Raw genomic sequence first — 68,736 nt, forward strand, 5'->3', positions numbered from 1 at the left:
GTGGAGAAACCTGGACTGAACATTTCTGTAGAAAAATGATACTGGAAGCAGCATGAAGTATGGATTGAAGTGGGGAGAGACAAGAAGTAGGGAGGTCAGAAAGGAGGGTGATGCAGTAGTGAAAGCAGGATATGTTAAGTGCTTGGATCAGCATAGGAGCAGTTTGAATTGCAAGAAAAGGGTGGTTTTAGAGATGTTGTGTAGATAAAACTGATAGAAATTGGTCGCAGACTATGTAAGTTGAATGAGAGAGTTAGGATTTGCTATTTAACATTCTGATTTTAAGGAAGAGAATGCCTGGAATTGTTCACTTGGCCAACAAGCCTTTGCCTTCAGTCATTCTCAGAAACAGAAGAACAATGTAAATTCTTATTCATTTTCCCAAAGAAGCTGAGTCGGTTTCCTGCCTTTTATGGACTCTAGCAGAATTCTGAACTCCGGCTTCCTTCGCTCCCAAGCTAAAGCAATGACGAAATGAGGGATTCTGCCCTGGGGAGTTGTTAGTTTATTTTTTAGGCCTAGTCCGATCTATAGTATCAAAGGAGACACAAAATACAAATGGAATCAGCCCTCTGGCACCTGGCTGTGCATTGTTCTGGTTTTGGCAGTCATTTGAAAGGTGGTAGGGAGTTCCCACTACCTAAGTTGCTTTAGAGACATGAAAATCTTAAAGCACACTTTCTGTGATTCTGGGTTTGCCCTGCTTGGATCAAACAGTATTTTAAAAAATTCTCCTTTCTGAATGATAGCTTTGTTCGACTTTGTGGATAGATAGAGTACTGGCCTGGGAGTCAGAAGAACCTGGGTTCTAATCCCAGCTCTACCACATGTCTGTTGTGTGGCCTTGGGCAAGTCACTTCACTTCTCTGGGTCTCAGTTACCTCATCTCTAAAATGGGGATTAAGAGTGAGCCCCATGTGGGTCAGGGACTGTGTCCAACCTGATTAACTTGTACCTACCCCAGCACTTAGACCAGTGCTTGGCACATAGTAAGTACTTAACAAGTACAATCATAATAATAGTTATTTTTATGATTATTACTACAGTCCAAGAGCTGAACCCTGCTCTCTGAAGATACACAGTGTGAGCATAACACTAGAGGCTACTATCAGCTAGTGGTGATAAAACAATCTCCAGGAATCTCTCCATATTTACACTAAAGGTGTTTCTCCATCGGACATTTAGGAAATTTGAAGCGTGAATAGAGGGTAAATGGGTCTCGCACAGCACTGGCATCATAGCTTAAAAGAGCAACATTTTATCCCCCACTCCTTATTGATTAGGAGGAAATGCCCAGGATATTGGTGAGAGGGTAGGGAAGGAGCACAGATGAAATTCTATGAAATTCTCTTTCCAATTCCATGGTTCCAGAAAGCTGAAGAATCTAGAAGGCTTCCAATGGCATCTTCCAGACTTTAAATACATTAAGGCTGTAGCTGGGACCCTATGCTTTTTTCTGGGAGGTTCACACATGGCTCAGATTCATCTTTGGCTTGCAGCCTCAGTACAATCTTTCCCCTATCTCCTCCCCCTTTCCTCCACTCCCCCTCCCCCAGAATTCCTGTGATATTAGGTAAATTTCAAACACAAACATTGCCAGTCTACATATGCAGATGTAATGTTTATAAAACTGGGGTTTAGAGTCAACACTTGGAATTTATGTGAACCACATTTAATGGAGGGTGGACAGGGGAGCATGGACATGAAGTCATTACATTTGGGATGGAGTTTCATTCTCGTCCTGCAGAAAGCATAGAAAGTTCACTGTTCAGACCAACCCTACAGCAACTCGCTCGTTCCTTCCCAGAGTCTAAGCTGCCATGTACCAAAATCAAGCCCTGACAGACGGCTATCTAAATCTCAATCTGTGAGTTCTTAAGGGAAGGGGTGTCCAAAACTTGGCTTTGAACTCTAGTCCAGTGTATCACAGTTCTTGTAGGCAGGAACTACTTCCTTATGCCTGGCCTAAATTTTTCATGCTGCATCCTAAGTCTGTTTCCTTTTGTCTGTGTCCTGGGTGGAGATGGAGAGCAGCTGGCCACAACCCGTCATGAGAAGTCTTAAATGCACTCAAAATACATTTATATTCCCAGTTGAGCAGGCACAGTACTTATTCATTCCATCCTTCCTAATGCCCCCAACTCCACCTGGTGGGCTAGATTATAGCCCTAATACTCTCTTGGACAATGCCTGCTTTAAAGTAGACAGCTCGTTAGGCAGGAGATGTATAATCCTGTCATAAAGTATTTAATATTTTTGTTTATAATTGTAATACCAAAGACCCACAGCTGTTTTTCCTCATCACTTTCCCATTGCTCTCTTTGTCTGTACCCTCTAGGATTCTCCAGGTGTGTCTGTGTGTTATAATGTTCATAGCACCACAATGATATGACATCTTTCTTCTCTTTGTTCTGCAGATGTTATCTGGTAGCAAAAACCCTATTCCCAGTTTACAAAAGGAGAGATGGAGACACAGAAAGGTTAGTGTGTTTGCTCAACAGTGATCTGCACCTATTGATTGATCAATTGATTACTTGGAGAACATTGGTATCTGATCCGCCTGTTGAGGGTTTAAGATCTGGTGGATTTGGGGAAAAATAAAGGAAGTTAGTTCTTCCTTACTGAGCTTCTTTGGAATATTCATTCATTCATTCATTCAATTATATTTATTGAGTGCTTACTGTGTGCAGAGTACTGTATTACTGTACTAAGTGCTTGGGAGAGTACAATACAACAATCCTGATTACGGATGAAGCAGTGGAGGTGGGGTAGATCAAAGGCCTGTCTCTGGGCCAAGATGTTCATTCATTCATTCATTCATATTTATTGAGCGCTTACTGTGTGCAGAGCATTGTACTAAGTGCTTGGGAAAGTACAATACAGCCATAGAAACAATCCCTGCCCACAGTGAGCTCACAGTCTACCGGGGGAGAGAGACATCAATAAAAATAAGTCAAATTAAAGAAATATACATAAGTGCTGTGGGGTGGGGAGAGGCGGGAAAAGCAAAGAGAACAAGCCAGGGTGTCGTTAAAGGCAGGGGGAGATGAGGAAAAGTGGGACTTAATCTAGTCTCCTCTTGAAGGTGATGTGCCTTTAGTAAGGCTTTGAAGGGGCGGAGAGTAAATGTCTGGCGGGTTTGAGGAGGGAGGGCGTTCCAGGCCAGAGGTGGGAGTGGGCCAGGGGTTGGTGGTGAGACAGGCAAGAATGAGGCCCAGTGAGAAGGTTAGCACCAGAGGAGAGGAGTGAGTGGACTGGGTTGTAGAGGCGAGAAGTGAAGTGACGTAGGAGGGGCAAGGTGATGGAGAACTTAAAATCAATGTTAAAGAGTTTTTGTTTGAAAAATATGGAATGCTTCATGAATTTGGGTGTCATCTCTTCTGATAAACTCCTTGAGGTTAGGGCTCAGGCCTACAAATTCTACTGAAAATGTCCAAGTGTTTAGTACAGTGCTATGTGCATCAGGTGCTCTTTAAATATTAATGATTAATTGATAAATACTTCTGAAGGCTTGATTGGAGAAACATCATGGACTAGAGGAAAGAGCACAAGACTGGGAGTCAGGAGACCAGGTTTCTAATTGCAGCTCCTGCACTTGCCTGCCATGTGACCCTGGGCACTTAACTTCTCTGTGCCTCAGTTGTGGCCCTTGTTTCATAGGGATGATCCATCCTCGTCAGAAGAGATTCTGGTAAAGGGTTCAGGAGTGAGGGGGATGGCACGTTTTATTGCTCTTTACTTTGATGCCATACAATTCATATTTCCCTGTTTTAGGAACTTCCCATTTAATGTATTGGAATGAGACTTTCCCCAGTATTTGCTTCTTTTTTTGTCTACTACTATAAATTTCTGCTTGTTCTAGAGAGCACAGAAGAGTCAAAGAAATGGTTTTTCCCTGATTTGAGTTCCCTTATAGAGATCACAGTGGCTGCAAGTAGGGCAGAAAGAGGAGGAAATGCTGGATCTGTGCCCAAGCTGGAGTCTCTGAAAGCATAAAGGGGACTTTGAGTCCTAGCCACAGGGAGTGGGCTGAGGCAGGGAAGACCTCCTGTTTCTGGGAGGAACTAGCAGCATGGCCTAGTGAAAAGAGTGTGACTCTGGGAACCATGAGACCTGGGTTTTAATACCGGCTCTGCCACTTGCCTCCCTGATGTGACTATGGGCAAGTCTCTTAGCTTCACCGAGTCTTAGTTTCCTCACCTGTGAAATGAGAATAAAATGCTTGTTCTCCCTCTCCCTTAGGTTGTGCCCCCTTGTGAGACTAGGATGGCATCCAACTCGACTAAGTTGTATCTACCTCAGTGCTTAAATTTTTTTTTTGGTATTGGTTAAGCGCTTACTATGTACCAGGCACTGTACTAAGAACTGGGGGAGATTCAAGATAATCAGGTTGCATATAGTCTCTGTCCCACATGGGGCTTGCAGTCTTAATCTCTATTTTACAGATGAGGTAACTGAGACCCAGAGAAATGAAATGACCTGACCAAGGTCACATAACAGCCAAGTGGCAGAGCTGGGATTAGAACCCAGTTCCTTCAGACTCCTAGGCCTGGGGACTTTCCACTGGGCCACGCTGCTTCTCTGTGTTTTTGACACAGAGTAAGTGCTAAACAAATACCACAATTATAATTATAGGAAAGAAGGTTGATTGGAGAGTACAGGAAGCTTCTACAACCTCTGACATTTCCTGTTAATGGGGAGGAGGATGCCCAGTCCTCCTCCTGGCCTGCAGTTCTCTCCATCTCCATCAGTCAATCAATCAGAGGTATTTATTGAGTGTTTACTGTGTGCAGAGCACTATACTAAGCGCTTGGGAGAGTACAGTGCAATATAGTTAGCAGACACATTCCCTGCCCATAATGAGCTTACAGTCTAGAGGGGGAGCTTGCAGTCTAGTTAAACAGACCACCACTCATCCCATCTTCAAACCCTCCTTAAAACCATATCACCTCCAAGAGAACTTTGCTAAGCCTTCATTTCCCTCTCTCTCTCACTTCTGTGTCACCTACACATTTATAAGCAATCTCTTTAAGGACTTGATATTCACACTACTTTCAGCCCCGAAGCATTTATGTACACATCTGAAATTCATTTTAATATCTGTCTCCTGTTCAAGACTGAAACCTCCTGGTGCAAAGGGAATTTGCCTACCAACTCTGTTTGGTCGTGCTCTCTCAAACACTTAGTGCTGTTCGCCCAGTTAGTGGACAATAAATACTGAATGATTAAGAGGGGAGAAAATGGGAGGAAAGATAAGAAGACACCATTTCACCCTTTTCACTCAGAGGTCTCTGCTTTCAACATTCAGTGATGAAAATAACACAATGCCTTGTGGTGAAGATGAATGAAAGGACTAATATACCCTAGAACTAACCCTGACCCTCTAGAACAGGGGAGAGGAAATGACAGAGTTGAGAACTTATCACCTGAGAGCTTGGAAGGGGAAATCTTTGAAGTGAAAACTAAAGATGTCCTCTGCCCTTTTTTCCCCTCTCTCTATGTTGTCTCTCCAGCTGATCAGAGTTGCCCCAGGCTACCATCTCCTCCTAGGGGCAAATCCAAGCCTCTTCCCTCTGTTCCCATGGAGCAAGATGCTACAATAAAATCAGATGACAGGAATCAGCTATCAAGATTAGGTTAGGGAAATATAATTATGTACCACAAATTTGCCAGTACACAATCATCATGTGAGCCCTATTGGTGGAGTGCTGTTATTATTTTTTTACAGATAGTAAGATGTTTTATTTCATAGAAATTCACAATTATTAACATTTCTGAAAGTTATGTCTCAGCTACTCTACCAACCAGGTGTTAATTATGAAACACTGAGCCCATTGCATCCCTGCTGACATGAATGAAATATCATTTCATTGGAACATCAAGACTGAATGTGCCCCAGCACATTCAAAGGTGCAAAGGGGTACGGGGTTGGGGACTTGACATTATTCCCATCAGAATCCTATCTGGTCAGTGAGATGTCTTGCTTCGTTACTGTGATCTTTAGTGGTTTCCACTAAGCAGCACGGCTTAGTGGATAGAGCATGGGTCTGGGCGTCAGTAGGTCATGGGTTCTAAACCTGACTCAACCACGTGCCTGCTGTGTCACCTTGGGCAAGGCACTTCACTTCTCTGGGCCTCAGTTACCTCATCTGTAAAATGAGGATTGAGACTGTGAGCCCCACATGGGACAAGGACTGTGTCTAACTTGATTTGCTTGTACCACCCCAAGGGTTAGTATAGTGCCTGGCACATAGTGAGCACTTACCCCATACCATCATTCCCAGCTGTGTGTTGTCCCTCGAAACTCTGAGACATGAAACAGCCTGCGGTCAGTGATTTATGCTGGATCTGCCACCAGTTCAGGATAACTTCAGGGACACAGTTTTTGACATCTGTGCATCCTCGAGTCCTGGGGCATTTCTGGGGAAATGGTTGATTAACCTTTCCCACTTGTCCCCCCAAAATGAGAACCTGTTCATCGTGGCCCAAACCCCCAGAAGGTCTGGCATACGCTCCCAAGCCCCCACAATTCCTTGTCGGGAAATGTGGCTCGGTTGGCTATATATCTGCAGACTGCAGAACTGAGGAGGGTAGTAGCCTCAAGGGGGTAGAACCTTAAGGCATGCACTTAAAGCTTTGCCAAGCATATCTTCATGAATCTATTAATGTCACGCAATTTACAAATTATCACACTTTGCCACATTTCCCTTCTGAGTCCCCCACAAAGGCTAACATAATTGTTTTACTGCATTACTTGAGGCATCTCTGTAGTCGCCTGTCGAGGCAACTTTCCTGCTATAGGAGGTAGTAGGGTTAGAGGTATAGACAGCTGAAAAAAGAGTGGGCTCTATCTAAAAATTAGACCCGTTTTAGGGGGTGGAGACTGGGGATGGAGGGCAAAGATGAGGAGAGATTAAGTCATGTGGAAAAAGTCTCCAGTCAAAACAAAACTGTCTTTCAATAAATTACTTCATCAAATTGCAGAATGGCTTAGGTCATCCCAACCTTTGGATTTGCATTGCCAGCTTCAAAAGGCATTAAATTTGCTTCTTAAATTTGTGTTCCAAAAATGAAAAACAAAGGCCATAGACACACCTAGGAAATATTATTTGCATAGAAGGCATGCCTCTCTTTTCAAAACATCCATTTTTATTTTCACCCTCTGTAGCTCTCTTGAGAGAGATCACGTGGAAGTTAGTTGGGACAAAAGGAGACAGTAATTGACAAGGTTTCCAGTGGAGTGTCTCCTTTTCCATCAAAAGATGATTGAAGTCGGTTGCCATTCACCATTTTTACTCCACTTAATAGTCAACACTTTGCTTCGACCCTGGTTTGTATGGATTCGTATTATTCCTTTACCTAGTACTTTCTCTCATCCTCTATGGAGTGAGTAAATTAGGAATTCAATATCAGAGCTATTGATGACTGTTGATGACTGTTACCTGCATATCAACTACCTAGGCAAGGTATATGTATGTATTTATCCTTTGTTTTCATTACACTATTCCTTGGGGATCCTAACCATGTAGGTGGCCATGACTGAAAGGAATGATGTGCTACTGAAAATCAGACAATCCAGATTTTCAGTCGCTTGGCAATCTAAAATTTCCATTTTATCTTGAATTTATTTCAGTCTTTAACACTTCCGTCAGTGACGTTGTCCATCACCATCTTATTTCTTCTCAAGTGTGAGCGTTTAGAACATAGACATTGCAGGCATATAGTGATTTCTGGCTAGCTCCTGCAAAAACCTTGGATAATATTTCTTAGAGTTGGTTTTGAGTGGGGGCTGTTGAAATGGAGAGTTGTCTGAGGCCACCAGTTTTCATAAGTCAAGGGTAGGGAAAAGAGCATCTGCTATGGGAAACAAAAACTAGACGTTCCTAGACTGTGCTTGGGAGTATAGGAAAAGGAGGTTGAGGAAAAAGAGGTTGAGGAGAAGGATGTGGAGGAGGAGGAGGAGGAAGAGAAGGAGAACAAGAGGGGGGGAAGGAGAGTTATTTAATGAGAAGAACTACTCCACCACTGCTCCTCAAAATCCTTTGACCTCTAGAGGAGCAGTATGGCCTAGTGGAAAGAGCACGGGCCTGGGAGTCGGAGGACCTGGGTTTTAATCCTGGCTCTACCATGTGTTTCCTTTGTGGCTCTACCATATGTTTCCTCTGTGACTTTGGGCAGGTCATTTAACTTCTCTGTGCCTCAGTTACCTCATCTGAAAATTGGGGAATCAATACCTTTTCTCCTTCTTACTTAGATTGTGAGCCCTGTGTGGGACAGGGATTGTGTCTGACCTGATTATCTTGTGTCTTCCCCAGTGTTTAGAACATTGGTTGACATATGGTAACTGCTTAACAAATACCACAATTATTATACCCAATCACAAGTGATCCCATGTGAGCACGGAAATGGCTAGGATTCTTCAATCCACTATGATCTTCCTGGGGCCTCCAAACACGTTGTGTTAACTCATTCATTCATTCAATAGTATTTACTGAGCGCTTACTATGTGCAGAGCACTGTACTAAGCACTTCGAATGTACAGTTCAGCAACAGATAGGGACAATCCCTGCTCATTGATGGGTTTACAGTCTAATCGGGGGAGACATCTGGACAAAAACAAGACAACATAATTAGCTTGTAGCAGGCACCCATATCTACAAGCATTCAAGACACATTTAAGGCACCAAGAAATCATCAAGGTTGTCAGAATAAATCAATGCTATTTCTATGCCCAATGAGAGATCACCTTTTTCTTGTCCCAGGGTGTCCATGGAGGTTGTTGTTTGCTTCTCTCTGACCCTTTCCACATGGGTAACCTGTTCTTAAAATTCAAAATCCCCCTCTCCCATGGTGCTATAGTTTGGTTTCTTTTCTTGGAAAACATTGCTAATATTACTGAAGGAGTTAGCTATTTTAAGAAGCAGAATGCAGGAAGGCCAAGCTTGCAGGTCGACCTGCCTTTCAGGATTAAAACCTTTTTTCTTATTTGGTGCAAGAAAATAAGCACTTAGCATCCCCAAGGATAGACATGGAAGTGTCTCTGTGGGCACAAACAAGCAGGCCTCTTCCCAGCAACTGTAGTGAAGGAAGAGGGGAAGCACGAGTCTATTTACTGAATAATTACTGTGGCATGCACAGAACCATATGTATTGCAGATCTGCTTTCTGTTAAGAGGGAAAATTGTGATTTAAAAAAGCAAATGCTGACTAACCAGTCCTAATTGAGCTAAAAATAAGGAAAGCACAAGCTCTCGTCTTTATTCATAGCCTGTATGCTTCTTTAGTGAACCATCACAACAAGAATATTCCTTCCCTAGTGCCCGTTGTTCTATTTAGCTTTAGCAGGAAAGGCTGCGTAGCGGATGGAAAGATAAAGATGATAAAATATTCATCGGTTTGGCGAGAGCCAGGAGACGGTCGTATTTGCTAAAAGAAGATGAAAGCCAAAGTTAAAGACACATGCAGAATCTCTCCATTAGAAAACTTAGCAACCGAAATGGCTACTTTAATTAGAAGTGACACTTTCTCGTTGCTGTAATGGAAAAGAAAAAAATTGATTATGAGCACAACTAGGCACAAGCATGGAGGCTGCTCAGACAGAGGGGGAACAGAGAGCGTGTAACTCAAAAGCCCCAAAGGCCCACCCAGAGAGACATTTTGCTAGGGAAAATGACTCATGGGTTAGTTATACAACTTGATTTTACATTCTGCCCAAGAGAAATGCTGGCTGAGAGAAGGAAGCTTGAAAAAAAACCTTATAAATACAACAGCTAAACTGCTGCTGCATTTCCAAAAGCATCAAGATGATCTCTTTTATCGTTTCACTTTCTGAGTTCCATGCCAGCAGAAATAAAAGGCAGTCTATTAGGATCTCTCTGTATTTTCAATAAGTGCATCTGATTACACCACACACAACTTCCCTTTGCTCTGAGGGTTTTGAATTTTTTTAAAAAAAGCTCTCCATTATTGTCTTTCAAGAGTGTGTCCAGCCAGGAATGGTAAACTTGTTAAGCAGCCTTTTAAATCAGTCTTTCTTAGTTTTCGTACAGAGAAATCACTGGAGGAAACACACATTTCTAGCATATTTGTGGACCTGAAATGGGTCCATGCCACACACATACAGTAAGCACACTACTATGCATTTTCATACTGTGTTAAAAAAAATTAAATGTTAAATCATGTGGTAAGAAATAAATTGAAATCCAGGTACCGACGTCAACTTCACTCCTCCAATGCCAGCTTACTCACTGTGCCCTGATCTAGTTTATTTCACCCCCGAACCCTTCCCCACATCTTCCCTTGAGCCTAGTATTCCCGACCCCTCCATGTACACCAGACCACCACTCTCTCTATTCTCTCTTTTTTCTTGTGGTACTAATTAAGCACTTACTATGTGTCAAGCACTGTTTTAAGTTCTGGGGTTGAGGGGACAGATACAGTCCCCTCTCGATCCACACTGCTACCTTGCTGATCCAAGGACTGATCCTAACCCATCTTAGCCACTGCATCTACTTCCTCATTGACTTCTCTGCCTTCTGGCTCTCCACACCCCAGTCCTCTGCTGCCTGGATCATTTTTCTAAAAAACCTTTTAGTCCATAATTCCCCACTCCTCAAGAACCTCCAGTGGTTGTCCATCCACCTCTGCATAAGATAGAAACCCCTAGCCATCAGCTTTAAAGCAATCAATCATCTTGCTCCATCCAACAGCAGCACCATCCGCCCTGTCTCACAAACTCGTGACTTTGGCATTATCCTATATTCAGTCTCTCCTTCAAACCACATGTTCATTATGTTCCTAAATCCATCAGTTCAACCATCACAACAGTGCTAAAATCCTCCCTTTCCTGTCCATCCAAATTGCTGCTATGCTAATCCAATCACTTAACCTATCCCTCCTTGATTACTGCATCGGCCTCCTGGCCAACCTCCCCACCTCCTGCCTCGCCCCAATTCAATCCATACTTCACTCTACTGTCTGGGTCATTTTTCAACTAAAACATTCTGGCCACGCTTCCCAACTCCTCAAGAACCTCCAGTGGTTTTCCATCCACCTCTTCATCAGACAGAAACTCCTTATCATCGGCTTTAAAGCACTTAATCAACTTGCCCCCTCCTACCTTTCCTTGCTGCTTTCTACTACAACTCAGCCTGCACATTTTGCTCCTCTAATACCAAATTACTCACTGTACCTTGATTTTGTCTATCTCATAACTAAACTCTTTCCCACACTCTGCCTCTGGAACACCCTCCTGATTCACATCTAACTGACAATCACTCTCCACCTTCAAAACCTTATTAAAAACCCATCTCCTCCAAAAGGCCTTCCCTAATTAAGCCCTCATTTTCTCTTCTCCCACTCCCTCCTGCGTCACCCTTGCATTTGGATTTGCATCTTTTATTCACCCTTTCCTCAGCCCCATAGCACTTCTGTGCATATCTGTAATTTATTCATATTCATGTCTGTCTCTCCTTCTAGACTCTAAGCTCACTGTGGCCAGGGAACGTATCTATCAACTTTGTTATATCATACTCTTCCAAGCCTTTAGTATAGTCCTCTGTACACTGTAAATTCTCAATGAATACGGTTGATTGATATCCAGCTCCCTTTCCCTTCTGCCTTGTCCATACATTGAAACTACAATAATAATAATTGTGATATTCATTAAGCACTTACTATGCCAAGAACTGTACTAAGTGCTGGGATTGATACAAGTAAATCAGGTTGGACACAATCCCTGTCCCAAATGGGGCTCACAATCTTAATCCCTATTTTACAGATGAGGTACCTGAGGCACAGAGAAGTGAAGCGACTTGTCCAAGGCCACACAGTAGACAGGTATGTGACCTTAGTACCCAGGGATTAGGCCCAGATCATTCTGACTCCCAGTCCGTTACTGTATCCTCTAAGCCATGCCATTTCTTGTGACCACTGGGCCTTCAATATTCACTCCACCCTCGACCCCACAGCACCTGTGTACATACATATAAATTATATATTATGAATTATTTATTTATATTAACTGTCTCCCCCTCTAAGATGATAAACTTGCCGTGGGCAGAGAACATGCCTACCAACTCTGTTGTATCATATCTCCCAAGTGCTTAGTATAGTGTTCTTCACATGGTCATTGATCGTGAAATACCCTTGATTGATAGATTGAATGAAACTCTAAGTCTAAGTAGGAGGGAGACCAGGTATTGAATCCCCATCTTCCAGTTGAAGAAACTGAGGCACAGAGAAGTGGAGTGACTTGCCTAAGGCCACACAGCAGCCAAGTGGTGGAGTTGGAATTAGAACCCGAGTCCTCTTATAACTGGAACTGTGCTTTTCCCAAAAGGTTATGTTCCTTCCTTTTTTCAAAGTTTTATTTAGATTATCTCCTCCATGAAGCCTTCCTCAATTCAACTCTCTTTCTCTGACTCCCTCACCCTTTTGTGTCGTGGCTTAGTGGAAAGAGCCCGGGCTTGGGAGTCAGAGGTCATAGGTTCGAATCCCTGCTCTGCAACCTGTCAGCTGTGTGACTGTGGGCAAGTCACTTAACTTCTCTGTGCCTCAGTTACCTCATCTGTAAAATGGGGATGAAGACTGAGAGCCTCATGTGGGACAACCTGATCACCTTGTATCCCCCAGCACTGAGAACAGTGCTCTGCACATAGTAAGCGCTTAACAAATACCAACATCATTATTATTATTATTAATAAGCACTTGGATATGTTCCCTTTGGACACTTAGCATTCAACACACCCTCAGCCCCACAGCACTTATGTACATATCCATTATTAATTTATTCATGTATATAAATTTCCATGTCCCCCTTTAGATTTTAAGCTTATTTTAGGCAGAGAACGAATTTACCAACTCTTTTGTGTTGTACTCTCCCAAGCGCTTAGTACAGTCCTCTGCCCAAAGTAAATCGTCAATAAATTCCATTGATTGGTTGATTGATATCAGAAATTCCAAAGTTATAGTCTCTTTCATTAACCAGGCCACATAATGGAGTCATTAGGCACTTTATTCCTCTCTGAGGACTGCACCTGGAGAGTTTCCAGTACTCTACTAGTCTCAGCAATGGGAGGGAGAGTCAAGCAGAGGCATACACATTCCATTCCTAGCTCAGGCAGTGGCTAGTGAGTGGAAGGCAATCTTCTACAAGTTAAAACTTACCTGTGCTGGGCAGCAGTGGCAAGGAAGACAGTCGAGGGCGGAGACTCAGGTTTACTACGCAGAAGAAAGTAATGGCAAACCTCTTCAGTATTTTTGCCAAGAAACCTCTATGGGTACCCTACCAGAATGATTGCAGATGGAGGTGGGGCGTTCTGAGAGAGACGTGTCCATGGAGTCGATATGGATCAGAGAGGATTCGATGGCATAAGACAGGCACTTAATTTTGTGCCACACTATCCTAAGTGCTGGGATAGAGACAATATTATCAGTTGGACACAATCCCATTCCCAAATCTTTTTTTTAGGTATTTATTAAGCTCTTACTATGTGTCAAGCACTATTCTAAGTGCTGAGGCAGATATAAGATCATCAGGTCGGATATAGTTCCTGTTCCACATGGGGTTCACAGTCTAAATATGAGGGAGAACAAGTATTAAGCCCTCATTTTGCAGTTGAGTAAAATGATGCATAGAGAAGTTAGGTGACTTGCCCAAGGTCACAGAGCAGACAAGTGGTGGAGCCAGGATTAGAAAGTAGGTCCTCTAGCTACCGGGCCCAGATTTTATCTGTTAGGCCAAACTGCTTCCGCATCTATTTCAAAGCCTCCAAGGAATCAGATACCACAGTCTCCTTGAGAAAAGCCTGGACTACCAAAGCAGTCAAGAAAGTCATCTTTCTGTTTCCCCTTGTTAATTGATCAATCTGTGGTTATGTATTAAGCACTTACTATGTACAGAGCACTGTTTTAAATGTTTGGAAGTGTACAATACAATCGAGTTGGTAGACAGAAACTGGAAATGACAAGATCCTCTTCTCCTCACTGGTTCTTCAGCGTTTAATGATCAGGAAAGAGCAACACGATGGAAGGTGATCATGAATTGACTTGGACATCCTCTAGATCGTCAGCCCCCGCATTAGACTGTAAGCTCGTTGTAGGCAGGGAATGTATCTGTTATACTGTAGGCACCCGAGAGCATAGATAGTGCTCTGTGCACAGTCTTATGGTGTCTAGTCACCTCCAACCCATAGAGACTTCATGCACAAATCTCTCCCAGAATGCCCCACTGTCCATCTGCAATCGTTCTGGTAGCGTATCTATAGAGTTTTCTTGGTAAAAATATGGAAGTAGTTTACCATTGCCTTCTCCCACACAGTAAATTGAGTCTCTGCCCTCGACTCTCTCCCATGCCGCTGCTGCCGAGCCCAGGTGAGTTTTGACTTGTAGCAGATGGCCTTCCACTCACTAGCCACTGCCCAAGCTAGGAATGGAGTGGGTGTACCTCTGCTTGACTCTCCCTGCCATAGCTGAGACTGGTAGAGTCCTGGAAATTCTCCAGGTGTGATCTTAAGAGGGGTCTGTACATAGTAAGCTCCCAGTAAATACAATCAACTAACTGACTATCTGAAAAAACAATTGGTGTGATTGATTCATTCCACATACTGAAAATTTACCTTAGCAAGAAAGCTAAGAATGAAGAATTTATAATATCACAGAAGTTTGGTTGTTTTATTTTTTAAAAAAAGAGTTCTTTTTCTCTTCAAGTAGTTGGAAATGGCTTAACTAAAGGGGAAAAATGGAGTTAAACCTGCTGGGATTTGAATTTGCGACAAGACAGTGGGTGGTTGTTTCATATTTGGGACTAGGCCACTGAGAAACCCTCCTGAGTGTGTGGTTTGCTGTTGCTGCTTCTCTGGAACCACAGTAGCTGCTCTTAGTAAGATTAAATTACTTTTATTAAATGCAAGAACATAAGTGAATGCAACATTACATTTGAGGAATTAAGCAGGCGAAAGTCTGGGGAATCCCAAGTCAGGGCTCCATGAGCGGCTTTAATTCAAGCCCGTGTGCGCTTAGGGTAACACATTTACCTTCATAAAATATAATATATGAAAGGATCATATTTAACAAGGAAAACAGTACCAGAACGGATATAGGAGCAGTGCGGCTACGTTGCCATGGAAACACCTTGTTAGGAATTTCCTGATTCCTGTGAGATTACATTTTCAACCTTAATGCTGTATTAACATAAGCTTTGGCATTTAATGTCTCTATTTTTTTCTTCCTAAAAGACAAAAGGAAAGGAAGAGAGAGAGCAGAGAAGACAGATGTATTTTTTCACAAGATTCTCTTGTTGGTTGACAGAGTACCATCAATCCCTGAGAGAGCAATTGACACAATAGTTCAAAGCCTTTGGACTCCAATTGATGACATCACTATGTTCCTGGAGGAGGGCTCCAAAACTTTACATTTCTCATACACATCATCATCTTTTCCCTCCTTTCAGCATCCAAGTCAATCTACTAAAGCACCTATCTACTGAAAAGAGTTCAACGGGTAAGAATTGAAAGAGTAAAGTGTGAAGTCTGCTTGAGGCTTCCAAACTTTAGGAATTCTATAGTTTTTTTTAATCTCCCAAAGTTGGCTCAATATCTTTCCTTAATAAGGACTGCCCCCTTGCTGTGTTGGAATTTTATCCATCAGCTCAGCTGGGAGTTGTGTAAGTAGAAACCAGTATCTGTATTTCTATTTCTTTAAGGAGGAAGACTATATCCAAACCCAAAAGAACAAGAAAAGATAAATGTACTTAGATAAAGCTTTGGAAACACGGCATATAGTTTGACAAATTTCTTACTATTGAAGTGGACTCCCTTTTGAGGTGGAGACTAGTAGCTCCTCTATATTAGTTTTGACAGTTCTTCAGAGAAGAGAGGACAAGCTAAAAGAAGATTAAAATGCCATCGGCTGAGTGTTGACATTTGTCCAGAATAACAAGGATAGTGTGATAGTTTTCAAAATACCAGCGATCCAGATATTGGAATGCCCTCGTGTATTTTATCGACATGGCATCTTCAGAAAAGCAGTGCTTTTGGAGAAAGGGCCACACTACTCACTGGCTTCCAGAATAGTTTTTTGGAATTCATTTGGTATTGTGAAACTTTATGGTATGAATTGACTAATATAGCTATGCAGCAACTCAACCCCAAATGCTGTATAAGCAAGAGGTGAAATAAATCAGGAGGCATTGTTATCATTTCTCCACTAGAAAATTAGGCAGAAGAATTTGGTAGAGATCAATAAATGCTACAGAAGTTCTGTGCAAGTATATTTTGCCACAGGATTGCAAAATGATTAAATCACAACTCCCCACTGGTTCCAGTAAGAGTTAGTTTTATGCCTGAAAAGAGAGTGGGGAGTGTTTTGGTATCATTATCATCATCATCATCATCTGTTCAGGCATTCGTCTTAAAACACATTAGTTGTATCCTTGCAAACTATGATGTTATGAGAATCATACTGTGTCAACCACTGCTTCCAAGGGAAATAAAAAGCTGGGGGAAGATGATTTGAAGCCCATTAGCATGATACATGGGCTCTGCAGCAAAGTCAATCAGTCAATGGTATTTACTGAGGGCTTCCTGTGTGCAGACCACTGTACTAAGCATTTGGGAGATTACAATACAGCAGAGTTGGTAAACACATTCCCTGCCCATGGTGCGTTTATAATACAGAGGAGGAGATAATTAATTTGCAGGCATGCACATAAGCGCTGTGAGGCTGAGGAAGGGGTGAATACCAAATGCCTATAGGATAGGGATCTAAGCTCTGGGTGAAATTCAAGAAAGATATGAAAGAAAATATTTTTATAAAGCTGCACTTCTCTGACACTTATCAGTAGTTATAAGCACCTCAGAGGGAACACTTTTGCCACTGGATTGAAGTTAATTTCTAGTGAATAATTCATTTGAAATAATTGCAGTTGGTTCCCTTTGCAATGCCTGTGGACATCCTGCTTAAAACAACATTTCTGGTAGAGCTGCATCTCAATACAACCTATTCACAGCAGCCTTATGGTCGATATGTTCCCCTATTCCTTCATTACATTCTAACCAAACTGTATTCTAAGTAGTGCAACAAATCATTAAAAAAAACCCAACACTGATTTATTGTTTATTGTGGGCAGAGCAATTGTCCTAGGCTCTTGAGGGCACACAATAGAAAAAAATCCCTTATATTCAAGAAATCCAAAAGACACAGACCCTCCTATTCAAGAACCCCACTCCCAATTCAATGGGACAGTCTTGAGGGGAATGGCTTCTTAATAGTAGTAGTATTTGTTAAGCACTTACTATGGGTCAAGCACTGTACTAAAGGGTAGGGTAGATAAAGTAGAAGGAGATTGGAACCACTTCCTCTCCCACAAGGGGTTCACAGTGTAAATATGAGGGAGGACAGGTGTTGAATCACATTTTTTTGTGATGAAGAAACTGAGGCTCAGATAAATTAAGGTCAAGGAACAGGCAAGTGGCAAAGTGTGGTTTAGAATCAATTAGAACCAACACTTATGTACATATCCATGGTTTATATTAATGTCTGTCTCCCCTTCTAGACTGTAGGCTCATTGTGGGCAAGGAATGTGTCTGTTTATTGTTACATTACATTCACCCAAGCAGTTAGTACAGTGCTCTGCACACAGTAAGCGCTCAATAAATACAATAGAATGAATGAACGATCCAAAGCACTCTGACTCCTAGGTCCTGGCTCTTTCCACTAGACCATGCTACTTCTCTTGACTAATAGAGAGAAAAGCTCCACCCACCTGGGGAAGATCTGAGTTCTTCTGGGGGCTCAGCTACTGATTTCTGGAAGTTTTTCACCTGCTGTCCTGGAGATCCAGCAAAAAGCTCACCAAGTGATAACATATTTTAATTAATTTATTCATTCAATCATATTTATTGAGAGCTTACTGTGTACAGAGCACTCTACTAAGCATTTGGAAAGTACAATATAGCAATAAAAAGAGACAATCCCTGTCCACAATGAGCTCACAGTCTAGAGGGGGGAAGACAGACAACAGTACAACTAAACAGGCATCAATATAAATAAATAAAATTATATATGGATTATATATATATAAGTGCTATGGGACAGGGAGAGGGGAGAAGAGCAAAGGGAGTGAGTCAGGGTGTCACGGAAAGGAGTGGAAGATGAGGAAAAGTGGGGCGTAGTTTGGGAAGGCCTCTTGGAGGAAGTTTGCCTTCAGTAGCACTTTGAAGGGGGGAGAGTGATTGTCTGGCAGATTTGAGGAGGAAGGGCATTTCAAACCAGGGGTAGCAGGTGAGCCAGGGGTCGATGGTGAGACAGGCGAGATGGAGGCACAGTGAGAAGGTTAGCACCAGAGGAATGGAGTGTGCAGGCTGGGATGTAGAAGGAGAGAAAAGGAGGTGAGGCAGTGTAGGAGGCAGACAGTGCAGGTGATCTAGGGCTGTGGATTAGTGGTATGAGAGTGATAATAATGTTGGTATTTGTTAAGCGCTTACTAGGTGCCAAGCACTGTTCTAAGCGCTGGGGGAGATACAGGGTAATGAGGTTGTCCCACTTGGGGCTCACACACTTTTAATCCCCATTTTACAGATGAGGAAACTGAGGCACAGAGAAGTTAAGTGACTTGCCCACAGTCACACAGCTGACAAGTGACAGAGCTGGGAGTCGAACTCATGACCTCTGACTCCGAAGCCCAGGCTCTTTCCACTGAGCCACGCTGCTTCTCCAGTGAGGGATAGGGGAGTGAGTGAGTTGAGTTGAGTAGAGAGGGTGGTGTTGAGACCATCTATTTGGTCATTAAGAGTGGGTAGAGTGGGTAGGGAGGCTAGGTGGAGTGTGAGGTGCTGAGAGAGATGGATGGGGTTGAGAAATTGGAGGTCTTCATGGGGGAATAGTACAGATTTACACTGAGGAGGAGTGTGGGAGAGGAGGCAAGCAAGAAGCTTGGGGTCAGACAGAGGCATTTCAGAGTTGGTGAAGGTAAATATTGTGCAGTGGTTAGAGATGATGAGATCGAGTGTGTGTCCAAGTTGGTGGGTGGAGGAGGTTAGGTGAAGCAGTTCAGCGGAGTTTAGGAGTGACAGAAGGTGGGCGGCCGAGGGCTCACCGGGTACATCTATGTGGACGTTGGAAGTCTCCAAGGATCAAAGTGGGCATGGATAAAGAAGGAATGTGATAAAGGGGTCAAAATGGTTAAAGAAGTTGGAGGTGGGAGCTGGGGGGTGGTAGATGTCAGCTCTTCCCAAGGTAGACCTGGAGTAAAAAGTAAGATTAGTAAAGTGTAGATTAGTTTGGTTACAAATATAATCTGTAGGTAACTTCAAACAAACAAAATTCTCAGTTTTTCCCTAAGCGAAATTGTCTGGCATCATGTGGCTTAACCAAATGACCTGACAGTGACACTGCAGCTGGGCTCTGACAATCATAAACTTCAGGGATGGTAAGCATTACATTGCAAAGCTGAGAAGCAGCGTGGCCTAGTGCATAGAGCATGGGCCTGGGAGTCCGAAGAACTTGGGTTCTAATCCCAGCTCCACCATTTGTCTGCTGTGTGACCTTAGGCATGTCATTTCACATTCTTTTCTTTTTTATGATATTTGGTAAGGACTTACTGTGTGTCAATCATTGTTCTAAGCGCTGGGGTAGGTGCATGTTAATTAGTTTGGACACCGTCTCGCTCCTGAATGGAGCTCATGGTCTACATAGGAGGGACAACAGGTGTCTCCGTTTTACAGTTGAGAAAACTGAGGGAAAGAGAACTTAAGCGACTCGCCCAGGGTTGTTCAGCAAGCACTTAGCCGAGCCGGAATTGGAACCCAGGTCCTTCTGACTCCCAGGCCCGTGCTCTATCCACTAGGCCATGTTGCTTCTCACTTTTCAGTGCCTCAGTTATAATAATAATGATAATAATGTTGGTATTTGTTAAGCACTTACTATGTACAGAGCACTTTTCTAAGCGCTGGGATAGATACAGGGTAATCAGGTTGTCCCACGTGAGGCTCACAATCTTAATCCCCATTTTACAGATGAGGTAAGTAAGGCACAGAGAAGTTAAGTGACTTGCTCGCAGTCACACAGCTGACAAGTGGCAGAACTGGGATTCGAACTCATGACCTCTGACTCCCAAGCCCAGGCTCTTTCCACTGAGCCATGCTGCTTCTGTTATTTCATTTGTGAAACAGGGATTTCACAAATGGGGATTAAGACTGTGATCACCATATGGGATATGGACTGTGTCCAACCTGAGTAGCTTCTATCTACCCCAGTGCTTAGTACAGTGCCTGGCAAATAGTAAGCAGTTAGCAACAAATGCCATACAACAACCAAACAAAAATACCCCAAAAAGCCCAGTCTCCAATATTCTTAGAACCCATTTGGGTTCATCAAATCTCTACTTTTACAAATTGTCTGTTTTGGGAGTTTAGTTCAGTCATGACCACCCTGGTGCTTCTCTCGTTTTTGCTCTATAGCCTTGAACAAGGATCAATTTCAGCCATCCTATATTGAAGGCTACTAAACAAAGATATGGAATGAAGACCACGATCAAAATCAAAGTTCTACATAAGCCCTCTAGTGAAGGATGGAAGATTGGTCTGACCAGCTAGGACCAGATCACACTCTATCTAACCAGGATCATGCCATCTTAATTCCCTGGGTGTCGGTTTCTCTCTCAGGAGGTAGAAATAGATGTTAGTGTGACACGCTAACCTGCCAAAGTCACACTGCAATCGGTGTCTACCTTATCAACTGCAATGATATACACCTAGAAGTATTTCTACCACCTTGAACTCTTACTTGGGATAGCCAGGGTATCATTAGCCTAGGATGAGTACATGGTCCAGGAGTTTAAACACTATAAACAATTAGTTCCTTGGGGTGTTCCTTCTTAGATATAATGAATTTAACAAAATGTGAACTTGTCCAAGCAGGATTCTGTGCTTTCTTTTTTTTTTTTCCAATAGCACTTACCCATCTGTACTTCTGTTACATTGCTATTCCCACTCGAAATACTGTGAAACCTTTCAAATAAAATATTTAACGTGTAGATCTGGTAATTTTATGTTGTGAGTTATGAAGCCTTTACTTAGGTCCCACCTTTTATTAAACCTTAGGGTTCTTTTGCTGTCTCTAATGACATTACATTGCATCAGAATTAGACAGATTTTTACAGGGAGCTGTATTATTTGTTGTGACTTGGTAATGCTAATGTTTAAATTTTGAGTCTTTTTACTGCTGATTAAACCTCTAAAGACTACAGCAGAATTTCCGCTTCATTGGTAGAAGAGAAGAAAACAGCACAGTTTGTACCAAGGAGATCACTTGAAGAATGTGCGTAAGGTTGCTGCATTTATGAATAAAGCAAAGCATTATCATTTTTAATAGGAATTAAACAGCTAGAGGGAGAAGTAGGGCAATGCTGTGATCAGAGCAAAGGAAAACAATCTAACAATTTTAATTAACTGTATTTTAATAGCTTTAGTTATAATTGAATAATTTAAATACCAGGGGAAACAGTTAAATCTCCTAAAAGCCTTCTTTTTATTTACATTTTAAATACAGTTCACGGTGAAGAGATGACAGTGCAAAGGCTGGGAAGAAATAAGGTTTACATTTTAAACTTCTGGGCCAATAGGAAGTATTCGGGGGATTTAGGTCTCTGTTGTACAGAATGTTAGCACTTATTGCTCCCACCCCCCAGCCTCCTAGAGACCGGAGCAGCTTTCTGGGGCTCATCCTTGTGGACGTCACCAAGCATACACGTCAAGAAGAGGAAAATGTAGTGAGAGGACCACCTAATCTTTTCATATGGGAGCAATAGGATATCAAAAGAGTATTACCACAGGCAACAGATTGCAGGTCAGTGATGATATCTGTAATGGGAATTTGAGGCCTAAGCTTTGTCTATAATTAGAGGCAACTGTGAGCCTTATACCTTTTGAGTGGCATAGAATTAAGATGTTGGGTCAACATTTCTTCTGGGAAGGATGGGGAGTTGTTTTATTAATGTGGGCAAAGCTCTGGAGAGAACCAGGGGTCTGATATTGTGGGGTTGTGCTGTAAATTCCTTCTCTCCAGGAATAATTCTGTATCCTGCTCAAAAGCACAGTCAAGTGTGGGAGATGAACTGAGACAAAAAAGATGACCCTCTAAAGCAGAATGATCGTAACATTGGACAATCTGTACCAGTAATTTCCACTTGTGATTCACACTTTCCTTCATCCAAGAATAAAGCTATGCTCTATTGGTCTGGAAATTAGGGGTTTAGCACACTGGGATAAAGTGTGTATGAAATGTCTGCCAATTTTTAAAAAAATTAATCTCTGAAAACTCCAAAAAGTTGAAGTCTGCAACAGTAAAGGTTGGAGTTGGATATGTTTCATCAAACTCTGTAGATTATAAACACCTTGAGGACAGAGATTAGATCAACACATCTATTGCACTCTTCCAAATTGAGTACAATGTAGGCTCCCAATAAATACTGTTGGCAGATTGATTTGCTTTCTGTATCTGAAACTTGTGACTGAATAATTAAGACACTTGAATATTGAAATGTCTGAAAACTGGACCTTGAACTCTGAAAGAAAAATCTGTCCCAAAATGCCTGCTGACTCTCCACTGAAAAATAAAGGACGCACGACTGTCCACTGAGCTATACAGGCTCCGCTTTTATTTCTATTTCAGATCTTCCTTCCTGGTCTGTTGCTTCATATGAAGAAACAGAATTAGGTGAAATGCAATGAAGTGAAAGCTCTGACTGAAACCTTTGTTCAGAATCTGGATAATTTGGGTCATGACTTTCAGGAAAGTTTTTGGTTTTTTTTTCTTCTTAATGTTGCCCACTCTATTCATCCCCAGGGGCATCTAGTCCTGTATGGCATATAAGATTGCTCAAGCCTTTAATACAAGACCCTGTAGGTTTTCTTGATTGCTTTTGAAATTTCACAGCATCGTTGAATCCCTTAATGCCAAAAGTTGACTTTGCAGCTGCCTCAATGTGCTGTCTTATAATTTGGTTTTAAGTGAGTGACTAATTTCTTTCTGAAATTGAAGTATTCATCAGGGTGGGGGAGACATTCCCCTTACCTCATTTTGTCAAGTTCTGGAAATCTTTCTGGGTGTCCTGGGAGGACTTCGAGTGGTGCCCTTTGGAAATATCTGGCAAGCCATTCCATTAAGCCGCTGGGAGGTGTGGGTGGCATTCACTGGAATAAGCTTTTTGACAAATGATATGCTGAAATCCTGACAAAATAAATGCTTATGTTCATTAGCCATCACTTATTCTCTGCCAGTTCAAATACTCATCCTCCAGGGAATGGCTTCAAACCACTCTGACATCTGAATTACAGCAGTGCCTGATGCTCGATTTTGAAAGGGGAAGGGAATGCATGTGAAGGAAATGATAAATAGAAACAAACCACAAAGGGGAGAACGTGCAGAATTGCTTATGTGATTGGTTGACACTCTTAAGAGAAGTGGGGCAGGGCTGCCAACCTTTGAGGATATGGAAACTATGCCAATTGGTGAGGTTAGCCAATATAAGGGGGTGGCCCAAATGTTCCACTGGCCCATTTTCTGACTGAAAAACCCAAGTTGGTCATTGGGGGAAAGAGAGCAGAGCAAGGACGCAGTCTTTAGGCCATCTGGCCTGTCCACAGTTAAACTGTCGTTTGGCTGCTTTTGTGTATTCTCTTTCTCTCATTTGCACTCAAACTCTTCAGAAACTTGGACGATGGACGAAGGTTTGGGGTTCATCCATACCATTCACATGGAAAGTTGGGCATATAGAAAATAAGTCAGTGATTCTTTCTGACTCGAGCCAGAGTGTAATGAAAGGATATTAACGGAGACTTTTCCATATGAAAAAGGGTACACAATATATATGATCTATGCTCTGACAGGCATCAGTTGGATTGATGTGTGGTTTAGAAGTATCCTTTAAATGACAATTAGCAGTTGGAAGCAATTTGTCAGATTAAGTAATCTGACTAAAAAATTCTGGAAAGTCAGAAGCAACAGGAGTTATCCAACTTGGAAATGCTGGGCTCTTCAAACAAAGGCAAATATAAACCTTTCCTCTTTTTCTTCTAGTTTCTTCCTTGGACAAAAAATAAATAACTCAAGAGAAATATAAACACTTCTCATTTTTGAGCAGGCAGGTCAGAGTTGAGATATGGGCTCTTTTTCTGAATTATAATTTTCCCTCACGTGAGGCATGTCTTCGTGTCAGAGTCCTCTCCTCGTCTCTTGGACTTTGGTTTCCTCATCAGAAAATGGATGAAAATGTTGACCTCCTAAGAGATTAGCATGTGGACTTTGTACCACAACATACTGTGTGAATGAGGTATGTGAAGCAACACTGAGGACTTTTGCTGCACTTTGGGGCAAAGCCTGTTACATAAGACATTTCCTGTCAAAGTGGATAAGTCCCGCCCTGCACACACCACCCCTCCTAAACCCTCTTCTTGACCATCCCCTTTCCTGGTAGTCCTCCCTGTTTCCTCTGCTCCCTGTGGCTTCCATAACCCCTCCTTCCTGAATCCCAAACTCAACCCCTGACCCCTGGGTTTCTGAGATTCTTCCCCAGTCCTCCCTTCCCCAAGCTGGGCTAGCCTATTGTGGCTAACTGTTCCACCAGCAGCTCTCATTTTCTTCTTTTGGAAAGCTTTTCTTTTAAAGAAAAAAAACCTCATGCCTTGCTGTCACAGGTGGCCTTTTCCTGGTTCAAAGCCGGAGCTCCCTGAAACCGGAAAACTGCAAGGACAGGCTGGAATTAGAGTGAGATGGGTAAGGAAGGCCTTGGTAGGAGAGAGGGCTATCAGGGGTTGCCCACAGCAGCAGTGGCAGGGAATAAAGATTTCAAAAAAGACAGAAACATTTTCTTTTTAAATCAGGAAGAAAAATCCTTGGAAAGTTGTGAGGGGGATTCAGGGAAGATGATAATGGGAGCAGAGAAAAGAGGGTGAGGAGGACCCTGTGTGGCTGGGAACAGGTGAATCTGTTAAATAGAAAGCCCATGCCTAATTAAGTCTTTTCAACATATAAATGCTATTTATTAAGTGCTTACTAGGTATCAGGCACTGTTCTAAGCCTTGGGGTTCAGCAATCTAATGATAATAATGACAAAGATGGCATTTGTTAAGCGCTTACTATATGCAAAGTAAGAGGGAGAACATGATGTAAAATTGGCTGTGCTGTTGAAGAACCCAGTGAGGCTGAGGACTGGAGATTTAAACAAACTTTCTTTTGTCTCCAACAAGAATTCCTTTTTTTCCTTTTTCCTGTTGGGCAATCTGAAGAATAAATTTGTGAGCTTACAGTGTCTCCACAGAAACAGATGGTGTGTCCACAGTTTAATGTTATGATAGTTCAGTGGGGCCAAGTAATTAGATAAGTTGAGTCAGGAGTCTCCTTTGTTAGTTCAAATCTTGTCTAAAGTTAATAATAGTAAAGGGAGTAGAAAAAATGCCTAATCAAATAAATTGTTCCTTGAAGAAATGTCCTTTATGCCCCAGAAATGCCACATTAGGTAAGAAGCAAAAGACATGTCTTTTCAAAACAAAAAACAATTCTGAAACAGAGCGAATAATCATATGACAGGAAAATGATATTAAAGAACACATTGCTGAAGTGTCTCCTCATTGGCTGGAGCATCCAACTGTCTATTATTTCTTATTAAGCAATTCATTTTTCAAAGCATGCAAAAATTATGAACTCTGGCCACCAATATATAACTTCTTAGATCAATGTCCAGGAGGGAAAGATAAAGATATCCCCTATATTTAATATGCTTCAATGTCTGTTTTCCCCACTCTAATGTAAGCAATTTGAGGGCAAGAGAACATGACTACCACTCTGATGTATTGCAATAATAATAATAATAATGATGATGGTATTTGTTCCAAGCACTGTTCTAAGCATTGGGGAGAATAAAAGGTTACCAGGTTGTCCCCCACAGAGCTCACAGTCTTAATCCATATTTTACAGATGAGGTAACTGAGGCACAGAGAAGTTAAGTGACTTGCCCAAGGTCACAGCAGACAAGTGGCAGAGCTGAGATTAGAATCCATGACCTTCTGACTCCCAAGCCCATACTCTTTCCATTAAGCCATGCTGCTTCTATTGATGCTCCCAAGTAATTAGTACTGTCCCCTGCACATAGTAAGTGCTTAACAAACATCACTGATTGATTCATATGACAAGAATTGCCCTCAGTGTAGTTTTTCCTTTTACTTTTTCCTCAGGCAAACACCTTAAGCCACATGACACCAAGGGTGAAGTGAATAGGGTTTAAAGTGGGACAGGGGTGGTTCAGAATTCTGTAAAATAAATGTAAAATACCTGTTAGCCTGCCTTACTGTGATCCCCATGAGGGATAGGGACTGTGCCTGATTATCTTGTCTCTATCTCACCACTTAGAACTGTACTTGGCATATACCACAATTCCTTTTATTATTATTATCATCATTATTAAAGAAAGAGGCAGAGGAAGTTCTAGAGAGAGGGAGAGAAGGAGGAAGAAGGAGAAGGGGAGAGTAGGAAAGTAAGAAAAGAGTTGGGTGATAGGAGAAAGGAAAAAGAGAGGGAGAGAGAAAAGGTGAGAGGCAGGTAGGAGGTCCACTATGACCTTCGTTGCTGCTGCTTCTTCCGAGTTTTCCTGTTGTTGCTGAGGGTGGCAACAGGTGGATGGCATGCTGGGCAAGAGAAGGGGCAGCTTCTCCCCGTGGAGGCATTGACAGGGATGCAGGCTTGCCCACCCAGGTATGAAAAAGGATGAGAGCAACACCTGTTCCAGTCCCTCTGCCCAGATATGATGATGGAACTCACATAGGTTCCTGGGGTAGGAAGGGGAACTGTGTTCTGCTGGCAGGGCCAAGGGGAAGATCCACTATCTTGGCTCCACCTCAGCCTCCTTTCCAACTCTAAGGGGTGGAGAATACTATCTATGGCTGCCCATCCTGCCCAAATAGCTGGGGCAAGAAGATAATGGCATAGCTTGTGCAGTATTCAATCCATGAGGGTAATTACCACCATCCTTTGCCCCCACTGAGGGAACACCTCCACTCCTTGGGATGGCTAATTTGTGTGAATGCAGCTAGTATGTTTGGGACATGGGCAGGAGCACTGTAGTTACTACTGTTCATTCATTCATTCAATAGTATTTATTGAGCACTTACTATGTGCAGAGCACTGTACTAAGCGCTTGGAATCTACAAATCGGTAACAGATGCCATAGATGAAACCTAAGAGGAGGAGGAGGAGAAGGAGAAGGAGAAGGAGGAGGAGAACTGTGGTATTTATCAAATACTTACTATGTGTCAAGCACTGTACTAAGTGTTAGGGTAGTCAGTCAATCATATGCACTGGAGCACTTTGTGCAGAGCACTGTGCCAATCGCATGGGAGAGTACATTATAATAGTCACATTCCCTGCCTACAGCACACTTAAGGTCTAGAGGGGGATCATCATCAGGTCCCACATTGTGAGTAGGAGGGAGAAGAGGTATAGAATCCCCCTCTTACATATGAGGGAACGAGGCCCAGAGAAGTTGAGTGACTTGCCCAGAGTCACACCACAGGCAAGTGGAAAAAGTGGATTAGAACCCAGGTCCTCTGACTTTCAACTTCATGCTCTTTCCCCTGACCCATGCTACTCTCTCCTTCCACTTGTCTTTCTATTATCACACTGCCCCAGTGGCCCCATTTCTGGAGTTTCTTCCCATCTCTCATCCCAAAATGTGGCCTTACTAGGCATTCCCTTAGGCCTTTCAGGTACCAAGACAGAATTCCCAAAACCAAGACCATCCTTTATAATGCACAAAGTCTAGTCACCTTCGCATCCAGTAATGTCAGAGAGAAAATGAAATTAGAGCAGTTTCCACTGTAATAGCAATTTTCAAAATTCCCTTGACCTAATTGTAATGAAGAATGCCTTGATTCACTCTATTGTTTAAGCCTTGGATACAGGCCTGGATACATAACCACCATCTGAGGAAATAGAGCACTATCTTCTATCTGCATGGCTGATTTTAATCACTTGAAATGGCTACTTTCTTAGAGCCTTTAAAATAATTTTGCGTCTTGAAAGGAAGAGAAATAAAGACACATTTTTCTGGATACAGTGTTAGAGTTTTGATTTACCTGAGAGTGGGAATCATTCAAGTAGGAAAGAGAAAAGGGAATCTTTGATTTTTCTTTCCCCCCAAAGAATTCCCAAACTATCTCTTTCTTTACTCTTGATCAGAGTCAAAACAAGACAAGGTCCCAAATTTGGAAAACATTGAGTTGGAGATTAAACTGGGTTGGAAATCGCAGTGGTGGATTGCTTCTTATAACTGAGTTTAGAAATGTTTGAATCTAATGGGCCATCAATACAAATGGGAAGCAGTGTGCCTAGTGGAAAGAGCACAGGCCTGGGAAACAGAGTACTTGAATTTAATGCCAGTTCCCCCATTCACTTGCTGCATTACCTTGGACAAGTCACTTAACTTCACTGTGCCTCAGTTCCCTCATCTGCAAAATGGGGATTCAATACCTGTTCTTCCTCCTATTTAGACTGTGAGCCTTATGTGGAGCAGGGACTTTATCTAACCTGATTAACTTGTATCCACACCAGTGCTTAGGACAGTGCTTGACACCTAGAAAGTGCTTAACAAATACCACTAAAACACCCCTCAAAAACAAAAAACAAAATCAATGAAAATGGAATGTGAAGCATAACCAGGCACTCACTGATGTAGGCAATTTTACCTTGTGAAAAGAGCACAGAACTAAGGGTGAGGAAGCCTGGGGTTCTAATGCCAGATCTGCCAGTTTTCTCATCTATCAAATGGGGATGAGACACTTTCTCTCCTCCCCTGTATTTAAATAATAATACATAACAATATATATAATAACAACTTTGGTATTTATGAAGTGATTAGTACCTGCCAAGGACTTGACTGAGTGTTGAAGTAGATACAAGATGATCAGGTCAGACACAGTCCAAGTCCCACATGGGCTCACCATTTAAGTATTGTATGCTCATTTTACACATGAGGAAACTGAGGCATAGAGAAGTTCAGTGACTTTCCAATACAGCAGGTAAATGGCAGAGGTATTTGCCATGACGTTCATTCATGGCAAACAGCAATTACATTCATTTTACGGCAAGGGAAGTCAAAACTCAGAACAGTTTAAGCATTTCAACTGCACCCAGTCATGAGATAACGTAACTAAGGCCCTTTTGATGATGATGATGATGATGGTGTTTGTTAAGCGCTTATTATGTGCCAAGCACTATTCTAAGCTGCCAAGCACTATTCTAAGCTTTGGGGTAGATACAAGGTAATCAGGTTGTCCCAAGTGGGGTTCAAAGTCTTCATCCCCATTTTACAGATGAAATAACTGAGGCACAGAGAAATGACTTTCCCAAAGGCACATAGCTGATAAGTGGTGGAGCCGGGACTAGAACTCACGCCCTCTGATTTCCAAGCCCGTGCTCTTTCACTAAACCAAGCTGCTTCTCTTTTGATCAGAGAATCCTAGGGTTGACAGTTGTCTCCGTTGGTCTTTTTGACCAAACCCTAATTTCACAGAAACATGGATGGTCTCAATGAAAACACATCCAGGTTTCAGTCCTCCTGAACTCTGGAGAGAAATACCACCAAATCTGAAAAACGGCCTATGGACTAGGAGGAAAGGTGATGAATCTTCCCCACTTTTTACTTCCTTTATAGTTTTCCTCACTGTCTACTAAAGGGCTCAACTTAGGGAAAGATATTCAATCCATGTTATTGTTGTTATTAACTGATTGCTTCTTCTAAAGAACCTACTTAGTGGGTTAAAAGTGGAACATCCATTTTCACAAGAGTTGATCCATCTCTTCTCATGAGCCCGAACTTGAACTTGAGATCAATCAAACCTGCATTTATTGAGAGTCATGAGCTGTTTTCCTACGGTTTTTCAAAGAGACAACTCAGTGAAACCACCTGACCAAGCCAAGCCACCCAACATCTGTCCTTTCTTGAAACTCACTGTTGCCCTCTCTGGAATTGAACCAGCCTGAAAGGCAAGACAAGGCAATACATGCACTTAATCCCATAGCTGGGAGATGACCTATTGTAAAAGCATTAATTGAGAAAGGAAAAATGGATAACTTAATGGATAAAGCACTTGCATTTTCATCTTCTGAGCCTGAAGTTCAGGGTGAGCCTATTCTGGTCTAAAGCCACCAGATATAATTTGGAAAATTCATCAGCACATTCTTATCTGAGCCTCAGCACTGACACCTCCTCCCTCAAGAAAGCAATCAAAAGTTGACTACACCTTCAAAATGAATGATGATAACAATAAATGAAGGTTATATGGTAATGTATGCATTATCATCGCTTTTTTTCAGAGCACCTGCCTCTCCATTATGATATTCAGCTTTCATAAATATGTGTGTGCATAGAGATACAGCCCACAGAGCCAGTCATAGAATAAGGCATTAATAGCTAACAAAATGATCATATACCACTGCAAAATAGTGTTCACTTTGCTCTTCCAGTGATGTACATAAATCAAATACTGAGAAGTCTCTGACTCCAGAAAGATGCAAAACTATTTTTTTTCTGCTTGTAAATTAATTCTGTTATGAATAAATTGTAAGCTCATTGTGGGAGGGGAACATGCCTACCAACATTGTTGTCATACTCTGCCAAACAGTTAGTACAGTGCTCTGCAAACGCTAAACTTTTAGGAAAGTTTAGCAATTTATGCAAGGACAGGAGATTTGAAGGAGGATTCTGATGGTCTGCTAAAAGTCCCAGTTGCTAAAAGAAACAGGTATTCATTCCAAGAATGAGAATCTGGGCTCTCAGCATGGTTGGGTGGGAAGAGGAGGGAAGGGAGAAGTTGGATATGTGCATTTTTTTCCTAGATCTCTGCTGCACATGTCAGGAACCCTTTGCAAATGTAGAAAAATGGAAGGGAACTCTTCAGAAGGAATGTATTCTATTTGTTCCAGCTGACTGATTTGTAAGGGGTTAGGATTCAAAAATCAATATTTTCCATCTAGTTATTCAATCCATTTTCTGAATGGATCCTCCTGTGAGTGACTCTTGCATCTCCCCTCCTCCTAAAGGTGGCAGAGAAAGCAGCTTAACGTTTCTCCTCCTTGTCTCTCCAGATTCACTCTGTGAGAAAGAAAAAAAAACATAGAATGAGGAAACACAAAGGACCATGGCAGCTGAGAAAGGGCCATGACAGCTGAGACATTGCAGTAAGGAAGTGCCAGAATAAAGGAATCGAAAATTTTTTTGAATTTCTCACAGGAGAAAGAATCCGCTGTGCCCGAGAGGCACAGTCACTTGCCTGCCAACTCCCTGCAAGGAGCCGGAAAGCTTCTCTCTCCACAGCAGGCCTACCGTGGTCTTGTCTCCCAACAAACTGTTTCCAGCAGAGGACTGCATCACCAGGTCATTAGAAACGGCTCCTGTGGCCAAATGGTGGTGAATTGGTGTAGGCCAATGTTAGCAATAAGCTCATCTTCCTCTTACTGTTCTTGTATTAAAGCAGGAGGTCAGCCCCCTCTCTATCGGGCCTGCATTTACTCTGGTTCCTAATCTCATGAAAAGAAATGGGATGAAAATTCTCTTGTAATTGGCATACCACAAGGCCAAGCACATAGCAACCCAACTAATGTTACACTTTGGCATCAGATAGAAAAAGCACATATTACTCTGTACTTGGCCATTTATATAGTGAGTGACAGAGATGAAACAGAGTCCTGTGTAGGTTGTTAGGATTTCCTACATTTGTCAGCCGCTTCTCTGCTATCCACATGAATGAGGACTATGAACTCAGCTCTGTTTTGAAGTGTGTCCTACCTTCCCCCTCTTTTTCTAATATGTCTGTTAAGAGTTTACTATAGGTGAGACACTGTAGTAAGTGCTGGGGAAGATACAAGATAATCAGGTTGGACCCAGTTTGTGTCCCTCAGGAGGTTCACAGTCTTAATCCCCATTTTACAGATGAGGTAATTGAGGTACAGAGAAGTTAAGCAACTTGCCCAAATCACAAAACAGACAAGTGGCAAAGTGGGGATTAGAACCCAAATCCTCTGACTCCCTGTCCCGTGCTCTTTCCAGTGGGCTACATGGCTTCTCTTGGCCATCAGCACCTCAGCAATGTTCACCTAATTGGCAAAGGGCCATGAAACGATCATTACTCTATTTTCCTGGACAAATAACTTACTATGTGAAAAAATGTTCTTGAATTGGATTCATACTTGTACGTCTACCCCCACTCTGTGGAAGGTTTCACACTCTATGGATAGTTTCTTTATAAGCACCATTGTGGTGAAGAAAGCTGCTTGCATCTAGCTGATGTAGATGAAAATAATGCCTAGAGCCTATTCTGTGTTCTGCCTGTAGCACTGTTTTTCAGGGAGTATTTTGGTTTATTTTGTAAGGGAAAAGAATCCAGCTCCCAGATGTTCCTTTGGAGAGAAAAGAAGCCCCCCAAACAGAAGTGATATGAGTGAGAGCTAAGCCCAATATCATACAGAAACCAAAATGAGATAAAACTTAAGTGTTTTGTTCTTTTCCACATTGAGATGTGACTGGGAAGGGTAAGAGCTGTCATTGTGTTCGGACCAGTGGGAAGCTCTAGGGTTATTCCAGAGGGGGGATATGCCGTAGGGGGAGCTCTGAAAGGAAATGTAGTGGAGCCTATAATAGGGCCAAGAGGCTAAGGAAAGAACGAATATTTCCTGCATGACTGAGACAACAAAAGATGGGTATGTTTGCAGATTTAGAGTAAAAAGTTGTAAACTCCAAGGAGGAAAATGGAAAAATTTGAATGATATGATGCTGTAGATATGTTGGGACAAAATTTAAAGGAAAATTTAGGTTAAATATCAAGGGGAAATCCCTGATAGTGAGATCTATTAGATTGTGAAATAGTATTCCATGTGAAATGGTGTGACTTTCTCCCTGGAGATATTTAAAACTAGACTGGGCTAAGTAATAGAAAATAATATGTTGTGTGGAATGATCCTCAACTGGCCTCAAGAGAATAGGTTAGATGCCCTAATAGGTTTTTTTTTTCTGAGTCTAATTTCCAAGACCATGATTAAATTTTCATGATTTTGCTTTACATTTCTCCAGAACAAAAACTACCTTTCACTTGCGGCCAGCAGACCAAAAAAAAAAAAAAATACTGCATAATTTTAAATTAGTTTCACCACCATTTTGTAAACCCAACAAAAATCCAAGATAGAATAGTTCACTCTGGGACAAAGCTTATTGAACTGCCTTGTTTAGAGATCTATGAAAAATGCAAATTTCTCCTCATCTCCCCTCTTTGTTATATGCCCTCCTGGGGAGCAGTGTTTGGGTGGAAACAGGGGGAAAAAAAGGAGGATAAAGAGGAAATCCAGAGAACAAAATACAAATCCCCATATGCTATTATTATCATTGCCCAACTCGCAGAGTCTGCATCTGCACCGATCAGGGTTTTGCTTTTAAAGGTGTTTTCTATAGATGTGTTAATTGGTAATAATTGAGTGCCCACTGAGGGCAGTGCGGTGTAATAAGAGCTTGGGAAAGTTCAACAGGAGAACGAGAAAATCCTTTTTCTGCTTAAAATCCTCAGTGGCAAACCATAATGCCACTGTTGCTTCAGTGGCCATAAATAACCCTCTGAGAATTGGGGCAGGTCGGAGAAGGAGTAAAAGGATGGGAGGGTCCTCGTTTGTTTGCTAGGTTAGCACAAACATATTTTCCTCAATAGATTAGTCCTCAGTCTTGATCTAGTGCCAATAAGGAGGTATGGGTAACAGCAAAATTGCTGAAAGAGAACCCTGACCGTCTCATGTCAAACTAATTCTTTTCTGACTTTCCAGACTATACTGCCATCCAAATGCGAGGAGCAAGTCTCCCTATCATTAATTGGCTAATGAGTCATATTTCATTCATAATAATGATAATGATACTTGTATTTGTTAATCACGACGCGCCAGGTACTGTATTAAATGTCAGGGTGGATACAAGCAAGTCAGGAGGGACACAGTCCCTGTCTCATTTGGGGCTCACAGTCTAAATCCCCATTTTACAGATGAGATAACTGAGGCACAGAGAACTGAGGTGACTTGCCCAGGATCACACAATGGACAAGTGATGGATCCAGGATAAGAACCCATGATCTTCTGGCTTCCAGACCCGTACTCTATTCATTTCGCCGTGCGCCTTCTGCAAGCCAGTCCAGTCTGCAAGTCTGCAAGTCAGTCAAATCAGTCAAGTCAAGGCAGTCAAGTCAATCAAGTCAGACAGAGAATTGTATTTACTGAGCTCTTACTATATGCAGAGAATTTACTAAGTGCTTGGGAGAATACAGTACAATAGAGTTGGTAGACATGTTTCCTGCCCACAATGAGTTAAGGTCTGGTTTCCCGTCCATTTAACAGAATTGTCCTTTGTCCGAAGAAAGTACTGCTGATGATGTGATTGGATCCATGAGTGTGAGCGAAACTTGCATGCAATGTCCAGGAAGATATAGTCATGCATTATTTTGAAGAAGCAGCATGGCTTAGCGGAAAGAGCACGAGCTTGGGCGTAAGAGGTCGTGGGTTCTAAGCCTGGCTCCGCCACTTATCAGCTGTGTTTCTTTGGGCAAGTCACTTCACTTCTCTGTGCCTCGGTTACCCCATCTGTAAAATGGGGATTAAGAATGTGAGCCCTACATGGAACAACCTGATTACATTGTATCTACGCCAGGGCTTAGAACAGTGCTTGGCACATAGTAAGCACCTAACAAATATCATCATCATTGCTACTGTGATTATTTTTCTGCTGCTCAGAAACCTGTACTGCAGAAGCAGTTTGGCTTAGAGGATAGGGCACGGGCCTGGGAGTCAGAAGGACCTGGGTTCTAATCCTGATTCTGCCCCATGTCTATTATGTGACCTTGGGAAAGTCACTTAACTTATCTGTGCCTCAGTTACCTCACCTGTAAAATAGAGAGAAGACCTATGTGAGACAGGGTCTGTGGCCAACCTGATTACTTTGATTTACTGAAGTGCTTAGAACTGTGCTTGGCACATAGTAAGTGAGTAATAATAATAGTATTAAGTGCTTACTATGTGCCAAGCACTGTTCTAAGTTTAACAAGTACCATTATTATTATTACCATTGGTTAAGAGAGGAAAGATATATCCTATCTCCAGCAGGGTATGGTCTCGATATGCTTTTGCAGGGGTAGAATTGGTGTAGGCTGCTCCATCCACACTCTTGTGCCTGGTTCCCCAAGACCCAGAGCCGCACATTGGCTCGACAGCTGGTAGGGAGAATGGATGCAGTCTGTGTCAACACAGGCTTCACAGTCTAAAGAGGAGGGGAGAAAGGTTGAGTGATCTGTACAAGATCCTACAGCAGGCAAATGGAAGAGCAGAGATAAGAAACCATGTCTCCTTACTCATTTATTCATTCATTCATTCAATTGTATTTATTGAGCACTTACTGTGTGCAGAGCATGGTACTAAGTGCTTGGAAGGTATGATTGAACAATAAACAGAAACAATCCCTGCCCACACCGGGCTTACAGTCTAGAGGGAGGGAGACAAATATCAAAACAAGTAACAGGCATCAGTGTAGATATATAGAATTGTAGATATAATAATGATGGTATTTGTTAAACGCTTACAATGTGCCAAGCACCGTTCTAAGCACTGGGGTAGATACAAGGTAATCAGATTGTCCCATGTGGGGCTCACAGTCTTAATCCCCACTTTACTGATGAGGTAACTGAGGCACAGAGAAGTGAAGTGACTTGCCCAAAGTCACACAGCTAAGTGATGGAGTTAAGATTAGAACCCACAACCTCTGATTCCCAAGCCCATGCTCTTTCCACTAAGCCATGCTGCTTCTCAGCCATGCTGCTATACACATCAAAACAAGTAAACAGGCATCAGTATAAATAAATAGAACTATAGATATATACATATAAACATAAGTACTGTGGGGCAGGGAGATAGAGGAGCGAGTCGAGGTGATGCAGAAGGGAGGGAGAGCAGAGGAAAAGGGAGGCTTAGTCTGGGAAGACCTCTTGGAGGAGGTGCACTTTCAGTAGGGCTGTGAAGGGGGGAAGTGTGATGGGCAGATTTGAGGAGGGAGGGCATCCCAGACCAGAGGTAGGATGTGAGCCAGGGATCGACGGAGGGACAGGAGTGATTGAGACACAGTGAGAAGATTAGCAACAGAGGAGCAGTTGTGTGGGCTAGGATGTAGAAGGAGAGAAAGTAGGTGAGGAAAGAAGGGGCAAGGTGAGAGAGAGCTTTGAAGCCAATAGTGAGGAGTTTTTGTTTGATACGGAGATGGTTAGGCAACCACTGGAGATTTTTGAGGAGGGGGTGGCAGGCCTTCCCATGAGACCATGATGGCTCCTTTATTAATTATTATCATCAACAACATTCATTGTTATTGTTACTTTCTTCACAATTTCTCCTTCAGCTGAGGTTCTGCAAAAATGTAACTGCCATGTTAAAGGAAAACTGGCTGCCCTGGCAGCTAAAAATAATTCAGAAACAGAGTTTCCCTTTGCTGATAGTTAAAGAGTGGAAAAGGAGGCCCCTTTTCCTTGGCTAAGACTTTGGAAGGACATGGAGAGTGAAGCAAATATAAACATAACGAGAATGTGACTGATTCCACCTGCTGTCTGGTCCTTCATTTGAGGTCCATTAAGAAAATGCAATCTTTAAAAATTAATATTTTTTCTCCCTATTAGAGTTGCTCCATCAGGATAACATATTCATTCATTCATTCAATAGTATTTATTGAGCGCTTACTATGTGCAGAGCACTGTACTAAGCGCTTGGAATGTACAAATCGGCAATAGATAGAGACAGTCCCTGCCCTTTGACGGGCTTACGGTCTAATCGGGGGAGACAGACAGACAAGAACAATAGCAATAAATAGAATCAAGGGGACAAACATCTCATTAAAACAATAGCAAATAAATAGAATCAAGGTGATGTACATCTCATTAACAAAATAAATAGGGTAATGAAGATATATACAATTGAGCGGACGAGTACAGTGCTGAGGGGATGGAAAGGAAGAGAGAAAGGAGCAGAGGGAAATGGGGGAGAAGAGGGTTTAGTTGCGGAGAGGCGAAGAGGTGGGGGTGAGTTGAGGGAGCAGAGGGAAAAGGGGAGGTCAGTCTGGGAAGGCCTCTTGGAGGAGGTGAGCTGTAAGTAGGGTTTTGAAGAGGGGAAGAGAATTAGTTTGGTGGAGGTGAGGAGGGAGGGTGTTCCAGGACCACTGGAGGATGTGGTCCAGGGGTCAATGGCGGGATAGGTGAGAACGGGGGACGGTGAGGAGGTGGGCGACAGAGGAGCGGAGTTTGCGGGGTGGGCAGTGGAAAGAGAGAAGGGAGGAGAGGTAGGAAGGGGCAAGGTGATAGAGAGCCTTGAAGCCTAGAGTGAGAAGTTTTTGCTTCGTGCGGAGGTTGATAGACAACCACTGGAGGTTTTTAAGAAGGGGAGTGACATGTCCAGAGCGTTTCTGCAGGAAGATGAACTGGGCAGCAGAGTGAAGAATAGACTGGGGTGGGGAGAGACAGGAGGACGGGACGAGTCATCTCTGGCTCATAGCGACTTAGTGGACACATCTCTTCCATAACACTCCATGTCCATCTGCAAACATAGTGGTAGTGGATCCATAGAGTTTTCTTGGTAAGAATATGGAAGTGGTTTACCATTGCCTTCTTCCATGCACTAAACTTGAGTCTCCGCCCTCGACTCTTTCCCATGCTGCTGCTGCGCAGCACAGGTATGTTTTGACCTGTAGCAGATTGTCTTCCACTCACTAGCCACTGCCCAAGCTTGGCATGGAATGGACAGGCCTCTGCTTGTCTCTCCCTCCTGTAGCTGAGACTGGTAAAGTGCTGGAAACGCTCCAAGTATGATCCTGAGGGGGGGCCATATGGACGTACTCTATATTTAAATAAGAGGAAAAAGTGGAATCTTCACTTGAGATATGAATTGAATGGTCGGAGAAGCAGCATGGCATAATGGATAGAGCACAGGCCTGGGAGTCAGAAGGTCACGGGTTCTAGTTCCAGCTCCACCACTTTTCCACTCTGTGACCTTGGGCAAATCACTTCATTTCTCTGGGCCTCAGTTGCCTCATCTGTAATATGCCTGGCACATAGCAAGTGCTTAACAAATACCATAATTATCATTATAGTTACAATTACTACTAAATTAGCAGTTACACTGAACCATCTACATCCTGGATTCCCAAGGAAAGGTTAAATTACCACAGCAAACCTATCTTTTCCCTAATAATGATGAAAATAGTAATGATGTTGATGGTATTTGTTAAGCACTTACATGGACAGTGCTGAGCAATGGAGTAGATACAAGCTTATCAGGTTGGACATAGTCCCTGTCCCATATAGGGCTCATAGTCTTAATCACCATTTTACAGATGAAGTAACTGACATACAGAGAAGAGAAGTGAATTGCCCAAAGTTACACAGAAGACAAGTGGCGGACCGGGGATTCGAACCCAAGTCCTCCTGATTTGCAGGCCCATCCACTAACTCATATTTTTTTAATGATTTTTGGAGCAATAACATTTAAATATTTCTTTTCGTTACTCAGTCAAGCCCCAAGGAAGGCCTGTCCAAATAAAAAACAAACAAACCCCACAAAAACTAGAAGAAACAGCCCAAATCTGCTGTTAAAAGATTCTGTCCTGGCAGATAGCAAGGAGCTAAGGGTATTAAACAATTTGGCCCAGGCCAAGGAGAATAAGATTATGATTTAAATCGGTAAATTAATTCTGGTGGGATGAACCAAATACAAACACCTCAACTTTTAGGGTTGTATCATCTGCTCACCAATCCCATATTTTCCAGTTGTCAGATAAAAAATAAGAAATATTATTTCAAATCACTTTTGATCGGATTGCCATGAATCTGGAACTAACTTCCTGTATAATGACTTGGAGATTGTCTTAGGGTGTACTAGGAACTAAATAATCCAAATTCAATTTTCTACTTCTCTTGGGGATAGAGGACTCACTCAGTAAATGCATGATACCCACATGCTGTAGTAATTACTAATTACATGTTTCTACTTTTCGTGATATATTTGTAAATGACACGTAGTAGGGTCTAAAAGTAATTAGTATATGGCACGCATCTTTAACACAAGACAAAAAAAATAGATATTATACTACTTTGTTTATAAATGGTTAAATAATTCCCAGTGGCTACTTATGACAGATACAGTAACACCATTATACAAGTACACTATAGTCCGTTGCTTGTTAAAGATACACAGGGGTCAAAAGAAATGTTTAGTTGGAAAAGCCTATTAAGCAGCTGTATACTGGCTCTATGTAAATATCCCTGAGTGGGTAATAGCTCAATTTTGATCATTGTTCAAAAGAACATGCCCTTTAAATTATTAATAGGTGTCAGCTGCAAAAGCATGTTTAACTGAAACTGGAAAAAATAAAGCCTGAAAGAAGGGAGCCTGAAATGTCCAAATGAAACTGTGTCTTAAATCACGTCATTGGACGTAGAAAAGGAAAAGCTCAGGGCAAAGTGTCAGCCCCAATTTTCTTTCTGGGCTTCGGATGCTGTGGCTTTGTGGCTTGAAGATGATCTCTTCACATTACTGAAAGTTGGTTGTCCTTTTATAAGGTCAATTCACATGACCTTTGAAAAATTCTCTGCACCAGGCCACATTATGTGTGCCCTAACCAATTTCCAAACTAATTTGGGCCATGAAATCAAAGAATTCCTTTGATTGTTAGGATTCTTCTGGATTATCCTAACCAAATTATTTTGTTATTCTGATCCAAATATCCAGATCATTGCCTGGAAAGTCTACTTTGGGCCTGAGTTAACAGGGGAAGCAGGACCTGACTTTTAGTGCAAACGGAGTAAGGGCTGTAAGCCCCTCTAGACTATAAAGCTCACTGTGGGCAGGGAATATGTCTGCTGTATTGTTGTGTTGTACTCTCCCAAGGGCGTAGTACAGTGTTCTGCACTCATAAATGTGATTGATTGACTGATTGATAGTAAACAATGGAATGGAATCATCAAATTGTATGCTGCAAGTTATATTCAGTCATCACTGGGAAGTGAAAAGGATACACTGGTTAACACTGGCCTATATAAGACGAGGAACAGTGTGACCTAATGGATAGAGCATAGGCCTGGGAGTCAGAGGACTGGACTTCTAATTCCAGGTCCGCCACTTGTCTGTTCTGTGACCTTGGGCAAGTCACTTAACTTTGGGTCTTTAACCTTATTTGTCAAATGAGAATTCAGATTGAGCCCCACATGGGACCTGGGACCTGGACTGTGTCCAACCTGATTATCTTGTCTCTACCCCAGTGATTAGTACTCTGCCTGGTCCATAGTAAGCACTTAACAAGTACCATTTTTTAAAAAAAGGAGATTTAAAGGTTTATGTATGAGGAAATGGGAAGAGTCATTTGTGGGAAGGGAACCTGTCTGTTCATTGTTGTTTTGTAATACTAATTATAATTATGGTATTTATTAAGCACAGTATGTGCTATGCACTGTACTAAGCGCTGGGGTGGATACGAGCAAATCATGTTGGACACAGTCCCTGTCCCATTTAGGGCTCACAGACTCAATCCATGTTTTACAGATGAGGAAACTGAGGCACAGAGAAGTGAAGTGACCTGCCCAAGATCACACAGCAGAGAAGTGGCAGTCTGAAGGTCTCCCAGGCCCATGCTTAGTAGAAAGAACCCGGGATTGGGAGTCAGAGGTCATGGGTTCTAATCCCACTTCTGCCACTTGTCAGCTGTGTGACTTTGGGCAAGTCACCTTTTCTGGGCCTCTGTTCCCTCATCTGTAAAATGGGGATGAAGCCTGTGAGCCCTACGTGGGACGCCCTGATTACCTTGTATCTACCCTAGCGCTTAGAACAGTGCTTTGCACATAGTAAGCACTTAGCAAATGCCATTATCATTATTATTATGACACCTTGCTGCTTCTTACTCTCCCAAGTGCTGAGTACAGAGCTTCACACACAATAAGCACTCATTGAATGTGATTAAGTGAATACATTTGTAGAAAGCCGACATATTTTTCTAAAGAATAGCAAAACTTTATCCTTAGCAATAGACTGCTTATTATAAATAGTTCAAATGCACAGTTCCACAGTGCAAACAGAGGTTGAGGAAAGTTGAGAATTGAAAGCTGAAATAGATGACTTCTAAAGAGGTGGTGAAAGGGGCTGTAATGAACGGCAGCAATGCCTAGTGGAAAGATCATGGGCCTGGAAGTCACAGGATCTGGGTTCTAATCCTGATCTGCCACTTGTCTGCTATGTGAACTTGGGCAAGTCTCTTAACTCCTCTGATTGCTCTCATCTGCAAAATGGTGATTCGATACCTGTGCTCCTTCCAATTTAGACCACAAGCCCTATGTAGGACCGGATTATCTTGTATCTACCCAAGAGGTTCATATAGTGTTTGTCATATAGTAAGTATTTAACATGTGGTACTATTATTATTGTTATTAATGATAATGTCATTATTAATATTAATATCATGATTAGAACCATTTCATGGGCAAGTTTGTAATAGGACAGTGAAATAAAGAAGGAGGCTAATTGTACCAAGGAGCTGTCTTTATTTTATGAGCCTAGAAAACAGAGTTAGTAAGTCTGGAAAAATCTTGGTGAAGTCATCACAACAAGATGGACTCAATACTCTGCACTATGGTATTTACTAAGAATGTACTATGAGGCAAGCACTGTGCTAAGCACTGGGTAGGTACCTGATAGTCAGATGCGACACAGTTCCAGTCCTATACTAGGCCCACAATCTAAGAATAAGGAGAGCAGAGAGCTCCATTTTATAGATGAAGAATCTGAGGCACGGAGAAGTTAAGCGAACTTTTCAAGGCCACACAGAAGACAGTTGGCAGACCGGAGATTAGAACCTAGATCTCCTGACTCCCAGTCACATGCTCTTTTCACTACACCTTGCAATTATCTAGTTCTCCAGTCATTTGTGGGGGTAGGGAATGTGCATAGTATTCTCCCAACCATTTAATAAAGCATACAGTAAGCCCTCAATAAATACCACTGATTGATTGATTGGATATCTCTACTGTGAGGAAGAACATAATTTGCCCAGTTCATATCACCAGCAGCTGTGGTCAATGTTTGAAGTCATCGGTATCCAAGAAGACTAAATGATATGAAAAGATCAACAGTCAAAATGGAAGTGCCAATTTAGAAAGAAAGTGTTTGCTGAGGCACAGTGTACCTTGAACCCTGGATATAACTCCACTGTTGAAATACAAAGTGATTATGAAGTGCTCTACACACAAATAATCTTGTTGTCAAATAAATAAAAGAGAAAACAGTACCCAGAAAGAAATGAAAGATCTAGGAAAATACACCAAAAATAACAGCAGGGAGGATATCGATGAAACTGAAAGGGAAAAATAATGAAGACTGTAAATTTTTTGCAAAAATAATTTGGAAGATGTTTAAAAGAGACTATTGAGTGTTTAGGAAAAAGAAGTTAAGAGTAACTGCAGAAATAAAGTTTGGAGCCAAAAGTGATTTAAAGATGAAGAGAAAATAATGGTGGCACTGAAAATACGAAAATGGAGAGAAGACGAAAAGCAGATGTAAGTTACACAAAATGTTTCAAAAATTTTACAGGAACCACTACTCATCCCAAGTCACTGTATGTCACATTCAGGCAGGTGAGAACCAGGAAGGAGGGAAATCTACAAGTAATTTTGGAAGAAATAGAAGAACCATTGGCAAAGTGAAATGTAGAAAATGCTCTCACAGGGGAGGTTTGGTCTAAATATCGAGCAGCTGGTACACAGTTTTAACACATACATTATGAACATGTTTACTCAAATGTGGAAATGAATGAAGAGAATATTGTCGATGGAAAACAAAACATAGAAACTTCAAAGCCCCTGATATCAACTCTATTCTCACAGTTTCCATCAGTCACACTATAATTTATTGGTTAATCAATCAATCAATCAATTGACAGTATTCATTGGGAACCTACTGTGTGGCAAGGTCTGGGCTACAGTGCAACAGTTATAGTTGACATTATGATTCCCTGACCTAAAAGAAACGGACACTAAATATGTTGCAGGGAGGAGGAAGTGATGGATTATAGGTTACATACATAATTGCTATAGATTGAGTGTGAAAACTCAAGTAATTCAGGGATGGGGACATAAAGATGAGGAGAATGAAGATTAATGGAGGCGGCCTCCTTGAGGACCAATCAATCGATCAGTGATATTTATTGAGTGCTTACTATGTGCAGAGCATTGTACTAAGCGCTTGGGAGAGCTTAATGCAACAGAATTAGCAGACACATTCTCTGCCAATAATGAGCTTACAGTCCAGAGGCATGTTCCCAAATGCTTTGAAGGTACTAAGAACAGTGCTCTTGATTATGAGGAGGAGACAGTTCTTAGCAGAAGGGAAGGATGAACAAGAGGTCAGCAGAGGGAGAGATGGAAATGAAGTGAAAATAAACCAAATTCTGCTCGGGTTTCTCAATTATTTCCCAGTTCAAACCTCTCAACCCCTTCCTCCCCACCCCAAGTAGAATGAGATGTTAAATATCAAGTCTCATGTGCTTTGTGTTCATTAATTGTGAGAGCTTTTAAATTAGGTGAAATTCATCACTGTTTTACAGCACTTATAGCAAGTGGAAATGACTTGACGCATCTAGACCTTCTCTATTACGAGTTACAAATGCATAAGAGAAATCATGATGTTTCTGCTTGTGTTGAATAAAAGAGGAGTCAAACACGGAGATGCTATCATGCCAAATCTATTTACAACCAGATTAGAGTGGTCATTCAACCAACGCAACTCAGAAGAGAGATTCGGTGTTGCTAGCAAGCTACCTAGGCACATCTTCTTTTGCCTACAACTGGGTTGTACTCCCAAATCATACAGCTGAATTGGAAAGAAAACTAGTAAGATCGTAAGTGAAAATATCATAAAGTTAGGCTACAGCTAAATCTCTTGAAGATCATCAAATGTGCAAATAATATTTCCTTGAAGGATCCAATCGCATGAAGAAATTGAAGAAGCGAAAAGTTACATCCAACTTAGGAAATAAACGAAGCAAACATTTGATGGGGAAAGTAGCTGTAGGAGGAAAGCAGCGTGGCTCTATTTCAAAGAAATCAGTATGTCTCTGTTGGATGATAAGTTGCCCTTGAAGAAGAAAAGGAGAACTTTTCAATTCCACTCGTGCCAACGTTGCCATGCATATTGATTTACAGCATGTTCCCGAGAACAGAAAATAGCTATTATGCAAAGGGCAATGGAGTGATACATGCAGTATTTACTTCAAGGATCCATTCCAAACAAAGAAATTTGGATGCAAACACAGATGTTAAACCTGTAGCACAAACTATATGTGGAGCACAGCTAAGAAAGATAGGCCATGTAACATGCAGGTGGGATAATACATGGACCTTCCACGTACCAGATGCGTTCCATTCATAAAACTAAGATTATCCTGGGCAGAACCAATGGCGTAGAGTTTCAGTGAGTGATGAACATGGCACACTCAAAATAGAATTGAGCATCAAGAACTTGGCTTATTTATGGAGGAACAAATAAGGAGGATGATAAATTATTTCTAGATAACTTGCTTGTGAAGACCAAACTGGTTAATGTTTTTTAAAAATTGAGTCAGTTTTTGGACTAGAACTTCATTTATCTTCCAATTTTCCCCCCAACCACTCCATATTTTCTACCCTCCCTATGTGTCTCCCCGAGTTCTTCTGACAAATATCTTTAGTGATGCAAGATAAATACAAGGAAATCCATCTCCAAGGAAGGTCCCTGTTTTGTGGCAGTTCTTGGGATCCAGGTCTTTCATGTTGAAGACCCTGGGTCTGGCCACTGTTAATCATTGCACAGCCCTCATTGTCCCAGTTCCATTAGGGATGTGCAGCCATGTGATATCGATCGATATATCAGTTGATATTGAGCACTTACTGTGTGCAGAGCACTGTAGTAACCACTTGGAAAAGTACAGTAGTAGAGTTGGTAGACGCGAGCCCTGTCCACAAGTAGCTTACAGTCCTCAATCCATTAGAAAAAAACGTGGCTGGTCAGTTGTACCCCAATATTTTGAGTCCAGTACTTTAAAACCCTGTTATTTGATACTTGGGCAACTTCATTCCAGTTCATTTTATTTTTGATGAATGAAGCTGACCATGGGACGACTAGGGAGGGTGACACATGAGCAATGCTCATCTCTTTCGGGAGTTTTCTGTCTTTTTTAAAAAAAAATTTGTTAATTGAGCACTTACTATGCATGGAGCACTCTTCTAAGCACTCAGAAGAGTACAGTACTAATTAGCAGACACATTCTCTGCCCATAATGAGCTTTCAGTCTAGAGTGGAGACAAGCATTAATATAAATGAATATTAATATGTCATCTCATAGAGGACCACCACCTGTCCTTCTCATAGCATCCAGTTCTCTGGGAGGTGGAAGGGGCAGGCTAGGGAGCACAGGCTAATGTTGGCTCTGGAGAATCCTCTGCACTGCCCACGTCCTGTCCCTGAACCCCTCCATCCTCATATCTGACAGACAATTACTCTCCCCTACTTCAAAATCTTATTGAAGGCCCATCTCCTCCAAGAGGAATTCCCTGACTACACCTCTCTTTCTTCTCCCTCTCCCTTTTGCGTCATCCTGACTTGCTACCTTTATTAATACCCACCTCCAAAACCACAGCACATATGTACATATCTGTAATTTATTTGTATTAATGTCTGTCTCCCCTTCTAGACTGTAATCTCGTTGTCGGCAGGGAATGTGCCTGCTATATTATACTTTCCCAAGGACTTAGTACAGTGCTCTGCACAGACTAAGTGTTCAATAAATACAGTTGACTGACTGACTTTTCAGAAATAAAATGAATAAGAGTAAAATTGCTAGGGGGTCAAAAGGCAGGGAGTCAAATGTCCCCAAACCAAAAAAATGACCTACCTTTATAAGTTTGACCAAAGCATCTTTGAGGTGGGCTGCTCATTGGCTCTGGTCTAAAGAGCTTACTTCCAAATTGCAGTAAATTCTTCCTGATGTGATTCACCCCTTGTGAAACAACATCATTCAAATCCAATTTTTCTGGAGTTAAGTGCCCATGGGGTCACAAAATTTGTCATTCTTAAATGGCATTTGATTTGCAGAAATATCATGATGTGGTATTTTGAGTTAAAGGAACATTGTACCAAATTATCTCACATTTATAAAATCAGACCTTTAACAATGTTATGGAAAATGATTTCCAAAATTAAACCTCTATTGTGAGCACACATTAATAACACACCACGAGGACACATAAATTACATATAAGAGTCATATCTCATAGCAGTTGAATTCACTGAATAATATAACATTTCAACAATACCAAAAGGCACACTATAATTAAGACACAGTGGTATTTTTAAAAAACCTATATTCAAATCACCATGGACACACATACGCTAGATTCTGGAATAATAAAGACTAAATGATTTTGCAAAGATGGCATCACATTTAAAGCAGCGTTCCAAAACAAGAAACTGACTCAACCAGACTTTTTTTTTAAAAAAAGGGATTTACTCTGGGTAATTTGCTCTCACCGTTATCATGCTTGCCAAGTGAAGAAACACTGATGAATCTAGTATGTAATAAGCATCAGCCTCTCCCTTAATCTGTCTGACTGACTGATGGTTTCTGTTTATTCAGTTCCCACAATGTCCTTGATGTTACAAAACATGCAGAAGAGCCAGTTCTTCCATTCTGTCCTTCCTCACATGTAGTTTATGTTCTATTAAAGAATTTAAAATTTCCAGTGCCTTCTGTTCCCCAACTGCGGTGTGAATATTCCGTATCCTTTCCCAATCCAAAGAACGAGACTGTTGCAAAAATCCATCTTGTGCATCATGTCACAAGACAGGCAAGAGTTATAGAATGGAGTCGGATGACAAATCTTGGAATCTTTTCTGAAAAAATAGCACTGCCCCAGATTTTCCAATTAATTTTGGTTGGCATCTTAGAAAACTGAATATGATATGTCTAAAATAATTGGAATTGCCCAACCTCTGACTTGCCAGCAGGAAGATTTTGATCCTACTCCTACTTCAAACGACAACCGTAAACCCTATGATTCAGTTCCATGACGTTTTGGTGCAATTTGATTTACGAAACATTCATCAGGTGAAATCCTTCCAGATGATATAATAAGTGAACAATTTTTAATGGCTCTTGATTGGTGAGCTTCACACTTTTAATTACTAAGTCACCTGATCTTCCAGACATGGGGCACCGTAGGGGAAGCTCAAGAGGAGGAAGGAACTTTGGTCAACTGTGAGCAGGTGGACCATCCACTGGGACAGCAAAACTCATTTCCTCCGCTGTCCTAGCTCATTTTCCCCAACTCTGGATTGGAGGCCGGAGCGGGAAGAGTAGGAAAGAGTGTTTTCCTTGGGCTTCCCAGCTCATTTTCCTAGGTTCCAGAGTGGTCCCTAGAGTGGGGAAAAGAGGAAGGGCAGGTTTGGCCGCCCCCTCATGTTTGTTTTCTTTTTATTAAAAAAAAAATCAACAAAAAATACATTAGGGTTTGACTTTTCTTTTTCTTTTTTTCTGAGCTGGCCTTGATGGGTGGCCTGTTCCTAAATCCGGGGTGTCTCCAGCTGCCTCCGCATTGGGCCAGAGCCAACCCTACCAAGGGCCAAAGTACTCTTTGCCACCCACCCCGATGTCTGCACCAGCTTTACACCGGGAAGGGCACCAGGCCCGAGTCAGATTGTGTCATATGAATGGCAGGGGGAGGTGGCACCATGTTGGATCATAGGTCGTGTCCTTCCCTTTGGGATTTAGTAGAACTGTTAGGCTGCCCAGGCACATTCATAAGCCAACCAAACTCCTCTTATGTAAACTACACCCCTGTCATAGACACACTCAATTTGCTCCCCCTCCACAAAGATTACGGGCCTGGAAGTCAGAAGGTCACTGGGTTCTAATCCCAGCTCCGCGATTTGTCTGCCGTGTGACCTTGGGCAAGTCATATACTTTTCTCTCGTGCCTCAGTTATCTCATCTGTAAAATTGAGACAGTGAGCCCTACTTGGGACAGGGACCGTGTCCAATCCGATTTGCTTGTATCCACCTCAGGTCTGGTACAGTGAGTGACACATAGAAAGCATTTATCAAATACCATAATTATTAAGATTATCTAATTTTTTCTGACTTCCGCAATTCCCGGTAAGACCCTCTCCTCCAGCCCCCACTAGCCTTGCCTAAAAGCTCGCTCCCTAATATCTCTCTCCTCTTTTCCACTAATAACCATAATAATGGTGGCATTTATTAAGAGCTTACTATTCACCGAACACTATATTACATGCTGGGATAGATCGAAGTTAATCAGGTCAGACATAGTCCCTGTCCAACATGGCACTCACAGCTTAAGTAGAAGAAAAAACAGGTATTGAATCCCTGCTTTACAGATAAGGAAACGGAGGCCAAGAAAAGTTAAGTTACATGCCCGAGGTTCTCAGCTGCCAAGTTGTTGAGCCTGGATTAGAACCCAAGTCCTCCACTAACTCTCCTCAGTCCCCGATTTCCCCACTTTCAAGGTCACACCCTCCACTCCTTGTGACATCCTCACCTTCCCCTGAGATTCTCAATCCCCAATACCTGTTCTCCCTCCTGTTCCCGCTTTCCCACCCACACTTTTGGCATTTCACCTTTCTCCTGCTGTCTATGTATGAATATTTTTCAGTTTGTTCTTTTCTGTTCCAAAACTGACACTTCTATGTGGCCTTCTAACTGTTTAAGATTTTAGAGGCCCTTGCTGCTCTTTCAAGGCTTTGGTACTCCTCACCTTGCTTTGCCGATTCCTCTTTTGATCCAGTTTTGGGCTTTAAATTTCTCCCCACAAACTGAAGATAGGGTTGAGCAAGGCCATTAGGAAGACATCATTAAGCCAAAGATTTCCCAAAGAGTTTAAACAGATCCATTGTGTCTTTAAACGGTATCTTTCCCCTTGTTTACTCCACACTCTCCATTTCAGCTAACCATTCATCTTCTATTTGAGTATCTTCACGCTCTTCACATGTATTACCTAGCAAAAATGTCCTGTCAAGTGCATTACTTTGGGGCTATCATCTCTAAATGTTAAGTAAGTCTGGGATCTAAATTGAGTGTTCTTTAGGCTAATTATTAGTTAATAGTCCACCCAATATGGAAGGAATCATTTGTCCTATCTCAGTATTTTCAACTATACTTGTGCAGATGGTTAAAATCTCATGGTTTATAATTTTATATGTGAACCTGAAGGGAGTTGGTAGCTATTAAGTACAATTGGTTCCCAAATTGAAAACTTATCAGACAGATCTATGAGCAGGGATGTCTGCATAGACTTTAACATCCATTGAACCAATGCTCTCCCCATCTTCAAGGCACAGTCCCTGACCCACATAGAGCTCACAGTCTTAATCCCCATTTTACATATGAAGTAACTGAGGCCCAGAGAAATGAAGTGACTTGCCCAAGGTCACAGCAGACAGGTGGTGAAGTCAGAATTAGAACCCAGGTCCTCTGCCTCCCAAGCCTGTACTCTATCCTCTAAGCGACACTGCTTCTCCTGCAAGAGACCATTCTCGACTACACCCTCATTTCCCCTACTCCCTCTACCTTCTGCACCCCTATGGACTTGGCCCTGAGCCCTTTAAGCACTTACTACTCACCCCAACCTCTGACCTACCTCACTTAGGTACATATCCACTTCAAAATCTTTTTGAAGCACATCTCCTCCAAGAAGCCTTTCCTGACTCAGCCCTCCTCTTCCCTTCTCCCACTCCCTGCTGTGTCACTCTTACTTGTTCCTTCATTCATCCTCCCTCCCATCGCAGCACATATGTATATATCTGCATATATCTGTAATTTATTTATCTATTTATTTATATTACTGTCTGTCTCTCTCTCTAAACTGTGAGCTCATTGTGGGAAGGAATGTGTCTGTTTGTTGTTCTATTGTACTCTCCCAAGTGCTTAGTACAGTGCTTTGCCAACAGTAATCGCTCAATAAACATGATTGAATGAATACCCCCAATTTATTTTAATGTTTGTCTTCCCATCTAGACTGGAGACTCCTGGAGGACAGAGAATGTGTCTACCAACACTGTTCCATTGTATTCTCTCAAGCATTTGGAACAGTGCTCTGTACAAAATAAGCACTCGAAAAATACCATCGATGGATTTTGTATCACCTAAGCATTTTCTTATTCAACACCACACATTGCAGTTATGTGCATGTTTTTATACTCATTGCATTGCTTCCCCCTACCTGTAATTCTTTGTGTGTGTGCGTGTGTGCGTGTGTGTGTGTGTGTGTGTGTGTATTCGTCTCCTCATTAGATGGTTGGCTCACTTAGTTTAGGGATCATGTCTACTAACTCTATTGTACTCCCCTCAACATGTAATACAGTACTTGGCAAATGCAGTATTCTGCACAGAGTAAGGACTCAATAAGTACTATTGATTGATTTACTGAAATTCTAAAAAAAGTCACAAGATTTCAAAGATGTCCAAATCATCACCGTCTCCAAGAAGAAAGATGAGACTACAGAAGCTATTAAGGTTTCTTCTTCTCTGGCAAGATCCTAGTGGAAGTGCTGAAATCATTTTCAACACTCATCCAGAATCGCAGTGTGGCTTTAGACCGTGATGTGAGCCAGAAATCAGAGAACAAAATTCAATCATATCTATTGAGTCCTTACTGTGTCCAAAGCACTGTACTAAGTGTTTGGGAGAGTACGATATGACAATAAACAGACACATTCCCTGCCCACAGTGAGCTTACAGTCTAGAGAGTGAGACAGACATAAATGTAAATATATATTTATATAAGTACAGGGAATAGCTTCAAGAATCACACAAAGATAGGACCTAAGCATTCAAAATAAATGTTATCCAGAGGTCTTGTAGTTGTTGTACAAATTCAGCAGCTCTAGGAAGTTTGGCAAGATCTTAAGGCTGGTTCTCAGTGGAACCATAGATCATTTCAGGCCTGCAGCACTGTTTGAGTCTTTTCCAATCACCAACAGAGAATACTAGGTTCTACATGGGCCTAATTTCTAATTTATTCTATGTGACTGTTTGAGTACACAATAAGGATAGCTCGAAGTTGGTTTTTGAACATGCCTTCAGTCCTCTGGAAACTATTTTCAGAAAAGTTCCTTGAATCACTCAAGAAGCAGGGTCTGTAGGCTGTTGATTATGTTCTGAAATGAATACCCAAGATGACATGCAATTGATTCTACGTTACTCTACAACAATCAGCCCTGTACTCTGGACTAATGGTGAGGCTTAGGAAGGCTACATTTTTACACAGGTCTATACTAGAGATTGTTCTACACTGAAACAACCAAAGATTTTCATTAGCATGAAAGAGTTTAAAATTATCACTGGAATAGGCCACTTAAATGTCTAGTGATTACGGATAGGAAAAATTAGCAAATCAAGAAGGGCAGCATGTCCTTTGGGAGATTAACAGAGTGGTATTAAATTGTAGACCAAGGACTGCAGTAGGTGTAATATTCAACTTTTATTATGTCAATCAGTCCCAGACCTGGAGACATCACTTCCCCGACTTCCTGAAGCTTTATTGTAATGATAATAAGTATGGTATTTGTTAAGCACTTACTATGTGCAGAGCACTGTTCTAAGTGCTCGGGTAGAAAAAGGGTAATCAGATAGTCCCACGTGGGGCTCACATTTTTAATCCCCATTTTTACAGATGAGGTAGCTGAGGCACAGAGAAGTTAAGTGACTTGTCCAAGGTCACACAGCAGACAAGCGGCGGAGCTGGGATTAGAACCCATGACCTCTGACTCCCAAGCCCGTGCTCTTTCCACTAAGACATGCTGTTTCTCCATATTAGCCATTATCCATATTAAGCTCCTCGTCTACCAACTCTGTTATACCGTACTCTCCCAAGCACTTGCATAGTCCTTGATACACAGTAAGTGTTCAATAAATACCACTGGCTGACTGATTGATTAGCACTAAAACATAAATCACAATCAAACAACGGGTCCTGAAATTCAGGCAGACAATCCATGTCAAAGCCAAGCCATGGCAACACAACTTCACTGGGGAGTGGGGAGAAGTGAGGGGAATGAATGACAAAAATATATCCTGTATGGTGAGCTGAAGTGAAGGGAACATTGATCAGTAAAGCATATTTATTGAGCACCTGTTGTGTAGGGTATTACAATAAGTACTTCCAAAACTGAGCCCCCCTTTTTCCTCTGCTCCCCCTTCCATCCCCCCCCACCATCTGCTCCTCCCTGTTCCCCTCCCCTCAGCACTGTGCTCATTTGTATATATTATTACCTTATTTATTTTGTTAAAAGGCGCATATCTCCTTGATTCTATTTATCTTGATGATGTTGTCTTGTTTTTGTTTCGCTCTGTTTTGCTTTGCTGTCTCCCCCATTTAGACTGTGAGCTCGTCATTGGGCAGGGATTGTCTCTATCTGTTGCCGAATTGTATATTTCAAGCACTTAGTACAGTGCTCTGCACATAGTAAGTGCTCAATAAATACTACTGCACATTCACTGCCCACAAGGAGCTTACAGTCTAGTGAGGGAGACAGACACGAAAATAAATAAATAAATTACAGATATGGACAAAAATGCTGTGGAACTGGGATGAGGGATGAATACAGAAAGCAAGTCAGGGTGACTTGGGAGAAGAGGAAAGGAAGGCTTAGTCAGGGAAGGACTCTTGGAGGAGACGGGCCTTCAATAAGGCTTTGAAGAGGGGGAGCGTCACTATCGGTCGGAGAGGACGATACAACAGAATTGGTAGACAAGTTCCCTGCCCACATGGAGCCTAAAATCTACAGGGAGAGACAGACGTTAAAATAGATTATGGATACGGACATAAGTCCTGTGGGGCTGAGGGTGGAGTGAATAAAGGCTACCGATCCAAGTACAAGGCTGGCACAGCAAGGAGAGGGAGATGGGGAAATGAGAGCTTAGTAAGGGAAGTCCTATTGAAGGAGAGCTCACCTCCTCTAGGAGGCCTTCCCAGCCAGGCTGAGCCCCCCTTTTCCCTCTGCTCCTCCCTCCCCCCTTCCCACTCTCTGCTCTTCCCCCTTCCCCTCCCCTCAGCACTGTGCTCATTTGAGAAGCAGCATGGCTCAGCGGAAAGAGCACGGGTTTGGGAGGCAGAGGTCATGGGTTCAAATCCCAACTCTGCTGCTTGTCAGCTGTGTGACTTTGGGCAAGTCACTTCACCTTTCTGGACCTCAGTGACCTCATCTGTAAAATGGGCATGAAGACTGTGAGCTCCGTGTGGGACAACCTGATCACCTTGTGTTAATGTGGTGTATATCTCCTTGATTCTATTTATCTTGATGATGTTGTCTTGTCTGTTTGGTTCTGTTGTGCTTTGCTGTCTGTCTCCCCCGTTTAGACTGTGAGCCCGTCACTGGGAAGGGATTGTCTCTATCTTTTGCCAAATTGTACATTCCAAGCCCTTAGTACAGTGCTCTGCACATAGTAAGTGCTCAATAAATACTTTGAATGAATGAATGAATGAAGTACTTGGGAACGTACAATATAACAGAGTTGGTAGACATCTTCCCTGCACACAAGGAGTTTATTGTCTTGTAGGGAGGAACAAAGAAAAAATGTTTAAAGACACAATTAAGTATTGATGTAATATGTAATAGTATAATATATAATAATGAGAACATCAAAATTATATATGATAATATACCTATATAAGGAAGAGCTGTTTAGAAATGGGATGTTTCTTAAGAGCGAAGTTGTCACAAGAATTTTTAATAACAGCAAGCAAAATCGAATAAGCTATATAACGTGCTCTTCCAAGCTCTCTGTACAGTGCTTTGCACAGAGTAAATGCTTTCTAAATATGATTGATCAATCGAACGATTGATTGATAATATGGTGCCAGGCAATGCATATTTCAAGTGCAATAACAATGGAAAAGGGATTTTCTTTATGAGTATGCAGTGGAGAAGGAATTCAGTTTCTCATCTGTCTTTTAAGCCATATGCTCGCCCATGGTTAAAAATCTCACCATCAGCTAACATCACCAAGGATCCTGAAAGGTTGCCCTTTACAGGGGAGACTGGCATTTGATTACTGAGCTCTTTATTCAGAGGAGACCAAAGTTATTATAATTACTAAGTCCTGCTTGCGATTCTACCTGAATGATCCTTAGTTTGGGTTTCTTACTTTACCACCCACCTTTAGGATCATGTTTTCTATTAGAACTCGACAAAAAACTTCTCACAAATCCGGAATCCACTAGACTTCTGTCCTAAATTGATGTCTTCTTTTTTTTAAAAAAAAAAAATAATACAAATACAGCTTCTTGGAAGGAAAATTGGCTTAATTCCTTTATCTGAGACATTTTCAATCCCTCTCAGGATTCTTTCATCCACAAAGGCTCTTGGGAGTTGTTGGCCTGTACAGCCAAATTCACTGACATGTTAAGTTCTTTAAGAGAAGGATGTGGCTGGTGGTTGTGTGAGACATTACATTTGTTCAAGTACACAGGAGGCAGGGAAAGGGTGAAAGTGATAGGTAGCATTGGAGAGGGAGTAATCTATCTTTATCCTGCCCTACCTGTGTCCAAACGGAAAGCATTTTATAGCAAGGGGACTGTCTCTAGCACCAGAGCGAATCTAAAGAGATGAACGGTAGTCGTTTAATTTGAATTTTTCACTTCTGTGGTGCAGGGCTAGGCTGTTAAGCAATTAAACCTGATGTAATTTCTTATTAAGGTCATTAAGGTCAAAGAACAATTTAACTATTATCCCCGCAAGTAGCCACAGGCTCAGAGGAAAATCTTAAACTCTGCTTGCCCTAAAAAGTACCAAGCTATGGTTTTGGAATCCTGGTAGCGGGAGGGTTTTTGGTTGGTGGATGAGGTGGAGTTTGGTGATTGATGTTTTCTTCCTTCTTTACAAAAAACAAGTAGTAATTGTAATAGTAACGTTGCTATAACAATAATAATAATTGTGATTTTGTAAAGAGCTTAATATGCTCCAGGCACTGTGCTGAGCTTTGGAATCGGCTCAGAAACAGTCCCTAGCCCTCATAGAGTTCACAGTCAGAGTGGAAAGGAGAATGGGTATTTAATCCCAATTTTACAGAGGTGAAACTGAGGAACAGAGAAATTGAATGACACCCAAATTCTCACAGCGGCAGGGATTATAAATCTGGTCTTCAGGCTCTCAATCCTCTGCTCTTTCCACACTGGTTCACAGTGTGGCCACACTGCTTCAGCTTCTCTCCCTTGTCCTCTGGTACCCTTGCCCTGTAACCCATGTACAATAATTGGTGATGTAAATTCAAAGTGAGTGCACTGTTATTGCTTCCTTCGGTACGTCAAGTATCCCACTCTTGCTTCCCTATTATCTCGGTAAAAATAGATTTCCCCGACAAATCTAGTGGCATAATCCCAGGGCCATAAATACGATATTACTGGCTAGCTCCAAAGGCCTACTGAAATCTCAACTTCCATCAGTCATTCAGTGGTATTTATTGAGTTCCCACTGAATGCAAATGACTGTACTAAACTCTTGGGGGAGTACAACAGATGTAAGACCCATATTTCCTGCCCACAAGAGGGAACTGGAGAAGACAGATGAACAAAAATTACTTACAATTATAGGAGGAGGAGGAAGAGCATCAATAGTAATGATAATTCTAAATATGATGCCAATAATTATAATTGCAAATCTCAGCACTCTAAGCTCCTTGTAGCCAGGGAATGTGCCTGCCAACTCTGTTGGGTTGTACTTTCCCAGGCACTTAGTTTGGTGACCTGCAAAGGATAAGCCCATAATCAGTCAAACATATTTTTGGAGTGCTTACTGTGTGCAGAGCACTGTAGAAAGTTCTTGGGAGAGTACAATGAAACAGAGTTCACAGACGCATTCCCTGCTCAAAATGAGCTTGCAGTCTTATAGGGGAGACAAACATTAATATGAATTAATAAATTATGGATATATGTATAAGTGCTATGGGGTTGAGGGAGGGGTAAATAAAGGGTGCAAATCTAAGTGCAGGGACACTTATTAAGCATCTGCTCTGTGTGAAGGAATGGTTTCTAGTTTAACATATCAGACATGATGGTCATTATGGTCATTATAATCACTACTCTATATGTCTTATATGGAGCTTGCAGTCTTTCTTATCCTCATTTTACAAATGAGGAAACTTCTCTGTCCTTCAGTTACCTCATCTGTAAAATGGGGATGAAGACTGCTAGCCCCATATGGAACAACCTGATTACCTTGTATCTACCCCAGCGCTTAGAACAGTGCTTGGCACATAGTAAGCACATAACAAATATCATTATTATTATCATTATTATTATTAACACCCAGTCACACAGCAGACCAGTGGCAGATATGGGACTAGAACCAGGGTCTCCTGACTCCCAGCCCCATGCTTTCCACTAGGTGATGTACAGCTTGAAGATAATGCCTACTTATAATACAGAAGTCAGTAATATATTCAGCTTCCTTGACCTAACATGACCTCACTGAAGTCAGAACAGTTTTTAATGACCAGTGGGACTTTCTTGGTTATGTTTCAGGCAGCACTGGAATGTAAGAAAAAAAACTTCTATTGTAATTTTCTACTGCCCTGCAGCTGATTACATTTTGGTCTTCAATGAAGGCCTCTTGGGGTGAGTAATATCAATTATACACTTACGGAACATACAATAAAGACTTGTTTCCCATGTAAGCATAGCATTTTCTTAATCCATCACCTTTGTAAAAAGTCTCCTAGAGTAAGATGGAAGGTCTGAGAGTCTGACTCCAGAAAGACCACAGTATTTGAAAGGTTTTGCAATGAAATGTCATTAAGGAACTAGCATCTCTAAAGCTCCCCAGATTGCTCGGTTGGAACAGCTGCCTTTTTTTTGTGCTGGAAAATTGTATCCAGCAACAGGTGCTTGGGTGCCTCCAAATAAGCTTGGCTATTTTGCTCAGCACACAGAAATTAGTCAATCAATCAAGAATAATTGTTGACTACCCACTCTGAGCAGAGACATATACAATGCGCCTGGGAGAGTCTAATATGTACTTTTTATTTGAAGGAGGCACTAACGATGAATTTCACCCTTGAGCGCATATGGCTTAAAAGACTGATGGAGGATTCATAGTCCTGATAATATTGATAATATTAATAATTATGATATTTGCTAAGTGTTTACTACATGCCAAGCACTGTTCTAAACATTGGGGTAGATACAAGGTAATCGGGTTGGACACAGTCCCTGTCCCACAGTCTTAAATACCAATTTTACAGATGAGGTGATTGAGGCACAGAGAAATTAAGTGACTTGCCTCAGGTCATACAGAGAACAAGTGACAGAGATGGGATTAGAACCCACATCCTCTGACTTCCCAGCCCGTGCTCTTGCAATGAGACTGTGCTGCTTCCGGTGCCTAGCAACACTGAACACAGGAAAAGTAATCTCTCGTATTATTGTGCTTAACATTTGCAGGCCTCGATGTTGTTTTCTACTTAGTCTCCTGATCTCTCCATTTGAAGATTTGGCTCAGAGAGACACTCTCTTCTTGTTGGCAGTCCATCCTGCAGATTGCTCCTCAGCAATTGACTCCTAATTTTCAGTTGAGCTATTGCACTGTCTGAGGTTTGTCATTCTGTATCTTTAAAATGTTTCCTCTACCCTCCTTGCTTCCGGTTTCCCAATATCAGCTGTTTGGGCATTCTGCTCTTGCTCATTCTCCTCGCATGTCCCATCCAACATATTTGTGGCAAAGTGCTGCTGGAAGACTGACTACGGTCCAGAACTTCATTGATCGTGATCTCATCTTGCCATTTGATATTGCGTATGGCCTGGAAGAGTGATGCTGGTTCAACTACTTGAGAAGCGGCTTTGGGGCCTGAGGGGGGTTGAGGGTTCGCAGTGGTAAGATGGAAGGTTTGAGAGCCTAACTGACTCCAGCTAGGCCACAGTTGGGCAACACTACAGCTGTAACATGGGGATTAAGAGTGTGAGCCCTAGGTGGGGCGGGGACAGTGTCCATCCTGATTAACTTGTTCATACAACAGTTTTTAGAACAGTGCTTGGCACATAGAACTTAACAAGTACCATTATTATTATTAACAATTATCATTATTACTTTCATTACACCGCTCTAAACTTTTAGTTTGGTCTGGTGCCTGGTACCACGATGCCATCACTCTGGGTGACAGTCTTCCAAAGGATGTACCGGTCTTCTTGATTCTGTTTTCTATTTTCTTTTCTATCCAACCTCGGCTTCACTGACACAGTCCCTCTTGGTGCTTCTCCTATCTCTCCGTCAGCTCTTTCCAAGTCGATCCTGCAGGCTCCTCCTCTGCCTCTCACCCTGTGGCAGTGGGAATCCCTCAAGGCTCAGTTCTGGGACCCCTTCAATTCTCCATCTGCACCCATTTCCATAGAGAATTCATTGACTCCCAAGGCTTCAACTACCATTCCTAAGTGGATGATGCTCAAATCTACCTCTCTGGCCCTGTCCTCTTCTTCTCTGCAGCCTTGCATTTCTTCCTACCTTCAGGACATCTCTACCTGGATGTCCAGGTGATGCTTCAAACTAAATATGTCCAAAACAGAACTTCTTATCTTCCCATCTGAACCCTTTCCATCCTGTATTTCCCGTCACCACAGATAATATCACTACCACCATCGGTTCAGCCTCCACTACATCTGCAAAAGCTGTCCTTTCCTCTCCATCCAAACTGTTACCACATTAATCCAAGCTTTTATCCTATCCTGCCTTGATTACAATATCAGTCTCCTGGCTGATCTCCCTGCCTCTTGTCTTTCCCCACTCCAATCTATATTTCACCATGCTACCTGGATCATTTTGTACACAAACATTCAGGCCACATTTCCCCACTCCTCAAGAAACTCCAGTGGTTGTCCATCCACCTCCACATCGAACAGAAACTCCTTATCATCAGCTTTAAAGTATGCAATCACCTTGCTTCTTCCTATATCACCTCGCTACTCTCCTACTACAATCCAGCCCTCACACTCTGCTTCTCTAATGGCCACCTTCTTACTGTACCTCAATCTCATCTATCTCACTGTCGACATCTTGCCCACATCCTGCCTCTGGCCTGGAATGACCTCCCCCTCCATATTCGACAGATGATTATTCCCCCCCAACCTTCAAAGCCTTCTTGAACAGTACTCAGCACTTAGAACAGTGCTTGGCATATAGTAAGCGCTTAACAAATATCATCATTATTTATCTCCCTCATGAGGCCTTCTCTGACAAAGCCCTCCTTTCCTCTTCTGCCACTCCTTTCTGCATCGCCTTGGCTTGCCCTCTTTATTCATCCCCTACCACACCCCACAGCACTTATGTATATAACAGTAATTTTATTCATTTATATTAATATCTGTCTCCTTCTCTAGATTGTAAGCTCAAAGTGGGCAGGGAATGGTATATTGTTATATTGTATGCTCCCAGGTGGCGCAGTGGAAAGAGCACGGGCTTTGGAGTCAGGGCTCATGAGTTCGAATCCCAGCTCTGCCACTTGTCAGCTGTGTGACTGTGGGCAAGTCACTTAACTTCTCTGTGCCTCAGTTCCCTCATCTGTAAAATGGGGATTAAGACTGTGAGCCCCACGTGGGACAACCTGATTCCCTTGTGTCTACCCCAGCGCTTAGAACAGTGCTCGGCACATAGTAAGCGCTTAACAAATACCAACATTATTATTATTATTATTAGTACAGTGCTCTACACTCAGTAAACAATCAATAAGTACGATTAACCGACTGACCTGCATTCTAATCCTGGCTCCTCTACTTGTCTGCTGCGTGACCTTGGGCAAGTCGCTTCACTTCTTTGTGCCTCTGTTTCCTCATCTGCAAAATGAGGATTCAATACCAGTTTTCCCTGCTACTTAGGCTGTTAGCCCAATGTGGGACATGGATTATCTTGTATCTACCCCAGTGCTTTGTACAGTGCTTGACACATAGTGTTAAATGAATACCATAATCATCATTATTATTATGCCTGCTACTTTATTGAAGTGTAGAAGATTTTTTAGTTTAGTTGTGGTCTGCATAGTCCTTGATCTTTTCTCTTTTGGCAACTCATCCCCTATCACATATGGCCTTTAATTTGATTTTAAAGCTGTGGCACAGATTTTTGAAAGCCTCACATATTTGAGTTATCAGGTGCCACCAGATGGTGCTGGAGAAATTGATGTTTCTTGGCAAATAGGCCTTATATTTCTGGTAATTTCCATGGAATCAGTAGTGGTAACAGTGCTTACTGTGTGCACAGCACTGGACGAAGTGCTGGAAAAGAGTGCACCGGTGGGAATTAGACACAGACCCTGCCCCTTGAGGGTCTCAAAATCTATGAAGGGGCTCACAACTACTTGGTGACTCCTTTTGTCTATGCCTAGTGTTCTGGCAGATGCCTGGTATACAGCATCACAGAGAAATGCCCATTCACTCTGTATGTTGATGTTCACAGTTTGATATTCTCATTTCGGCAGGGCTGCTGTGATGTTGCTGCAGAGTTGCTGCCGAGTTGCTTCAAGGTGTCTTCATTTTCTAGAAGCATTATCTTCAGATGTTTAGGTGCTTTGGAGGCCAGTTGCCATTGCAGTTGTTCGAAGGAGAGGGTGAACTTGGACCATATGAGACAGAAGTCCATATAACAATCTGCCCCAATAATTGATGCTGGGATTTAGACTTCTTTTAAGTCTCTCTGTTGTGACTAGTTCCAAAGTAAGGTGGACACAGCAACTACTTCTGTAAGCTATCCCTCAAAAGGAAGTCTAGTTTGGCTTAGTATTGTAATATTGACTCTATCCCTGACGATTTCAGGTGATGTTAGAGTAGCCCTTCTCATAGTCTGATGACTATTTTCATCATGAGGCATCCTGATGGTCATGATGGGATAGTTATTTTCTTAGTATAAGACTCTTTTTCTGTTGGAACTGGAATCACAGGCATATGGCCCACCAGTTGTGGTGAGCTGAGTTTGGATGGAGCAAAATCGCACTCTTTACCCTCAAGGGACTTACTAAGAGACTGTTAAAAATTGTTGATACTGATTCTGGTTTTGGAATACATTCCACAATCTTTGAGGGATCACATCTATAAACTGAATTGTATTGTATGCTCCCAAAGTGCAGTGCTCTGCACATAGTAAGCACTCAATAAATATGACTGATTGATTAATTATATTAATTTTAAGGACAGAATGGCTATTACCTTCAGAAGAGTTGTTGGAGTTTCCTTTAGACTGTAAGGTCATTATGGCAGGGAATGTGTCTGCTAATTTTGCTGTACTGTACTCTCCCTAGTGCTTAGTAAAGTGCCCTTTTAATTGGAGCAGCATGTGTGTGTGTATATGTGTGTATGTGTGCTTGTTTGTGTGTGTGTTTTGGGTATGTATTTGTTTGTGGGGGCATGTATGAAATGATTTTTGCTAAGTGATACCCTTTATGACAGTTCCTCTTTCCATGTACGGGGGAAGAATGAGATCAACTAAACGGATACAATTTGGAGGGAAGTCCATTATCCAAGGCCTTAGATCTAGAAATGACACTCTTTGAATAGCTCGTTCTTTCTCTTTAGAAAATTTTCCTTACAAATTATTTTGACTTTGATAAAAATTCATGTGGTTTCTTCAAAGGTCTCACTGAGGAACATTCTTAGCATCTTGATAAATTTCTTAGGCAGCCAACCTCAGTTAGTAACTGCCATGGTGCAGGGCTACTGATTGTGTCAAACACTTTCATAAGGTCAGTGAATAATGGGTATGGATCTTGATGACTTTCCTTGAAGTAATTTGGAGGGAAGATCGTTTCCATTTTTTATGGCATTTGTTACTAGTGCTTACTATGTGTCCAAAACTGTTCTAAGCACTGCGGTGGTACAAGTTAATTAGGTTGAAAACAGTCCTTGTTCCACATGGGCCTCCCAGTCTAATTAGGAGGGAAAACAGGAGAACTGAGGCACAGAGAAGTTAAGTGATTTGCTCAAGGTCACACAACCAGCAATTGGCGGAGCTGGGATTAGAACCCAGGTCCTCTGACTCCCAGGACTTTGCTCTTTCTGCTAGGCCATGCTGTTTCTGCTGCACTGTGCCCAAATGTGGCTGATTATTGACCTCCTCAGCAATGGACAGTAGAGAGATTGCATGACATTTCTGCAGTCATCCTTTTCGTCTTCCTACCCCCTTTCTTTCTAAAGATGTTGAGGGCCGTGCCTTTTTGAAATCTAATGTTTTCTCCTTGGTTTTCTAAAGTTGAGATAACTCCTTCCTGCTTAGAGATCTCTGTGGGCTGCTGTAGGGCCCAGGGAGTTACCATTCTTTGTGATTCTGAATGCAATGGTGACTTGAAAATTGGAGCCTATTTGATTTTTACGCCCAGTCTCAGGTTACACTTTGATATTCACCTCATCCTCAGCCCCACAGCACTAATGTATATATCCATAACATTAATTTATGTTAATTTCTGACTCCCCCTTTAACTTGATAGGTCGTTGTGAACAGGAACTACCCACTCTGATGTACTGTACTCTCCCAAATGCTTGGCACAGTGCACTGCACATAGTAAATGCTCAATAAATATGACTCATTGATTCCATAGAGCTATGCTCTTGCAAAACCTCATATTAAGGAAAACTTGTTTCGTAGAACTCGTGGCTTGTTCAATGTCATGTATAGATACACAGCCATTACTTCTGACACCAGACAGACACATGTTGTCAGAAGGCTGTTCTTTGATTCTGCCTTCCTGTTCTGTCCAAAACTCATAGTGAAGACATGTCTTCTGGCAGAATTAAATGAAAAATGTCTGATTAATGGTTATCTTTTGAATATGATTAGCATTATGTTTTATCACAGGGATCTTACAACAAATAAGACTTGATGCAGTCTTACAAGGAAAATAAGATCTGGTATTTCATACCATATAATTTAGGGAATGGAAACCGTCTGTGAAAAACAATTTTCCAACTTCTGGGTAAAGACAATGTGAGCCAATTAAGGGAAGCAGCATGGCCTACTGGAAAAAGCATGGGCCTGGAAATCAGAGACCTGCATTCTATTTCTGGTTCTTCCACTTGTCTGCTGTGTGACCTTGGAGAAGTCCCTTAATTTATTTGTGCCTCATCTGCAAAATGAAGACTAACTCATTCTCCCGCCTACTTAGACTGTGAGTCCCATTTTGATAAGGACTGTGACTAGCGTAATTATATTGTGTACACTCCTGTCCTTAGTACAGTGCATGGCACATAGTAAATGCTTAACAAGTACGATTAAAAAAACTAGTTGCTTCAAAAAAAAGTCAAAAACTTCATTTATTAGTTTTTAATATTTGATAAGGGTAACTTTGTAGTATTCCAACAGCAGCAAGATGGATGCTAGAAATATTTCAAGGAAATATGTGGAGGTCTTGAACACAAATCTTCACTTAGATTGGCTAGGATTTTGAGTTTTTTTCCTTTCAAGTATTTATGGACTGTTGTGTAAACCATGAAAATAAGGACAATTCCACATGTCTATGGCCCTAAAACAACTAAGGCAATATCCATTTCCTTTATATTTCATTTTCATTTAATTTTCAAGGGAATCTTGATTCTTGGAGGGAGGGGGAGAGAGAAGAAAGTAAAAATTACCATTTATTTAAAATATCCCATAAGGCAAGCCTGATTCCAAGTCTGTAATTGCTTACAGTGTGTGGGACTTGTAGATAGTACAAACTTTAAATAGGCAAAGGCCACTAGGTCAGCATCAGAGCTTATCCCAGGACACCTATTAGCACTGATTGGAATCAACTGACAGAGAACATCTTAGCCTGTCTCCCAACCCATTGCCCATCAGGGCAGTCCCTTAAGTTCAACAGGCTTACAGTAGCTAACAGGTCAAGGAGGCCAAGGGAGAAGCAGCGTTGCCTAATGGAAAGAGCAGGGGCCTGGGAGACAGAGGACATGGGTTCGAATTCCAGTCCTTCCACATACCTGATGTGTGACCTTTCATTCATTCAATCAATAGTATTTATTGAGCACTTACTATGTGTAGGGCACTGTACTAAGCACTTGGAATGAACAAGTCGGCAACAGATAGAGACAGTCCCTGCCGTTTGACGGGCTTACAGTCTAATCGAGGGAGACAGACAGACGAGAACAATGGCAATAAAGGGACCTTGGGTGGGTCCCTTAACTTTGCTGTGCTTAGGTTACCTTGTCTGTACACTGGGGACTAAACCCATGAGCCCCATGTGGGACAGGGATTGTATCCAACCTGATTATCATGTATCTACCCAAGCACTTAGAATTGTCATTGGCACAAAATGAGAGCTTAACAAGTACCACACATTATTATTATTATGCAGAATAATAATAATGTTAGTATTCTTTCACTCAATCATATTTATTGAGCACTTACTATGTGCAGAGCACTGTACTATGTGCTTAGGAGAGTGCAATATAACAATAAACAGACATATTCCCTGTCCACAATGAGCTTACAGTCTAGAAACTATAATATTATTATTACTCCTCCCCAATTTTCACCAACCCACCGCCTAGGCCAATGGAGAATGCTCAAGAAGAAAAAATGCCTTAACACAGCTGCTTTCTGTTCCCAAGCTAAATCAACAGGTCTCAAGGTGAACTGGGTTTAATTGTAATAAAACCCAGCAGTTCCCAATATTTGTTTTATTGGATTCAAAATGAAGCCCAGTACACTAAAGCTGTTAAGCAGTTGGCAAAACCTAAGCAGTTTTTTTTTTCTTCCCAGCTTCCAATAAAGTTTACCTGGTAAAACCTCAGTAGGACTGCATTTCCTACAGGCAGAGATTTTTTTATTTTCTTTAAGGTGGGGCACAGGGGAAGGTGGAAGAATAACAGAGGAGATACTGGAGATACTAGCAAATGAAGACAAGGCATAGGGCAGGTAAGTTTTGTAATAAAAAGATTTGAATTTGCTGATTATCTTATATCTACTACAGTGCTTGGCACATAGTAAGCACCTAAAAATATAACTTAATAGTTATGGATACAAATCAGGATATACCCTTTATTTTTTAAACAATTTATTGATGTAGTTGCTGTTCTATGTCATTCTTTTATGATGAGTATACATTATTTACTAACTCACTGCATCCTTCTCCATGGTAATTTTTCAGTTAATGCTAATCATTTGGTAGAACTCTTATTCTGTATTGAGCATTGCCTAAATGTTTGGGAAAGCACAATAGAGTTGGTAGATGTGTTCCCTGCCTTCAAGGTGCTTCTTTCTCCAATTGCTGCTACCAACTTTGAGGTTAACGTAGAAGAATAATTACCTCTGAACTGGCTGGGTGCCAAAGTTTTGACCTTACTAGCCCTGAAAAGTTGTGAGAAACAGACCAACTGAAGAGATGGGAAGGTCTTAAAATCAAGTATGTGATGTTTAAAACTGTTACTTGAAAAGTTATTCTAGGAAATCAGTATTCACTGAACCCAGAGACATATAACCTGCTTGGTGCTCTGATCTAAGTTACATGTATCCATGAAGTAGGAGATATTATTATTTCAGGAGGACTACACATTATTTCTCAGGTTATTTTTTAAAAAGCATGGATTACTCATGATTCTCTTTCTTATTTAACTCCTGATTTCCCCTTTTACATTCCTCACGCCAGCACACCTACATCTTGGTAGAGAGGCTTAATGGATAGAGCATAGGCCTGGGATTCGGGGGATAATGGCTTCTAATCCTGACTCTGCCCCTTGTTTGCTGTGTCACCTTGCACTAGTTACTTCTCTATGCCTCAGTTATCTCATTTGTAAAATGGGTACTGAGACCATGAACCCCACATGGGATGGGCTGTGTCCTGATCTGCTTATAACCACCCCAGTGTTTAGTACAGTGCCTGGTACATAATAAGCACTTAAGCACCACAATTATTAGTACTGGAATTTAAAAGGGATTAGCTTGGAAAGTGGCAATGCAGTACAATATTATCTTCTTCCTTGACTTAATCTCTTCTTCATCTCAGTGAACACTTCTTGGTAGTCTTAATAATGAAAATTATGGTGTTTAAGTGCTTACTATAGGTCAGACTCTGTTCTAAGCCCCAGGGAAGATATGAGATAATCAGATCAGACACAGCTCTTATCTCAGTCAGGGTTCACAATCTAAGTAGAAAGGAGAACAGGTATTAAATCCCCATTTTACAGTTGAGGTAACTGAGGCCCAGAGAAGTTATGTGACTTGCCTAAGGTCACATATCAGGCACATGGCAGAGTCAGGATTAGAACCCAGATCCCGTGACTCCCAGACCCATGTTCTTTCCACTAGGCCCCACTGCTCTTCAGTCTTCTGTCCCTGTGATCAAAAATACTTTTACACAATTTCTAATGAGTCTCCTGTAAAGACAATGTTTTCCACATAACGAGATAAAGTTTACCACTAAATTTGATACAAATGTGTGGCCAAATGGAACCATGAAATTGGTGAGCTAGTATCCTTCTGAATCCTCCAGTTTCAGTAGAGGGAGAGCTTGTTTCTGGAGGGCCATCTTGGATCAGCAGCCAGTTTAAAAGCTACTTGTTTTATGGTTTAATAAAACCTAATGCATCATTACACAATTAAAGGTCTGTCTTCTTTGTCCTAGTTTTTGTAGAAATAAAAGTTTCACATGAAGTATGCCCCCTCAAATTTCCAAATCTGTTGAAATGAGGAAGGAAAGGGAAAAGCAAATAATAAAAAAGTGTTGCTTTTCCATCAGAAGGTTGAAGATGGTGTGTTTGATAGTAGAGAGTGCAGGTTTAAAATTATATATCTATATTTCCCCAAATAAAAACATGGACTCATATGCAATTTGCATTGTGTTTTTTTAATCATCTGATTGTGAACTCCATGAGGTCCTAGATATATCTACCCCAGTACTTAGTACAGTGCTTGGCACACAGGAAATGCTTAACAAATGCCATTATTATTGCTCTTGCTTTCTGTGGAGTTGAATTTGGATTGGGTTAGTGATATAATATATACTTGGGCAATCTCCTTCCCTAGCTCTTTACTAAATTTCTGCTCCTATATTCTCCACTGGCCCAACCCTGCTCATCTCAGGAATGCCACCACCCACTAGATTAAGTCTATTCAGCTTCATGCAGTCCATTCAAGGCTCAAGGAAGAGCTTTCATTGTGGAGGAAGATGCGGGAAGCAAGCGGAATCAGCAGCAGCCTTGGGCGGTTTGAACTTGCTAAAATGAGCACACTGCATCTGAAAGCAGCAGCGGCAGGCAGAATGATTAACTCCCAGGCCCAGGATGTTTTTGATTGGCAGTTGGGGGATTTGCCCCAGCACTGACCTGTGAGTGGGGCTAATGGGATTACTGTGGGTGAAATGAGGCAACCACCTCCTGACCACTGCCCCTTCCTGGACCCATAACCCCCAGCCCTTGAAAAGCTAAGATCACAGTGCTGTTTTTTCACTTATCGATCTGCGAGAGTACATCGATTGCTTGTTTCGGTGCAGGCCAGCACAGCTGAAAGGACAGCTGCAATTTAACCCTCTCAAGATGGAGGCAAGAAAACACCTGCTGTGAGCCAATCACTGGTTAAATGCCATTCATCTCAGCCTCAGCACCAACTCTCTCCTTTCCCATTTCCTATAGGAGGCAGCTCTCCCGACTCGTCAAGATGCATCTAGAGGATGCTCGCTCTCCCTGTCCCCCTCCCGACAAATCTTTCCTTTCTCCTTTTTTCATCTTAAGGGACTATGCCCTGTAGGCATCCCAAGATGTCTTAAATTGAAATCTGTATCTCAGATCTCGATATACAGTACTTGGTAACAGCTCATCGATGGAATAAGCTGAACCGGCCCACACAGGTCTCTGTTGAACTACATCAGTCACTTTGCCAATGACTGGGTATGCAGTTACACGTCTCCTTCCTATCCAAATAGAATACGTTGGCGTTAGTAGGTAGTTCTCTTCATGAGATTAGGGACCAGAATAAATCAGGTCCATCACAGAGAGACTGGCCTTCTCCTCTTTTTAGTAAGTGAACAGTGGGAGGAGGCTGGGCTTATTGCTAACATTTGGACCGTCACCGTCATTTGTCGTCAGAAAACGCTTCTAATGACCTGGCGGTGCGGATCTCCCCTGGAAGCAGTTTGAAGAGAAGACAGACTACCCCACCCCCGCTGTGGTGGGAGAAGAAACCCTTCGGCTGCTTCCGGAAAACTGGCAGGCAAGTGACTGAGCTCGGTAGCAGCTGATTCTCGCTCCCTGTAGCCCCCGCCGCCTGTTGCTGTGGAAACACTGTGATGTCACAAGTCCACCTAATGAATGGACTGTGCAATTCCCCGGGAGCAGTTGTTGGAAAGCAGCGCTACCCAGTCCACTCCCATCGTAGGGGGAGAATCTAGTTGGCTTCTATTGGGGTTAGCAGGCATCTGAGAAAACTTTGGAACAAGGAGAAGGCATGTGATGAAGGCAGGCTGTTCACAGTGAGGTGGCTGGCGCACTCTATGTAGGGTTACAGTTTCTTGGCTGGTCTCATAAGCAGATGAGTTGATGTCCCTCCACAGCTGGCTTTGAATTCTTGCCTAATCAGAGTTTAGGATAAGTAGTTGGAACAAGCACGGGCCTGGGAGTCAGGAGACCTGGGTTTTAATCCCACCTCTC

General features: G+C 42.0%; 1 long non-coding RNA gene and 2 other non-coding genes across 3 annotated transcripts; 2 read left to right on the forward strand and 1 right to left on the reverse strand.

Annotated features, from left to right (window-relative positions):
- Positions 1-2,416: 2,416 nt before the first annotated feature.
- Positions 2,417-22,618, forward strand: LOC103167322. The gene is made up of 4 exons (XR_485113.3): positions 2,417-2,480; positions 15,309-15,500; positions 20,459-21,845; positions 22,065-22,618. It is a non-coding gene; the product is annotated as an uncharacterized LOC103167322 (long non-coding RNA).
- LOC114810759 lies at positions 13,019-13,156 on the forward strand. The gene has a single exon (XR_003758454.1). It is a non-coding gene; the product is annotated as a small nucleolar RNA SNORA7 (small nucleolar RNA).
- Positions 14,383-14,520, reverse strand: LOC114810440. Its single transcript, XR_003758140.1, has one exon. It is a non-coding gene; the product is annotated as a small nucleolar RNA SNORA7 (small nucleolar RNA).
- Positions 22,619-68,736: the final 46,118 nt, after the last annotated feature.

The sequence above is a fragment of the Ornithorhynchus anatinus genome, chromosome 3, assembly GCF_004115215.2.
Source record: "Ornithorhynchus anatinus isolate Pmale09 chromosome 3, mOrnAna1.pri.v4, whole genome shotgun sequence".
NCBI classification, from domain to species: domain Eukaryota; kingdom Metazoa; phylum Chordata; class Mammalia; order Monotremata; family Ornithorhynchidae; genus Ornithorhynchus; species Ornithorhynchus anatinus.